This window comes from Marmota flaviventris, chromosome 4 (assembly GCF_047511675.1).
Source record: "Marmota flaviventris isolate mMarFla1 chromosome 4, mMarFla1.hap1, whole genome shotgun sequence".
NCBI classification, from domain to species: Eukaryota; Metazoa; Chordata; class Mammalia; order Rodentia; family Sciuridae; genus Marmota; species Marmota flaviventris.
The window spans coordinates 74549180-74621268 of record NC_092501.1 but is presented as its reverse complement, the minus strand read 5'-3'; the positions used below and the strand labels follow the sequence as shown (position 1 = coordinate 74621268).

General features: G+C 44.3%; 1 protein-coding gene across 1 annotated transcript; it reads right to left on the bottom strand.

Annotated features, from left to right (window-relative positions):
• Positions 1 to 27371: 27371 nt before the first annotated feature.
• Drgx (dorsal root ganglia homeobox) lies at positions 27372 to 55587 on the bottom strand. The gene is made up of 6 exons (XM_034636983.2): positions 55554 to 55587; positions 51273 to 51370; positions 50266 to 50367; positions 47177 to 47355; positions 46982 to 47094; positions 27372 to 27717 (listed from the first exon to the last, which is right to left on the bottom strand). Exons 1-6 carry the CDS (start codon positions 55585 to 55587, stop codon positions 27452 to 27454), a joined length of 792 nt encoding a protein of 263 aa, XP_034492874.2. The 3' UTR covers positions 27372 to 27451.
• Between the last annotated feature and the right edge of the window lie 16502 nt (positions 55588 to 72089).

The window sequence follows — 72089 nt, the reverse complement described above, 5'->3', positions numbered from 1 at the left end:
TACCAGGAAAAGAACCACCAGAAATGCATAAGCAGAACAATCCCCAAAGCTCACACACACACAACTGCAAATAGTTCACAATCCACTCATCAAAGTGGAAACACCTACCAAGACACAGGGCATTGGATTAGAATCTTCAGAAAGTTATCATCTTAGTGATGGGGCTAAATAAGTCTCAGAATAAAGGCTCACTGGATTTATCCTTAAAAAGTTTGAAAACTATCTTCTAAAGCTGCAAAGTCCATAAAAATTTGGTCCCTCAGTTGCATTGGCCCTATAGAAAGTTCTCATAAGCCATGTGTGAGTAGCCACTTTAGTCAACACAGATTATTGACCATTTCATTATAAAGTAAGTTCTAAAAGATCCAACTGGTTTCACATAACTTAGGTTTTTGCAGGACAAGATATAACTCCTTTTAAATGAATATAACGCAATCATCATTCAATAGAAATTGATACTTAAAGAGCAGGCAAGGACATCTAAAAGCTAGTCTAAATATTTTCTGTATATTATAGGATGTGAAGGAAAACATGGCATATGAGAAAAAGAAAAATGAAATATAAAAATATAATCTGAATATAGATTCTAGGGATGAAAAATATAATATCTGAAATGAAAAATACCCTGGATGAGATTAACAACTGATTAGACATCTAGAAAATTATCAGTGAATTAGAAGATATAGTAATAGAAAATATTTTATTTATGTATTTTTTTTAATATTTATTTTTTTAGTTTTCGCCGTTTTCGGCGGACACAACATCTTTGTTTGTATGTGGGGCTGAGGATCGAACCCGGGCCGTACGCATGCCAGGCGAGCCCGCTACCAAGCCACATCCCCAGCCCTAGAGAATATTTTAAATGAGACTCACAGGGGGAAAAAAGTTAACGGCATCAGTGACCTGTGAGACATATCAAGAATTAAATATACATTTAACTAGAATCAAAAAGAGGGATTAAAAAAATAATACCTGTGTTTTTTTCCAAATTTGATAATAAACATAAACCCAACAATCCAAAAAGTTCAACGAATCCCAGGCAAAATAAATCTAAATAAAATCATGCCAGCCAATAATAAAAGGAAAATTTCTTAAACAGCCAAAGAAAATAGACACATAACAGTATATTTAGGACATCAAAGATAAGACTTACAATATATATATGACTATATCACAATGAATTCCTCATTTATTTATAACATAATGCACCAATTTAAAATAATTAAATAAATAAAAGGATGCCAAATAGAGGAGAAAAGGGAAATCAGGGCAGGGAGGAGCACAGGGAGAGAGGAAGTACTGGGGATTGAAATGAAGCAAATTACATTATACCATTTATGAATGTGTCAAAATGAACCCCTCTGCTATGTATAAATATAATACACTAATAAAATAATCAAAAAGAGGGCTGGGGTTATGGCTCAGTGGTAGAGCGCTTGCTTAGCAAGCTTCACCTTGTGAAGCACTGGGTTTGATTCTCAGCACCACATATAAATAAATAAAAACAAAGGTCCATCAACAACTTTAAAAATGTTTTAAAAAATCAAAAAGATGAAAATTACAGCATAGTTATCACCAGAGACTGAGCCAGTGAGAAGACAGTGGGGAAACATCCTCAAAGAAATACTGTCAACCTATAATTCTTTGCCCAGCAAAAATCGTTTCCAAAACTAAAAGTGAAATAATTAGTTTCTGACAAACATCTGAAAGAACTCATCTCTGGAAGACCTATACCTTGAGAAATTAAAAACAGGTTCTTCAAGAAGAAGAAAAATGACACAAGATGGCAATCCAGCAGTCTGAGTATATACTGATAAATTAACAACCTCTAAAAATGGTAGTTATGTGGGTAAATTAAAGAGACTTTTTTCTTCATCTAATATATTTTAAAGATAATTTCTTAAAGAAAAAACTATGGCAAGATAGTGTGGGGTTTCAAGCATAAACAGAAGTAAAATACATATTAATGATGGCACCAAACGTAACAAGAGGTAACGAGAACAATTCTGTTGTAAAGTTCTTATGATACAAGTCAAGTGTGGCAATATTATTAGGAGGGTTTTTTAAATTAAGGAGTAAATTGTACATACTAGGGCAACCACTGAAAAACAAAATATTAAATGGAGTAAAACAAAACTATAAAATTTATCCAAAAGAAGAGAGGATAAGAAAAAAAGAAACAAAGAGAGTATAGGACAAATAATGGCAAATTTAGACCCAAAATACTTAACTAGATTAAATAGAAATGACCTGAATGCCCCAATTCAAAGATACAGATGTTCAGACCAGATTGAAAAAGGAAAATCAAATTATAACCTGTTGATTGATATTAACTTTCAATGTAAAGTCACAGTTTAAAACATAAGTACATAAAAAAAAATAGACCATGCTAAACACTAATAAAAACAAAGCTAACATGCCTACATTAATATCAAGGAAGGCAGGTTTGAGAAATAAATTTTACCAAGAAAAAGATAGTTATATAGTGATAAAGGATCCTAATTTTTTAAGTTTCAAAATACTCAAAGCAAAAATTGATAAAATGATAAAGAGAAATAGAAAAATACATACTTATAGGCAAATATTTCAATATTCCTCTTCGCTGATTGATACAAGAAGTAGACAGAAAATCCGGGACGCAATCGAAGACTTGAAAAACGCTGTCAGCCAACTTGATCTAACAGACATTTACACAGCACTTCAGCAACAGTTTTCAAGTGCACATCGAACATTATCAAGACAGACCATATTCTTGGCCATAAAACAAGTCACTTATGATAGACATGAGCCCAGGGTCTGGAGCCATTCAGTGAATGTTCCTTTGTCCCTCCACAGGAGGTTTACTCAGATATTTGCCCAATATTAGGTGTGCTCTGTATCACTGGACAGCACCCTGCTGCTTTCAAATTGTTGCTGTTTGAAAACTCTACAAGCATACTCTACAAAACTCATAGCTTTGCCTTTACCTCCATGTTCTTTAAACAAGGCATTATCAGTTATGTATCTGTATCTAGGTCCAAACTTACACACCTGCTATCTATCATCTATCAATCATTTAATATATCATCTACCTACTTACTATGGTTTAAATGTCCCTACCAAACCCAAGTTGAAATTTAAATGATTCAAATAACCAAAAAAAATATTCTCTAACCAAAATTAAATTAAATTAAAAATTCACAACAGAAATCTATCTGGAAAATACCTGAATACTTGGAATCTAAATAACATTTAAATAAACTACAGATCAAATGGAAATTACCAAGTATTAAACTGAATGAAAATAAAGACACAACATACTAAAGTCATCATACTAATGACTAATTTCCTAAAATGTCCATATTAGGAAAAAAGAAAGGCCTAAAGTGGCCCTTCTCCCACTCCAGAAGTCATCATACTAAAATCTGTGTTATGCAATAAGTGTTAGCAAGGATGTGGGGGAAAGGGTACACTAATACACTGCTGGTGGGACTGCAAATTGTTGTAACCAATATGGAAAGCAGTATGGAGATTTCTTGGAAAATTGAGAATGGAGCCACCATTTGACCCAGCTATCCCTTTCCTCGGTCTATACCCAAAGGACTTAAAAACAGCATACTACAGGGACAGAGCCACATCAATGTTTATAGTAGCACAATTCACAATAGCTAAACTGTGAAACCAACCTAGATACATTTCAATAGATGAATGGATTAAAAAAATGTGGCATATATACACAATGGAATATTACTCAGCAATAAAAGAGAATAAAATCATGGCATTTGCGGGTAAATGGATGGAGTTAGAGAAGATAATGCTAAGTGAAGTTAGCCAATGCCAAAAAACCAAATGCCAAATATTTTCTTTGATATAAGGAGGCTGATTCATAGTGGGATAGGGAGAGGGAGCATGGGAGGAATAGATGAACTCTAGATAGGGCAGAGGGGTTAGAGAGGAAGGGAGAAGCATGGGGTTATAAATGATGGTGGAATGTGATGCTAATTATTACCAAAGTATATGTATGAAGTCACAAATTGGTGTGAATATACTTTGTATACAACCAGAGATATGAAAAATTGTGTTATATATGTGTAATAAGAATTATAATGCATTCCGTTGCAATGTATTTAAAAAATAAAATCAATTTTAAAAAATTGTAATGCATTCCACTGTCATATATAAATTTTAAAAAGAGAAAGAAAAGAAATCTGTGTTATGCAGCTAAAGTAATACTCAGAGGGAAAATTGTAGTACTAAAATGTCCATATTAGGAAAAAAGAAAGGCCTAAATCAATGACCTAAACTTCTACATTAAGAAACCTAAAAAGGAAGAGCAAATGAAATCCTAAGTCATCAGAAGAAAGGAAACACTAAACATCAACGATTTAAAAAAAAAAAAAAAACAGAAAATCAATGAAGAAAATCAACGATCACATAAGCTAATTGTTTGAGAAGCTCAAAAAATTGATGAGCCAGATTGATGACAATAGAAAGAGAAAAAAAGGCAAATTTCCATGTCAGCAGTGAGAGAGGTGACATAAATACAAATTCTAGAAACTGAAAGAATATTGTGAATAATTTTGTTCCAAAAAATTTGACAAATTAAGTAGAATTGGAAAATTCATAGATAAACACAAATTATCAAAGCCTGCTCTCAAATACATGCACACACATACACACACACAAACACACACACACATATATACATTTATCTATTGCTATCAGATTTATGTGTGCATGTGTATATGTAATATGTATACATATATAAAATATATACTATCAAAGAAATTAAATTAGCGTTTTAAAAAGTTTTTTATAAGAAATTCCTCACACTCAGCTTCACTGATGATTTCTGTCAAATATTTAAAGAAGAAATAACATCAATTCTATATAAACCCCTCTAAAAACCTAAAGAGGAAAAAAAAAATTTGCAAGTCATTCTTTTCCATCCTTATTCAAAACCAGATGAAAACATTACAAAACAATAAAACTACCAACCAATATTCCTCGGAACATAGGTCCAAAAATTCTTACCAAATTTTTAACAAATTTGTATATATAACATATATAATATATGATATATTATATGCACTAATTTATATCATATATAATTTATATAACATAAAATTGTACACATATTAATATAACCTAGTGGGGCTTATTCACCCCTAAAATCCAAATGTCCTCTGATGAACACATAAATTCCATCCATCTACCCAATGCCATACTGCTCAATGGAATAAACTCCTATGAATCTCAAATGCATTTTTGTTGAAATAAAGAAGCCAATCTCAACTGACTACATATAAAATGGAATATTTCATGATTCCATCTATATGACATTCTAGAAAAAGTGCTCAGTTGGTAGAGTGCTTGCCTCACAGCATAAGGCCTTGGGTTCTATCCCCAGCACCACAAAAAAAAAAAAAAAAAAAAAAAAAAGCAGAAAGACAGAAAATAGAACAGTGATTATTAGGAACTGAAGTGAAGACACAAGAGAATTTGGTGGGTAATGAATGTGGTAGTGAATACAGAACTGAACATGTCTTGAAATTCATAGAACTAAATATTAAACAGGATGATTTTTATTGTAAGTTAACTATCCCTAAAAAATTCACTAAGAAAAATGATAGTATTATTACTCACCACCAGCATAGCTAAAATTTTTTAAATGTCAATGCCAAGTTATTAGCAAAGGAACTTTTATGTCCTGCTCATGGGAGTGGAAGTGTGTACAATCACCTTGAAAAGCCATTTGACATTCTTTACTAGTGTTGATGTCTACATATCTAAAATCCAGCTATCCCATTCTGAAGTACATACCTAACAAAACTACACGTACTTTTTCAAAGGAAAGCAGCAAAAGAGTATTCTGAGCACCATTTTTTGTAAAACCTCAAATTGACAGAAATACAAATGGCATTTATTAGTGAAAAGGGTAGATGTTGTGAAATACTCATTCATTGGAAGCTCAAAATCAGTGAAATCTTAAGAATTATAGCACATTTAGCACATGGGAAAAATCTCAGTAGCCACATAGAATCAAAGAAGCCAACCTGAAAAGAAAATGTAAGATTCCATTTCTATGAATTCAAAAGTAGTCAAAAGTCTTTATGGAGGGCCAGGGCTATAGCTCAGTTGGTAGAGTGCTTGCCTCACAGCATAAGGCCTTGGGTTCAATCCCCAGCACCACAAAAAAAAAAAAAAAATGGGTTCAAAGGAGACTGAGGAAGGTATCACACTTAATTTTAATTAAGTGTGACTTAATTTTATTTTCCTTGATTGAGCAGCTAATACACAGATATGCTCACATTGAGCTTTACCATTATGAGTTATATGGTTTGCTATCATGTGTTATACATTGTTAAAAATTTTTATCAACTGTAGTGCATATTTCATTCTCATCAGTTTGGTAAAACATCTAGATATCTAGATGGTTATTGCCTTAGCCTTCTGTTGCTATAATAAAATACCTGAGAATGGATAATTATACAGAACAAAGGTTTACTCTGCTTAAAGTTTTGGAGACTGGGAGGTTCTAGGTGGAGGGGCCATGTCTGCTGAGGACCTTCTTGCTGGTGGGAACTCTTGGCGGAAGCATCACATGATGAGAGGGGTGCAAGCCAGAGTCAGAGCCAAACTGGCTTTTGTAACAGACCTATTCTTGAAATAACTCACTAACCCACTGGTCTATTAATCCATGAATGGGTTAATTCATTCACTAAGGCAGAGTCTTCCTGACCTAACCACCTCTTAAAAGTCTCACCTCTTAATTCCTCACAATGAAGATTAAATTTCAACTTGGGTTTTGATAGGGACATTTAAACCATAGTAAGTAGGTAGATGATACATTAAATGATTGATAGATGATAGATAGCAGGTGTGTAAGTTTGGACCTAGATACAGATACATAACTGATAATGCCTTGTTTAAAGAACATGGAGGTAAAGGCAAAGGTATGACATTGCTTGTAGAGTTTTCAAACAGCAACAATTTGGAAAGCAGCAGGGTGCTATCCAGTGATACAGAGCACACTTAATATTGGGCAAATATCTGAGTAAAACCTCCTGTGGAGGGACAAAGGGACATTCACCGAATGGCTCCAGACCCTGGGCTCGTGTCCATCATAAGTGACTGATGTGCTCCCACCTAACTCCTAGAGAAACCTCCCAACATATCCTCTCTCCAACATTCTTCACTGGTTGGGTCTCTCATGTGGACATTTTATAACAAATAAAATGAAATAAATATCCATAGAAATACTCTCAAATAAAACTTCAGGTTGTTTCAGAAGTTGCTTAAATAAAATAAAACTGTAAATAAATAGGGCAATAGAAATGTATAATATAGATTATCCTATGGATCCCTCCATGCCCTCAAAGAATTGGTTTCAGGATCCCTGCAGATGCCACAAGCCACAGGTTCTCTTCCTATAAAATGGCACAACATTTGTATATAACGTACACGTCTTCTCCTGTGACGTCTCTAGGTGACACAGTGCAATGTGAGTGTGTATATAGCACTATACATACTCTATTGTAATGGCATAGTGATAAGGAAAAGAGTCTGTGCATGTTCAGTAAAGAAACAATTTTTTAAATATTTTCAATCTGCAGTTGCTATATATAGCAAGAAGTATGAGTAAACTTACTCATAAAAACACAAATGACACTTACTGGTTTAATGTTTGCAGGAATAAACTTAAGTTTCAGAAGAATGAAAATATAAAAATAAAGAAAATAGAGGTGGATATAATTAATATCAGTCAAAATGGTTTATAGAACAAGAAATAAATTGGGCCATTTTAGAATGATAAGGAGGCCAATTAATGAAGAAGGCATGATTCTAAATGTGTGTGTATCTAAAAGCAGAGTTCTAAAGTGTGTGAAGCAAATCAAAGTTATAATGAAATAGTGTTACCTTCTCATCAGATTGGAAAAATTATAAATCTGACAATCCCAAGTGTTTACAAGGATAGAAAACAATAAGAAATGTAGGACACCACCTATCAGAATATTAATTGTATTAGTTATCTATTGATAAATAAATGGTACCAAAAACATAGCACCTTAAAATTTAAAAACCTTTTCTCATAATATCATGGGTCAGAAATTCAGGAATGGCTTTGCTGTTATATTCTGTTTTAAAATCTTGAGTCAAAATGTTGGTTGGAATTGAATTTATCTGGCCTTCCTTAGAAGGTAAAGTCCCTGCCATCACCAGAAAGACCTGAAATCAAAGCAGGCCAGGAGAGCAGACCACTACCTATCAACAAATATACAAAGGCCTTCATGGGAATTACTAAAGACAGACCCCACTTGTGAGAGAGCCCTGACCTAGAATCAGGTTGTCTGGGTTCACTACTTGGAACACTACTTACTAAGTGACTAAACAGGTCACTCTGACCCTTAGTATCTTCACCAATAAAATCCCAGCCTCACAGAATGGTGTTGAAGATTAGGTGAGTTAGTATCCCTGTATCTGGTGCCTACTAAGTGCTCATAAACATCAGGCAGTCACCATCACTCTCTGGTTCCCTTGGCCACAGCCCCTCACTGCTCAGCATATGCCCCATGATCCAAAAACAGCCTGCTGCAGTCTCTGGGCACTTGGCAGGAGGGCTGGGCCACCACAGCCAGCATTCCTAATCCTGGAAGCCATGGAGGTCACTGCTGGCTGTGCTTCCTCCCACCAAACAGGTCTAAAATTGCTACAAGGGAGAAATCTCCAGAAGCACAGGGCCACGAGGCACCGGGGGACAGCTCTGGATCTGCTGTGGCTGCAGTCAGACCTGTCACATGCAGGGAAGGCCCATTTATAATAAAGGATAGTCCTAGAGGGGGCGAGGGGGGGGGGGACTGGCAGGGAATTGGATTCAGATGACAAAGCAATGCAGCTTAATTGGAAAAAAAGTTATTCAGCCTTTCTTGCTTCAACTCTCAGAACAGAAGCCAAAGAAGCAAGCATGAGCTTTGCCCCTGAGGCGCCCCCAGGAAGCACCATAGGGCTGCCCAGAGTCTGCCTCTCTCAGAGAGTGTTTCCCACAACTGCACCAGGAGATGTTTTTCCAAGGACTGAGCCCCGAGCACTGGATGCTGACCCAGAAGCTAGGTTTTGTGCTGGCCAACCCTGGATGGCAGTGCCTGGTGTGAGAAAGGCCCAGGATCCTAGAGATACTGAGGTGGGAGCTTCAGACCAGGTCTCACCATGGCCCACAAGCACCCTCTACCCCATACCTGAGGCCTCCTGCACCCTGCTTCCACTCTCTGTCTGTCTTCTACCACCCAATCTCCAGCACCCAGCACTTCCAGGGTCCTCTCCCCTATTCCTCTTCTATCCTTTCCCCCAATTCTTGTTACACACTAGCACACCAGGTCATTTAGGATCAAGTCATATCTAGGATTTATTGTCTCTTCCCCTCTAGGAAGAAAATGAGCCATACAAGGCAGGGATGTCTCTGTTTTGTTCTCTGCTGTATCCAAAGCACCCAGACACAGAGTAGATGCTCAGTAAATAGAGGTAGACAGCAAGAAAGAGGGAAATGAAAACTGTCAGAATCAAAACGAAGTCATTTATGTCAATCTAGCAAAATAAAGCTAGGAGGTCATGAAAGACTGCCCCTCATGCATGATTTGCTGGGTAACAAGAATCATCACAAGAGACTCTGCCAGAACCACAACGTTGTTCAAAAAAGTACTTCTTCAAGGACATCTGCCCAGCCATTGACTGTTCAGCTGCCTGACAAAGTTACATGCCATTACTCCTGGAGCCAAGATAATTGTTTCAAAACAATCCTGTGACCCCCCCTCACTTTACCTTTAAAAACCGTTGTCTCCCTTTGCTTCCCCAAAATATATCTGTGATCCATCAAGGCCTGCATAGACCAGGTTTTAACCTTTTACTCACTCACTCCTGATAAAATCCAAGACCCTTTGAAGCTCTTGATGAGACCAGGGGCTACTCACAGGCCAGCAGGACACTTACCCAACAGGGTCCTGGGCTAGGTGGAAAGTCAGGATCTGAGCTGGGTGGGAAAGGGGAGGCTGGGGAGCTCCGTGGGGAACTGCCAGAGCAACAGAGGAATTAGAGCCCCTTCTCATTGTCATTTGCTGCCTGTGGATGTGGCAGAGGACAGGGTCCACAGTCTGTAGGCCTAGGATGAAGGAGAGTCCCCTGCTGACCCAGAACTCCCTGGAAAGTGTAGATCACAATGTCAGGCCACAGACCTGTAATACAGCCCTTCCTCCTAAGCTGGGGGCAGGGGCTTTCCCCCATGTCAATCATGGGAAAAGGGGTGGTTTTTAAACAGGAAGTGGGATCCTGAAAGGAAGGGCCATGAAACAAGGCATGCTTGGCTTTCAGACCTCACCACCTGGGGCCTCAGTGGAGGACATGGACTGACTCCAGTCAGTCCATGGAAATAACTGAGAAACTGTCTTGGTGGAGGTTATGGAGCTGGGCAGAGGGAGGAGGGATGGAGCCATGGTGGTCTCCCAGCTGAAGAAGGTGCTGTACCCTGGGCTCTGGGGACCCCCAGACATAGGTCTCTTTGCAGTCCATTTTCCCATAGGATGAATGTGGCAAATGGTATTTTCTAAAACGCTGAAAAGTATTTCCCATCCTGTATGCTCTTCTGAAAACTTTCCATTCTCCCATTAAGAGGAGGAATCTGACCCTTTTCTTGCCCCTGAGTATGCTTTTGTGACTGAGTCCACTTACGTAGCATAGAAGGAATCCTATGTGACTCCCGAGTCTGGGTTACAAAAGGCAATCAGCTTCCACCCAGCTGTCTCTCTCTCTGAATCCCAGGGCTGCCAAGTAAGCTGAGGCCACCATGCTGTAAGGGAGCGCAGCTGACTCATTTGGGCAAAGCACATGGAGAAGCCCTGATACATGTGAGGAGAGAGATGCCTGGCCACCTCCAAGCTTCCCAGCCCTCGCCCTCCCAACTCCAGCTACTATCTCAGGGAAATGACGTAAAAAAATCTAGAACCAGAGCCACCTAGCCAGTCATTTCTGACTCACAGACCCATGATTAACACTGGACATTGGTATTGTCTTTAAGCCACTAATTCTGAGGTAATCTGTCACTCAGCAATGGATAACTAAAAATATTCCAGCAGTCTCCACTAGGTTCCACTGTGCTATCAGGAGCAAGGAAATAATGGAGTGTGTGTGCTAATGTTAAAGGAGAAGCTCCCTCATCCCTTAGGGCCAGTGTGGAGGAGGCCGCTGTTTAGTAAGAGAGCAACTGAGGGTAGGAGTTGAGTCTATCAGCTCTGACAGGCCAGGCCTCATTGCCTCAAAAGGCTAGCTTCTATTTTTAAGGGCCCGATAATCCCCTTACAGATAAGTGATTATTGTCTTCATTGTGCTGAAGAAAAACCTGAAGTCCAGGTCATTGTCTCACACAGAATGGAACTGGGATCCCAACCCAAGGTGGTTCATCTGCAAAGCCTGAGCTACATCACAGCCCTGTAACTCCTCAAGACAGAGCCCAGCCACACTGTGCAGACTGCACCAGTACAGGAGCAAATGGGGTGGGGTTCTAAATGGAGCAACTTGAGAATGACTCTGGAGCGGGCTTAGCAAGGTCATTGTCCTGCACAGAGGGCTGAACCACTTCTGCCCAGTATTCTCCACTACCCTCACAAGTAGGCACAACGACATCCATCCATGGAGACATCCTCCTCCCCACAACCAACCTGCCTCACCCCTGCAGAAGTTCACACACTGCCCCCATAAGAACACCTTTATCGTCAAATGGAGAACAGGGGCATTAGGGAAGATGCCCTACGCCTAGGCAAGTTAGAGTGAAGGTGAGAATTTCATACCCCAGACCCCAGCCTTGGGTCCTGCAGCCTTCAGGTGATTCTAGAGGCCTAACTGTCATGGAGGGCCACTGCAACTGAAGGGCAGATTCACCTAACGTTAGAAAGCTCCATTCCTGGGTCATAGTTGAACAGGCCGCAATAGTGAGCCAAGCTATGGGGAATTTTAGACTGTGTGGTGACACAAGCAAATTACTCTTCTCCAAACCTGTTACAGAAACATCTTGCAGCTGTAAAAGACACCTGAGAATTTACTGTTAGGAGATGGTGCTGGGGAGAGGCAGGGAGGGAAACTCAGAGGTTATCAAGAGTCTAAGTCCCTGTGTTAGACAATTTTTCATAACTGTAACAAATACCTGAGAAAATCAACTTGGGAAGAGCAAAGGCTTATCCTGGCTCATGGTTTCAGGTTTCAGTCCACAGTCGGCTTATTCCATTGCTGTTAGGCCTGTGGTAAGGGAGAGCATCATGGCAGAGAGAATGTGGTGTGGAGCTACTCATCTAATGACATTCAGGAAGCAGAAAGAGAAAGCCAGAGAGCAAGGGGCTGAAGTCCAGATATAGTCCTCAAGAGCATCTCCCCCTACGATCCACACCCTTCAGCTAGACCCCACCTCCTAGTTTCCACCACCAAAGAATCCACCACGTCCCAAGAGTCCATTCGGCTGTGACTCCATCAAGAGATTAATGCATTGATAAGGTCAGTGCCCTCGTGATACATCATTTCCCAAAGCCCCACCTCTGGACATTGCTGCAGTGGGGACCAAGCCTTCAACACATGAGCCTTTGGGGGACATTCCAGATCCAAGTCATAACAGTCCCCTAAATGGGAGCAAGGGGGGTAAACACAGAGCTGCTCAGGAGCTGCCTGCCTCGTGAGGCCTCCTGGGGGTGACAAGGCAGAGCAGAGCCTGAGGGGTACTTGGGCCTAGCCAGGAGGGCAGGCTGATGCTTGGCATAGGCAGCCCAAGACTTTGGAGTCATTGGAGGGCCTGGAGCTGCTTGGTAAGGGAGGCCAGTAAGGGGCCAGTCTCTATCCCTGCAAACCTCCTCATTCCAAAATCATCCCACTGAGTAAACAGAGATGAATCTTCCCCATAAAGAGGGACTCCAACTGATGCCATTACTAATTGCTGGCAATAAAACTGCTAAATAAAGAACAGAGACGGAATGATGAATCTACGGGAGGCATGCCCGACAGAACAATTAGACTTGAGAGATGAACTTGCATTCAGACATCACCATCAGGCATGTATTATTAATAAAAGAGACACTGAGCTCAGTCAGTAATAAAAGGAAGGGAACCCCAGCCCCCCCACCCCAATAAGGTCCTCCACGGCTTCTACCTGATGGAGCTCTGACAAGAAGTTACTTGACAGCGCCCCACCAAGGGGAAGCACCAGGCTCTCTACCCCATGCCTGGAGTCACAGACAGCACCTTGATGATTCCAACTGCCAACTTACACCCAGGTCCAGCTTCTCTTTTCCAAGTCTTAATGGCAGTGTCCCCCCCACAGCTGCTGCATAACAAATTATCCTAAAACTTAGCAGCTTAAAACAACTAACATTGATTATCTCAGAGTGGCTGTGGGTCTGGAGCGAGGCATGACTTGGCTGGGTGCCTCTGGCTTGTGAGGTCTCATAAGGTTACGGTGAAATTGTTGTCCCAAGCTAACCTGAAGACTACTAGGAAGCGGAGCCCTTCCAAGCTCAGCCAGGTGGGCCTCTGTTCCTCTGAAGCTGTGGGACCATGTCCCCCACTCAGTTCTTATCTCATAACATGGCTGCTGGCTTCCCTACTCAGGGAGCTGTCCAAGAAAGGGCAAGAGCAAGCACCCAAGATGGAAGCCGCCATCTTTTCCTAGTCTAATTTGAGAAGCAACACCCCATAACTTTTGAGTTACAAGTCCACAGTCAAGGGGAAGGGATTACTGAGGAGTCAAGAATCACTGGATCATTTTAGGAGTTGTTGCCACACCCCCTCTCGGGAGCTACCTGCCTGGGGAGGCCTCCTGAGGGTGATAAGGCAGAGCAGAGCCTGAGGAGTATTGGGGCCTAGCCAGGAAGGCAGTGCATGCTGCCCTGTGACCCCTGTGACAAGCTGAAGCTACAGGCAGGTAGAGCTCCCCACTGAGAGTGAGTCACAGAGTCAAAGAAGGTGAAGGGAGGGTGCAGGGGAGGAAGGGAGAGAAGATAGGAAGGAAGGAGAGGAAGAGAAAGAAAGGGGAGGAGGGAGAAGGAGAGGGAGGGGAAGAAGGAAGGAAGGAAAGGAGGGAGGGAGGAAGGAAATTTAGAGAAAGAGGGAGGGAAGAAGGCTGAGGGAAAGAAGAAGCGGGAAGGGAGAGAGGAGGGAGGGAGAGAAGGAAGGAATCTCCTCCTAGGTGTTAGTATTACATTATTACAATGAAATACCAGACACAGGCTTCTTATGAAGTAAAAAGCAGTTTATTTTGGCTCATGGTTCTGAAAATTCAAGTCTAAGATCCAGCAGCCCCTTTGCCTTGGGTCTCTGGCAAGGTCAGCACACCATGGCAGGAGCAGGCATCAGAGCAAGCAGGCTCATTATGAGCCAGGAAGCAGAGAAAGCCTAAGAGTCTGGGTCCCACTGTCCCCTTCAAAAACACCCTCAGTGACCTCAGAGCCTCCCACTAGGCCCCAACTCAGCACCTCCCCAGAGCACTATCCTAGGGACCAAGCCTTAATGTATGGGCCTTTGGTGGACACAGTTCAGACCACAGCATCCTGGCACCCCACTGGGCCCTGTAGCGGAGTGTTACCACGTAGCTGCCCCGTGGCAGGGTCATGCACCACCAGCACTATCTGGCCACTGCTCATGGTGAGCCTTAGGACCACAGTGTAATTGGTACTTTTAGGACCACAATGTAATTGGTACTTTTTCTTTATATCAACTCACTTTTTCATTCAAATAAAATATTCTAAAAGGAAGCTTCATCTCAAAGTCTACTGTGCAGTTATTTATTTCTTAATACATGCTGCTATTAATACCTCCCCACATAACAGCAATGCTGCTGCACCAGCGTTCTAGGTGTTTCCAGTGCCACCGGTGCAATGTGGCCCACACTCGGGAAGCCCTGCTCCAACCGGGACCAAGCATGGGCCCAGTCTGATCACAGAGAGGGGCACAATCCCTGCAGCAGCCCATAGAGATAGGAATTGGGATCTCCAGCTCCCCACACCAGCAGGGGAATCAAGCCATCTGTGTTAGAGTGGGCAGGACTGAGGGGCCCCTCTGCTTGGAAGCCCTGGGAAAGCTGTGGCATCCTCTCTGACCTGAACTACAGACAGGATGCCTCTCTACAGCCAAGGGGTGCAGCCTCATGTGCACGAAGATTGTTCCTTTACTATGAAACACCAGGGCCAGGAAAGCAAGGAGCCAGGCTTAGGTGTCCCAAGTCCCAAGTGAGAATCTGGCTCCAACAATTAATGCCATCTGACTCGATACATCACTTAAAGTGAAACCTTAAGTGAGCGTCAATTTTTTTTTTTTTTTTTTTTTTTTGGTACTGGGGATTGAACCCAGAGGCCTATTACCACTGTGTTATATCCCCAGATCTTTTATTTTTTATTTTGAGTTAGGGTCTCAATAAGTCACTGAGGTTGGCTTCAGACTTGCAGTCTTCCTGCTTCAACCTCCCAATGCTTAAATGTTTTTACATGTAAAGTAGGACAGATACAATATCAGCTTCTATGATTAGAATATGCCCCCCAAAAGTTTCTGTATTAGAAACTTAACTCTCAACACTACAGTGTTAAGACAGGGAGACTTTAGGAGGTGATGATGGCTCTGCCTTTATCTTATGGGTGGATCAATATCCTTACAAGGGAGTGGACTTATAAGATCGGGCTTTTTTTTTTTTTTTTTTTTTTTTTTTGGTGCCAGGGATTGAACTGAGGGGCACTCAACCACTGAGCCACATCCCCAGCCCTATTTTGTACTTTATTTAGAGACAGGGTCTCACTGAGTTGAATAGCGCTTTGCCATTGCTGAGACTAGCTTTGAACTCACAATCCTCCTGCCTCTGCCTCCCAAGCTGCTGGGATTATAGGTGTGCACCACCACACCTGACTAAATGGGCTTCTTATAAGATCAAGTCTTGTCTTCTCTTTTTCTTTCTTTCTCCTTCCCCTCCTCCTCCTCTTCTTCTTCCTTTTCCTCCTCCTCGTCCTTCCTCCCTCCCCCACCATGTGATGTCTTCTGCCATCTAATGAAGTGCCAGAGTGACCCAGTGGATTTCCAAGTCTTCAGAACAATAATCAAATGAATTTCTGTTTTTTATATATTACTCAGTCTCAGGTATTTTGTTATAACAGCACAAACAAATTAAGACATCAGACTTTAAAACTGATGTAATCATCGGAAGTACTAGGTAAGAAGCACCTAGCAGAATGCTTGACACATAGCATTCTGCCAGGTGCTTCTTATTTTTTAATCAAAGATAAAGTTGACCCATCAACAAAGAATTATTGGTATTCCAATGCTTCCTGCATCCTCTGCAGGGTATAATGCTCACATCCATAGCCTGGTTCACAAGGCCCCTCAGCATCTGGCCCCCATCTGTGTTCCTGAGTCCTATCCCCTTACCCACATCCTCCAATCCCTGGCATTTTTGCTGTTTTCACTTAGGACTACATTAACTGTTTATTTTCTTCTTTTTTAAATTTTTTATTATTTTTCATTTCTTAATTTTAATTAACACATAATGATTTCACATATTTATGGGTACCGTGTAACATTTCTATAATACCATGTATAAAGATCAGATCAGGGTCATTGACATATCCATCACCTCAAACAGTTATAATTTATTTATGTGTGGATACAGGAACTCTTTTTTTAATATTCAAATAGGTCAATTTAAATGTTTTTCTAAATACACATTTATAGAGTGAATGTTAAAAGTTTACTACTGAAAATTAAAATAGCACATCCAAATTTCCTTTGATTGCAACACAAATTTTTAAAAAAGAAATCTGTTTACCCTAATTACTACATTCTAACCAAATTATCCAATATTCTCTTGACATTCCTTCCAGTTCTTGGGTTTCATCTCACAAACTAAAGACTTCTAAAATACACAGGAAAATGTGAGACTTGTTGGCGCTTCTTTGGGTGAAATCAGAAAGTTGAACTAAAGTATGTTGAAGTCATTTATATACATTCAAACTGCACAGATTCCTTTTAATTTATTAGTATTAAGGTAGGAAGAGATGCAAGAAGAATAAAATATTATAGAACCCATTTCATAGGTTATTCAAAATTATTGTTATAGCCAGGCACGGTGGTACGGTGCATGCCTGTAATCCAAGCATCTCAGGAGGCTGAAGGAGGATCATGAGTTCAAAGCCAGCCTCAGCAAAAGTGAGGCACTAAGCAACTAAGTGAGACCCTGTCTCTAAATAAAATACAAAATAGGGCTGGGGACATGGCTTAATAGTCAAATTCCCCTGAGTTCAATACTCAATACCCCCCATCAAAAAAAAAAAGCATTGGTATACAGTCTATCCTACCACAGGGTAGCTTTCTCAACCCTCTGCATAAAGTTACCAGCAAAAGAGAATAGGATAAGATTTATGCCTAAATTTGGTTGTGTCATATTCATTCCTATTGTAGCATTCTCAGAAGGATTATATCCATGGAATACACATTAACTGCAGGTACATTGGAATGGTACACTTCTTGGTTCACTCTAACTCCCTTATGGCCAATGTCTCTTAGTTATTCTCTTTCAAGCTAGAAAAATTCATTGCTTAGAAGATATCTCCGTTTGACCAGCTGTTCTTTCCATGAGGATAACCATGTCAAGAGGCCTTTCTACCTCTGGGGAAAGCATCCTCTGATCTCCTGTAAGATCTTTCTATTCTGCCCCATGGTTGGTGCAAACCTTCTGGTAGAGAAGAAGGGAACTTGGTAACAGAGTTGAGACTCAAGTTACAAAAGTCCTTAATTAACATTTCTGAGAAAACTGAATGAGAGCCCACTGAATCTTTTGGGAAGTTTTCTTCATAAGACATCAGAAGAGACTCTAGGGTCAAGGTTGGCTTAAGCCTTTGCAAGGGGTCCATTGGCCACGTGCTGAACTCTCAAAAAGTTGTTCTAAAATAATCTGGAAAAAATCTATGTAGCTTTGAAAGAGCCTAAAATCCCAAACTCCAAAAAAAGGATAGTAAAACAAGCCTACCAGGATACAGGGACTCTTGACATAAATACAGAATTTCCAAACATTATATCTAAATCAACTTCTCAAACCAAATTAAAACTTTGGAATATCAATGAACATTTTAAATAAAAAAAAATCAGCACTTCAGTATTACATGTATCAATACAACAGTACTTGTGTTATATAAGACTAATGGAACTTACATTATTTTTTGAAAAAAAAAGAAAAATAGAAAGAGGGATGTTAAGTTCCTAACTAAACTAAAGCAGAAAAAAAAATGAAAAATCATTAAGTACAGTGCTACCATGAATCTCTGCTTTCACTGTATGTTCACTGGACAGCCTGGGCACTGGGTGTTCATCGTATGTGAAATGAACCAACTGAAGAGCACCGGTCAAATGCTGGGAGGAAAGAGGAAGTTTCTAGAAGCTAGGTGCATTGACAGAGGGAGGGGAGACACAAGCATTGAGAATGAGCTTCAAAAGGACATTACAGAAGCATATCCATATGCCCTGAGAAGGAAAGCTCCCCAAAATATTATTTAAGAGGAAAACAGAAAAGACCAAACAGCGTGCGTGGCTTGCTACCATCTGTTTGAAAGAGAGATATGACTACGTGTGCATCACAGAACCCTGTAGCAGTGAGTGGGCAATGAGAGAGAGAGAGAGAGGCCAGAGGAGGGAGGGTCAACAATGTTTTTTCTTACCATGTGGGAAGGTTGTAGTACAAGGATCCAAGTGAGGAGAACATTGACGAGCCCATATGTTATGCTCATGTCTTGCCACAGATTCCTTTGCCCAGACAAGCAGGCTGGCATCCCATCGCCTCTTGATAAATTGTTTCATAAAGTTAATAAGACATCACCAAAGTCAATTTTGCATTATCCTTCTCATCTCTGGCAGAATCCCCATCAGCAAAGCTTTTTCCACATTGAAAATAATTTCCTCTAATAAGCACATGAAAAGATGCTTGGCATCACTAATCATTAGGGAAATACAAATCAAAGCCACAATGAGACACCGCCTCACACCCATTAGAACGGTCACTTAAAAAACAAACAGAAACGTTGGTGAGGATGCAGAGAAACTGGAAATTGTGCACTACTGGAGAGAATGAAAAATGGTGTCGCCAATATGGAAAATGGTATAAAGATTCCTCAAAACAATAAAAATAGAACTGCCATATGGTCTAGTATTCCCACATCTGGGTATATATACCAAACAACTGAAGCAGAGACTTGAACAGGTATTTGCACACCCCTGCTCATATTAGCACTGTCCACAGTAGCCAAGAGATAAATTTCTCTTGTTTAAGTCATGCAGCCTGTGGTATTCTGTAATGTCAGTCTGAGCTGAATAATACACACTGTACATAGTTGGTGCTTACTCTCTGTATTTAATTTTTTTTTTTTGGGGGGGGGGGGCGGGCGTTGTATAGTTGTTTGGTTCTGTGAATTGAACCCAGCCCAGGGATTCTTAACCACTGAGCCACAGTGTTTATTTTAAGACAGGGTCTCCCTGATTTGCTTAGGGCCTCGAGAAGTTGCTAAAACTGGCCTTGAACTTGTGACCCTCCTGCCTCAGCCTTCTAAATCGCTAGGATTACAGGCGTGCACCATCGTGCCCAGCTGTATTTAATGTTTTAAACGATCACAAATAACAAATCATGTTTAACACTCTTAAAAAAAAAAAAAAAAAGTCTATAGCCCCTGCATGGTCCCATGTAGGGATCCTTAATTGTCTTAAAACAATTCATTTTTAATCATAGTGATGGAGAACAGATCTGTTAGGGTCAAGGTAGGCTATGACTATACAGGGGAGCATAAGAGTCTCCTGGGACAGAGAGGATAGGGTGAGACATTCTGTACCCTGACTGAGGGATGGTCTGGGGCACAACGATGCTCACCATCTCATCCCACCTAATCCTCATTGCTTCCACCTTATTGAAGCTGAGGATCAGAGAGGGTAGGGGCCTTGCCAAGATCCTACAGCCATGGGGTGGAACAGGATCCCAGAATCAAGGCCAGGTCTGGTGCCGCCCCAGCTGAGCTCCTGTTCTTTCCCTGTGGGGCACCTTGGGCTGCCACCTACAGGCTGGCCCCTGGCAGCAGGTGTGAGGCAAGCCAATGGGGACACGGTGCCAACTCCAGGCCGCAGGCAGAGCAGCTGTTCTCTGAGTGCCAGCGGCCTGGGGCCTTGTTACTCTTCTGTTCCCGGGTAAATAAAGTGCTCCACTTAGGGAAGCTCTCTCCAGGCTGCAGGGCCATTAGCTCACAGGCTCCTGGAAAAACCATTTGGCCAGTACTGACAGATGTGGCCATTACACAATCACTTAGCCCTGCTCCCTGCCTCGTCCAGACCTTGGGAGGGGAGGATCCATGAGGCTCACAAAGCCTGGGGGAGGGCCTACACCACTCACTTCCCGGTGCTGCCTCCTCTCCAACCTTAGGCTGCATTTTTCAAGGCCACACTGAAGCAGCAGGAGGCAGTTTCAGACAGCAACGATGTGCTGCCACGACCTTGCTCTTGAGAGTTGTTCACAAACTGCCCTTACTTGCACCATCTCCTTTGCTCATCACAACAACCCTATGCCCTCAAAATTAAGATTATTAGATCCACTATACAGATAAAGAAGAGGCACAGAGAGGTTAAGTGGCTCACTAGAGGTTACACAGCTAATACCATCAAACTTCTGATTTTCCAGACTTGTGCTCCTTCCCCAGAACCATGCAATCATGTTGGGGTGTTACCATGTGTGGAGAATGCAATCTCAAAGCAAGGACAAGAGCAAGAACTCCTCTCTCCTGAATAAAGGCATAAAGCTACCAAAAGCTACAGCCTTCCCCTGAAGAAACACCTGGTCTGTCCATTGGCAGCTGCCAGGTAATCCTTGAACTGGCAGGCCACTGCCAGGTCATTTCCTCCTACAGCCCTCCCTGTGTTCTCTGGTTCCTTTGCTCAGGTGGATCAGCACTCCCAGCCATGTGGTAAGACAGGGTTCTAGGCCATCTGGCAAGTCTCTCCCATCCTAAGATGGGGCACTATGGCACCTGGACACCCTGCTGCTCCAGGTCAGGACTTGGCAGCCACAGCCCCCGCCTAGATCTGAACAAAATTCCCAGGGCCTTGTCCCCGCACCAGAGCCCTGTTGCACCCAGCACAGAGGGAGGGACCATGCCCCAGTCCTAAGAGAAATAGCCTGTCCCCCACACACAGCCAGGCTCAAAATGAAGCAGATGAACCCAGCAGAGGCTGTCCTCTCAGCTGAGCAGCCTGAGAGCAGAGGGCAGGCAGCAAGAAGAGAAGGCTTAACTTCCAGGCCCAGTCTCCTTCTGTCCGTCAGAGTAAAAAAGAAGACCTTGGATATTTCTCGCGTGCCCCAGTAAGTATATTCTGCTTTCCACCAAGATGCCTTGCTTTGACTTGAGGTGACTCTGAAAGAGGTGCTTTAAGAGTCCATGTTTGAGATAGAGTTGGAGAACATCATGCTAAGATAATGTAAGCCAATCCCAAAAAACCAAAGGCCAAATGTTTTCTCTGGTAAGGTGGGGGGGGGGGCATTGGATTGGGCAGAGGAGAGGGACATTATTACCCTCTGTATGGGTATGATTGCACAAATGGTGTGACTCTACATCTTATTCAACCAGAGAAATGACAAGTTGTGCGCCATTTGTATAAAAAATAAAAATTTTAAAAGTTGTGTAGGTTGTGTAGGGCACAGCCCCTTCTTTTTAATGGCCTTTGGGAGTGAGGAGGATGGATCCTGGTTTACCCAAACCCATCATTCTGTCTCCTGCCAGGAGACTTGAGAGAGCCAGCGGGGCTGGCTTTGCAGCCACCCCTACTCTTGGACAGAGATGGCAAACCCTCAATGCTTGAAGGCCCAGCACGTTGTACATTGTCCCCCTCAGACAGCGTTGGTAGTGCTGGGACCCCGTGAGTCCAAACTCAGCATCAAGAACTTTTTTTGTTGTCATTGAATGGGCAACTAATGATAGCTCAGGGGTATTACCCAGCCCTGGGGTTCAAAAGCCAACTGGGTGCAGGGCTTGGGCTGCTCACATTTCATGCTTGTACACTGGTTCATAGGAGTTGCTATAGAAAGTGTTTGGCTAACTCTGAAGAGCAAAAAAAAAAAAAAAGGATGAGTTTTCCAGAAGTAGATTGACTGTATCCTGGAATAGAGCTCAGAATAGAGCTGTACTGCCATTTTTTTCATTACAAGTTCTTTACAGTCTCTGTCCTTAAGAAACACAGCATCCTTGATCTTGGCCTGCCCCAGCAGGACCTAGCTCTTCGGCATCTCTGCCCCTCTCGGTCTCTGGTGCAGCCTTCCACCAGTGGGCGTACTCTGGGTGTCTGCCCACATCCTTGAGGAAGACATCTGTTTTCGTCAGCTTTTGCATTGCTGTGACCAATATACCTGACAAGAACAATGTCGAGAAGGAAAAGTTTATTTTGGCTCAGGGTTTCAGAGGCTCCATCCATGACTGGCCAACTCCATAGCTCTGGGCCTGGGGTAAGGCAGAGCATCACTATGGAAGGGCAAAGCAGAGGAAAGCCGCTCAGGACATGGCCACCAGGCAGAAAAGACAGAGCTCCACTTACCGAGGACAAAATATAAACCCCAAAGGCACCCCCCCCACCTGCTTCCTCCAACCACACCCTACCTGCCTACAATTAATCCATATTGGTGGTTACACCTTTCATCATCTAATCATTTCACCTCTGAAATTTTTACATTGTTTCAACACATGAGCTCTTGGAGGACCCAGGCAGGGCAGAGCCAGAGGAGCCATGATTGGACACACCCTATTGGACCAGAGATGTTTACCCGACCCAAGGTGGGACCAATCACATTCACTGTAGTAGGAGTGTGGCAGGGGCTCCAAACCACAGCGAACCAACCAAGGTCTGGGCTAAAACTGAGTGAAGCTCTGGAGAGATAAAGGGGAGGGGACACCCCTGCAGGGGAACAAACAGAGGGGAGGGCCAGAGAGCACTGGGAAGGAGGCAGAGTCTCAACCTCCTTCGTGATGCCTGTCCCACTAAAGCCCCAGTTACCTGGAGCTCCGTGGGATCATCCAGTATCCTTCTGACTTACACTGGTTTTAATTTTACTTACAACTAAAAGAGCCTTTACTTTCTTTTCCCTGCCAGCACCCCTCCCTCCACCCTTACACCCGCCTCTGGGTTCCACAGGTTCCCATTCAAGTTCTCAGGTGCTGTCTACATCCTTGGAGCCTGGGCACACACCCGCTCCTGGAAGTCTTGCCCTTCTGAGCCCAGTGACTTGCTCAGGGACTGGGTGTGGCCATTCCAACTCCCTCTGGAAGCCCACCCATCCTGTTGCCTTCTTGAGAACATTAAGGTTTTTCACCAGAAAAACATCTTCAAGCCTTTGATATGTGTGGGACTTGGTAGGACAAGAGCTAGGCTTCATATTGCACTTCCTCTGTGCCAGGCACCATGAGCTTCTGACTCATTTAATCTTCAAAGAACCCTAGGAGGTTGCTGCCATTATTAGTAAGAGAATCAAAGCACAGAGAGGTTCCAAGACTTGCCCAGAGTCACACATCCTTAAGAGCTGGGGTTTCACACAGGCAGAATGTGCCCTTCACTGCTTCAGCCAAGCTCTGGGTTTGTCAGTTTCATTTTGGGGGCTGAAAATGTAGCTCAGTGGTAGAGGGCTTGCCAAGTATGAGCAAGTACCTAGATTCCATCCCCAGCATTGCAAGAAGAACAAACCCCAAAACAACAAATGTTTCACTTTTTCTGGTGAAGTTAGAAATTTAAGAAGAGTGTCCATTATGTGGATTGATTCAGTCTCCAGCCGCTTCTTGGTGACCTCTTTAGAAAACCACTGGAGAGGCCCATGAGTTCTGGGCACCATCCACATTGGGAATCCCCACTGGGCCTGCTCTGGGACAGACTGAAACACATGGTAAGGTCAGATACACTGGTCCAGAGGCAGATCAAATGGGGGAAGCTGAGCTCTGCCCCTGCCAAGCCAGACTAAGAGATGTTGAGTGGGGTCTGACAAGGCCCTGGGGTGGGCCATCCTTCCTTTCCACAAACCCACTCAGGACAGAACCCACAAACAGCAAGCAAAAGCAAAGAAAGTTACCCACTATTCACAGTCTGTCAAACATGCCTGATTCAACAGGCCTTCATAAGTTTCCATTATCCTTTGGAGCCTTAAAGACTCCACCTAGTTAATTTCATCAATTCATCTATTAAGCACTCACTGTGTGACAGGAAAAGGGACTGAGCTCTCCCTCTTCCTTATTGGAGGCTACCACCCATTTCACTTTGGAGAAGTTGCCCAACCCTCCTGTGCCTTGGTTTCTGTATCTATGAAATGGGAAGAGTAATCTTATCCAAAATACTTGGAACCAGAAGTGTTTCAGATTTTTGCTTTGGGCTTTTTTCCTTCAAATTTTGAAATATTTGCATAAACATGACAGTTATCTTGGGGAGAGGACCCAAGTCTAACCACAAAATTTATATGTTTAATATACTCTTTACACAAAGAGACTGAAAGTAATTTCATACAATATTTTTAATAATTTTGTGCATGAAACAAAGTTTCATGTAGTGAAATTTTCCAATTATGGTGTCATGTTGGTACCCAAAAAGCCTTAGGTTTTGGAGAATTTTGGACTTTGGATTTTCAGATTAGTGATGCTCCCAGGCAAAGTTCCCAGGCAATGAGGCAGTAGCAGAGTCTAGGGAAGCTCTTTCCACCCAGTTGAGAAGCCAAGTGCTGGCTATTCCTAAATAAAGCACCAACCAAGGAATGCAGAAGGGATCCCGTGAGTCCTGCAGTGTCCTGTGTCATGACCACTCACCCTCGCACCCTGTCACCCCCACCTTTGTGTCTCCTCTCAGAGCCATCATCCTGCAGGAGGAAGCTGCTGCCCCTGTCGTGACTTCAGTGGTTTCTAGGCTCCATTCCCATAACCTGGAGTGCATTAAGGCATGCTCTTCAGAGTGTTTCAACCAATAAATGAATAATAATAATTAATCAATCAGTCAATCCCTGGGGCCTGCACCTCCTTCCCAGACTGAAGCCTGACTGCCTTTTTATGGTCACATTATGAACTTTTGCAGACAGGGTGAACTACTGAGGCTCCAGAGATGACTGCCCAAAAGGTTACTTCACCAAGGACAACCATAAAGGGGATCCGGCAGGCTATGTCCACCCATCCTGGGACAGAAGGACTGACTTCTGCATGCTTGGGCACCTGGGGAGTGCTCTTGGCTTGCACTGAGACCTCTGTCTGCATCTGCTAAAGCTTTCAGCGAAGGCCTCAAAGCTCTCCTGGAAGTTTCTAAAAGGTTTCCATTTGCACAACGACCAAAGTGGAGAATTGGAAAGAAAAGACTCCACCCATCCCTGCAGCCCCAGGGCCAGGAGGAACAAAGAGAGGACCTGATTTTTTCCGTTTTTCTTTTAACTCTTCTAAATTTATTTGGGTATTTAAACAAACAGAAACTACATCATGCATCAGTTACTTTTTTGCCTCTGTACAACAAAACTAAGTACTCAATATCTCTGCAGAGGTTTGGCGCTTGCTTCTTTCCTTTCTTTCCGTAACGTCAGGCAGACTTTTCGATGTTATCCAGTTTTGCACAGTCACTAGAGTGTCGCGTCATGAATTATTAAATCAGTGCTTCGTGGTAATACATAATTTCTTATCAATTATTCATGCTAATGTGTGTGTAGTTTACTTAATTGTGTTATTGACGATCAAAAGTAATTTCCTGAAAGTCCTCAAGGACACAAAATTTAATCAGCGTAACTACTTTTCGGATGCAATGCTGTTAAGTATTCTTAATTTGCCCAACAGTTCACTTATTTATGTACCTTTCTGGAGGAAATACGAGTTTAATCAAACAATTAGATTGAAGAGTTAGTGTGCGTAAGGGCTTGAGCTTACATCGCTCAACCCAACATTCGTAATTACAGGGAAACGGAAGCGACTTTGCCGCTTTTTGGCAAATCGTTTCATTTTTGTACTCAACAAGCAAAATACAGCAGGAAGAAGGATTTGATTTTTTTTTCTTTAAAGGAGACAGTATGTTTTGTCAAATGCTTTGCAGTAATCATAGACAGGCACGATACACTCAGGGTTTGGGGGTTCCGGGGGAGGCTAAAAAGGGGGGATCTGAAAGTATAACGTTTTGATTACAACTGAAATGAAAGTAATCATCATAAAAACAATGACAGTTTGCATGGGAACACCATCAGCAAAAGCCACCAAAAACCCATAACCTTTCAGGTATGGGGCAAGGGGCGGGGCTCATGCTATTGCACAATTCCCCTTCAATCTCTTCGAGGTTACCATCCACGCGAGAGAAATGGCCACTCTGGACAGAAACAGAAATCTCCATGATATTTGGCCCTTTGGAATTAATTCTCTTCACACCACAAGGAAGCCGTCTTCCCCAAGCTTCATCTCAGCACATGTGCCATTTCTGTCTCATTTCCTACATTTGATTTCCCCAGTTTAAAAGAAAAAAACAAAAAAAAAGCATCACCACTGGAGATCCCCTCCAGGTGCCAGGGATTTGAGGAAGGTGGTTCATCCAGATATGTAGTATTTTTTTCAGAGGTGTTCCTAGGGGCTTCTTCCCCTCCAAGGGCTCTCACCTTTTCCTGGGCAAGAGAGTTGCCTTCCAGTTGATCAACTTCTCTACCAACCTCCAGGTCTTTCCAGGAGAGAGGCAGAACCCGCAGGTAGATGATTCAGTTGTGGGGACCCCCACTTGCTCCCAGTGTCAAGATGGTGGCCCCCAGTTCATGGAACCCATGGCCAGCCTGATTAGCCCAGCCAGATGTGCCCAAGTGAGATCTGCTAGGAGAGAGCACCATGTACCCCTGGAGCAGGCTTTGTCCTATCAGCCCTTTCCCACCCCACGTGTTCTCCCCTTCTAACCAAGCCTACAACCAATACCCCCCAATAAGAGAAAAGGGTTTACTGCTAGTCTAGCCTGAGCCAAGAGTTGTTTGAGATTCTACCAGTTCTGTGGTTCTTAACCAATGCCATGGGGACAGTCCCATTTCATATCATAAGACGTCAGCCCTGGATGTCTCTCAAGGATGACCCTGCCATAGTTCTTGGGGTTGAGAAGACCTGCAACGGTGGCCCTGGAATGGGACAGGAAAGGTGATGGGCAAGCAAATCTGCCTCCCCTCCAAGACTTGTAGGTCTGGATGAGAACTCAGGGGTCTCATCACAGAAGGGACTCCGATGCTACAAGTGCCATCAGGACCTGTCACCCAAGAAGCCAGCCCCACTGTCAGACTCCCCAGGCACCAAGGGAGCTTGATATCCTTTCCTGGGTCCACGAGCCCCAGGCAACAGGCTTCTCCTTGCTATCAGAGTTTGCAGGGCTGAGGCTGGGAGAAGCAGGAGGGCAGGGAGGAGGACACAGCAGGCGGGGGCACTCTGGACCCTCATACACTCTTCTCTCCCTCGCTCTGTTCCTTGGTGGGAGGGGTCTTGTCCTGGCTGCTGTCGGAGGGAGCTGGCTTGGCAGCAGGGCTGGGGCTGCTGCTGGTGGATGGCAGAAGGTTGGCCGACTGCAGGACGGCTTCCGAGTGCTCACGGGCTTTCATGCGCAGGGCAGCCACACTGGCTGTGCGGTTACTCTGGCAGCCATAGGTGGGGAGGAAGGAGAGCCCCATGGGATCTGGGACACAGCAAGAACACAGTGGACCCCCTGGAGGAAGGAAAAACAACAGGCTCATTGTCCACACTCTGTCTCCTGGGGGGCTTGAAGGGAGGGAAGGGTCTGGGGCCTAAAAGAGGCAAATTGAATCCATTTGGCTTCAGACATCACAGGGAGGACAAGTGCTCAAGGCCCCAAGATGTATAACTCAAGAGATCTGTTAATATTCCAAAGGATTATCAGAGTACCAGAGAGGCCTAGTCTCCCCAAAAATCCAGCTGTGCGGCCTTATGCCAAGATCTTGGCTACTCTGAGCCTTGACTTCTATAAACTGGGATAATACCCACATTACAGATCATTAATCAGATCCAATGCAGATCCACACTCCCAAACTATGTGCCAGGACACCCCTAAGAACTCACTTTAAGGCAGTGCAAGGATGTTTTAAATACCGGAGGGAAACCAGCCACATCGGTCAGCTGCCATTCAAGCAGCTCACACTTCAACATGAGACCATGCTGCATTCCTTTTCAGGGTGTCATATCTTTATGAAATGGGATTTTGCAAGCACCACATGAAATTCCATGCAGAATATAAAATGAGGGCGGTGGCATCCAGTATGACTCCAAGACTAGAGACACTGAATGAAGACCATCAGCTACACAATCCCATTACAAAGGAATGGTAGCTACTTAGAAATGAAAAAGAAATGTTTTTTTCCCTTCAAAAAGTGTACTTTTTAAATGGGCATAAAGTTCTAGGGACATAAATACTTACTGAGGTATTTGGATCTAACAATTCCATCAGCAGAACTGTTAGATATTATTTATCACTCAAAGATATGGAGAACTGGGCTTTAAAAGTCTCTGAGGCAGTTGGTTTGCAGAGCACCTAGTGTAGGTCCAGGCCCAGGTTTGTCCCTCTCACCCATGGTTGCCTCTTGGCTGATGGTGGTGGCAGACATGGCATGCTGTGCTAGAATTTCTGAAGGAATCTCAAGCAAGAGCTGAGGGCCACACCAAGAAGAGTACCCCTGTGTCCCCAATTCCCCTGCTGTCTTGGGCATGCCTGCAGGTTGCAGATGAGCTTTGTGCTGTCATCCTGCCATTCTAGCATGGTCTGGAATCCTTCCACAGGCCACCTGGGGACAGTGATCATGAGAGACGAGGTCCATGCCCACCAGGGCCTTCAAAGTCCCTCAGACTTGGCACCCACCTAGAGATCAGCTTTCAGAACATCAGCTATGCTGACTGGAATGTCCCCACCCTCATTCTCCAGGGCCAGGCTTCCCAGTGCCAGGGTCAGGCCCCTCCTTGACCATCTTTCTCAGAGACAAAAAGAAGCTCACCTTGACCATGACCCACCAACACCTGTCTTTACCATTATGGCCCCCCTGAGGGGTGGGCATTACTCATCTCCACCCTCCACATCAAGAAACTGAGCTCCAAGTTTGCACAGTTCATTGCAGAAGTAGGACCAGCCTTAGTACAAGGGAAGGTTTAAATGCAGCCACCCTTCCTGCTTCAGTTTTGACAGAGCAGCTCATACAGCAGGTAAGCAGATCTAAGATGAATGTAAGATACATCACCAAGGCCAAGTGTACAAGGAATTTTGAAAACCACTTCCCCTGCCCTGTGAACTGTCTGGCTTCTAGCCTACTGTGCATTCAGTGGAATCTCAAATTCTGACTGTTCCACTGCTCCTAGTGGCTCCTTCACAGACATGCACTGACACCAGGCACAGAGAGAGGCCCCTATGGGGAGTCACAATTTTGCTAGGAAGGATGGTTGTGCTGGCACCATGAGCGAAGAGTCTTCCTGAGGACCTGGCCCCACATTTATGGAAAGGCCTATCCCCCTCGCCCTCGCCGCCCTAGTATTCCTCCCCAAAGGGCACTCACTGACAAAGAGAACCTAAGGTGTGACAAGACCAAAATTAAGAATGATGGTCCCTTTTTGGAGGAGGATGCTAATGATTTGTATTTTTCTGCCTGTTTCAGATTTTGCTCACTTTTCTACAATAGACATGAATTTCTTTTAAACTCGGAAATGCAAGTTTAATTTTAAATGAAAATTAGAAAGAAGACTGGAGAAAGTGCCTGACATGTCTGACAAGGGTGTTACCAATGGCTGGGAGCTGAGAACCACACATGTTGAAGATCCCAGGGAAGAGTGGCCAGGGACAGGTTTGATAGAAACCTGGAAGGGGACATGGCCTCAGGCTCAGCCCTGGACAGGATGCCTAAGATAGGTTTTGCTCTCAGCCTAGGTCTTGCTCCAATGTAAGCATCAAATGGTATAAGTTAAATGCTCTGTGACTCAGTAGTGACAATGACTGAGGTGGCAAGATGCACAGGTGACAGAGCTCCTTTCCCTGGACCACGGTCTACACCTGCTAGGTCATACCTGTGGTGGCTACCAAGAAAGTCACTGATAACTCTACTCCTGGTCCTTAAAACCCAGATTTGGAGGTTAAGATAAACAAATTAATTCACAGAACCAAAGCTGTGGCCAAAAGAAAGGTCTCTACACATGGCCTGGTTCATTTCCTACCTCTAAACACTAGACAGATGGGAAAAACAAAGACCAAAAGAAGCAAGGATTCTGTCGTTCAAAACTCAGTGGCACAGTGGTGCATGCTTATAATCTCAGCCTCTCGGGAGGCTGAGGCAGGAGGATTGTGAGTTCAAAGCCAGCCTCAGAAAAAGTGAGGTGCTAAGCAACTCAGTGAGACCCTGTCTCTAAATAATACAAAATAGGGCTGGGGATGTGGCTCAGTCCAAAGTCTATGATCTACACCCAAGAACCCACTGTCCAAAGAAAGACATGGCTCAGCAGTGAACATGGAGTCAATATGACTTTATAGGAAGCTCACTATGACCCCACATAGTCACAGATTGCCTTAATAGAAGGAGAATCTGCAGGAAAGGGGAAGATAAAGTCTTCCATTTCTCTGTGGTATTCAGATCATGCCCTAAGTCTCCCATCAACAGACACCTCTGTCACCATCCTAGGGAAAAGGAGGGAAAGTGAACTTTAGTGATCTGGACACATACATATATTAATTTCAATTGTCCGACAAGCAACATCTATCTCCCTTAAATCCTATAAACATTTTTTTTACCATTTTTCACCTTTTTATTGGTGCATTATAATTATAGATAATGGTGGGATTTTTTGTTAAATACATTCACACAATATAACAGTATAATTTGGCCAATATAACTCCCAGCACTTCTTCCCCCTACCCTCCTCCATCCTTGGGCCCTTTCCTCTATTCTATTAATCTCCCTTAGATTTTCATGAATTCCCCCACCCACCCATACACACCTTTCTTTTTCCTCTTTCTTCTCTAGAAAACATAGGACCACTGACCTTCTGGGTTTGGCTTATTTCACTTAGCATAGTAGCTCTAGTTCTATCCATTTTCCTACAAATGACATAATTTTATCTTCTTTATGGCTGAATAAAACTCCATTCATTGTGAATATATACCTCCTTTTCTTTGTCCACCCATTTATTCATGGACACCTAGGCTGATTACATAGTTTGGCTATTGTGAATTGTGCTGCTATAAACATGCATAGTCACCACAGTATGATGACTTTAATTCTTTAGTATTTATTGAGAAGTAGTGTAGCTGGGTCATATGGTGGTTCCATCTATAGTCTTTTGAGGAACCTTCATGCTGATTTCCATAGATGTTGTACTAATTTATAATTTCACCAACAATGTAGAAGTGTTCCTTGTTCTCCATAACCTCTCCAGCCTTTATTATTGTTTGTATTCTTGATGACAGTCATTCTGACTTGTGTGAGATGAGATCTCAGTGTAGGTTTGATTTGCATTTCCCTAAATTGCTAATGATGTTGAACATTTTTTTTCATAGATTTACTTACAACTACTTTTTAACAAAGAAAAACATGACTTCCACAAATAGGATTCTTTTAAAACTAACTTTGATTTCTCTGTAATCTCACAGTACCAATAGCTCACCAGAGAATTTTGAGGAGCGAACCAACTAATTCAATGTCCCATGTCCTAATTACCAGATTTCCAGACTCGGGGATCTAGAAGGGAGTAGCAGGGGATGCTATTTGTTTTTGTTTTATTTTTGGTTTTTGGTTTGGTTTTGGTTTATGTCAAAAATCTATAATCATGAGTGGACTAAAATTAAATTAACTACAAAGGAAGTTATCCCAGAGTAGCATATAGTGATAAAAACTATAAATAGCCTAATGACCCAATAATAGGAAATTGAATAAGTGACCTAGATAGAAGATGCTGTATCTATGACAAAACTATATTGTGGAAGATGTTTAGTGCCATGTAAAAGATACCAATAATACACTAGTTTAAAAAGCAGGGTAAGAAACATAAGTCAACATAATCCAATTTTGATATACATATGTCTGCATATATACATACATACTGTGGACTGAAATGTATGTACCTCCAAAATTCATATGTTGGGTATCTAATCTCAAGGTGATGGTCTGGAGAGGGAAGACTCTGGAGGTCATTAGATTGTGAGGGCAGAGTCCTCATGGATTAGTGCCCTTATAGAGAGTTGCCTTGTCTCTTCCACCAGGTGAGAACACACAAGGAAGAGGCTCCCTGTGAGCCAGGAAGCAGGTCCTCACCAGACACCAAATCTGCCAGCACCTTGATCCTGGAGAACAATGACTCAAGAACTATGAGAAATAAAGCTTTGTTGTTTAAAGCCACTCCATTTACAGTGTTTTGTTATAGTAGCCCAAGATTTTTGTGTGTGGCAGGGGAAAAAGAGCAGATTGGTTCTAGGATCCCCTGAGGATACCCAAATTCGTGGACATTCAAGGCCTTATATAAAATGGCATAGTTTGTGCACATTATCCCATATACTTTAGATGCTCTCTATATGACTTATAATATCTAATATAATGTAAATATTATGTAACTAACTATACTGTATTTTTAGGAAGTAATGACAAGAACAAAAGTCTGTTCATGTTCAGTAAATACACAATTTTTTTCAAATATTTTTGATCTACCGTTGGTTGAATCCATGGAGGCAGAAGCCTGATTCATACACACAGTTTGTATGTGTATATATATATGGATGGATATATATATATATATATATACACATCCATATACCATGTTAATTTAAAATTATAGATGTATATACATTTATTTCACATACAAATATATTTTAGAAATAGAAAATATTTGTAAGTTTAATTTATCAGTAAGTTATAAAATATGTTTATCAGAAATATAAATGTGAATACATGTATTTACAAGTAGAATTTTTTAAAAATGTACCAATGCCAAAATATAGTGGTTGATTATGGGTTGTAAGACTATAAGTGATTTTCCATTTGCATCCTACTGTATTTTCTGCCTTTTCTAAAGTGACCAGGCATTTTTTTAATGTTTTATTTTTTAGTTGTAGTTGGACACAATACCTTTATTTATTTATTTATTTATTTTTATGTGGTGCTGAGGATTGAACCCAGGGACTTGCACATGCTAGGCGAGTGCTCTACCGCTGAGCCACAACCTCAGCCCCATGACCAGGTATTTACTCTCACAAAAAGTATGTCTTTTTTGAGGTGTATGATTTCCTGTCTCTCTTCAGATAATGGGGACAGATGTTCTCATGGGGAACAGAGACTCACCCAGATGCTAGAAATAAAGACTCTATGTCAGCACCCAGCAAAGACTAAGACAACTACAGGCCTCAGGCTGCATTTGAAGTATTAATACCAACACTGAGCTGAAGATCCACCATGAAATCCACCCAAGAGTAATCCATCCTTCTCCCATTCTGTGGGAACTTAAGCCAACTAGTCCCTTTGAATGGAACCCAACAAACAACCCCACTTGTGAACCCCACAAAAGGCCACCACTCCATTTTCCCACCCAGACAACTCATGCCATCACCAAACTTATGCAAGAGCCATCTGATCCTTAAACACAGACTGAGAATTGTTTTGTTTGGAGATCATACTACCTCCTGAACACTAAATTAAAACACACAATTAGATTTCCATTAAGTTACAGAAAATTCTGCTGAATTGATCTAATCGGCCTCCATCCCTCTATGACATCATGCTTTAAAGGCTTGACTTGAACATAAATACTTAATGTAATAAATACAGTCTGAAATATTTGATCTCCTTGGCAGTTTAATTGATCTACTACAGAGACTGACAGGAAAAATTAAGTTAGTTCTGTCTCGTCTCTGCCAATAGCACATTTTCATCATAAAGGTATGTGAGATTTGATGTGGGTGGCAGGCAGGGCTTTGGAGCACTTTTCTTGTTGAATATTCAGGTTAAATGAACAAGAACATGAATATATGGATTTACGGGACATTGAACACCAATATGCAGTTCATGTCTTTTTGCCTTATGATAAAATAAATAAATGAATGTACCTCTTTGGGGAGTCACAATACCAGTTTCTTACAGTTCATAAGGAGAGTTTAAGTGGAACTACTGGCAGATGTCCACCACAGTTAAGCATATTCTTAGTGGTTGTGGCTAACTAAGCATGCTCATAATAATCAAATGCACTACAAGGACAAATCTATACCTGGATGCATTGTCTTCTACCACAGAACCATGGAAGTGCTTTTTCTTGTTCTTATGAACTCCCTTCCCCAACACTATACTCATGCCCCTGATCACAGAACCAGTCTGGCCCATCTTGGTACAAAGTTAAAATTCAGGGAATTTTGAGCAAGAGAGAAGGGGAAAGAATCTGACCCTTCTGACAAAGCTGGCGTGTTCCAAGCCTCATCAATACCCCATAAAAAGAAAAGTTATGTCAGGACAGAATTCCCCAATCCGATTAATGCCAAAATCCTTGAGCTAATTTGCAGGTTCTTTTGGTGGAATCAATCCTAACTCCGACCCCTGTCTTAATTCCACCTACTACAGATAAGATCACCTTCTCAATATTCCCTTATTAACCCAGCAACCACTCATTGACTGGGAGCCAATTCCACTGACCATCCAGCCACAGCCTTGTGCTATGACATAGTCTCAGGACACAAACAAGTGTCCTATTTCTGTTTGAATGTATTTGCAGGGTCAAACAAGTAATGCAGGCAGCCCCCAGATCCAAGGATCCCTGGAACAGCCACAGAAGCTGCAGTGACACATGTTCTGAGCATTCAGATGCCAGTAAGCATTGCCCTCCCTCCCAGTGACAGCCAGAATATGCAGGGGGCAGGGTATTTCTCCTACTGCATCGTGTGCCACTGGCACTAGCCTAAAGCCTTCTGCTCATCTCCCTGTACTCCAAAGCCCTGTTGATTAACAGGAAGGGCAAACTCATCAGCACCCATAAGACATGACTTCCAGAAAATGAACTATAGTTTTTCAAGCCAGAGGATGACAGCAGTGCCTGTCAAAGGAATAGAATCAATATTGGGGGCTCAGAGGGGGCCACCTAGGTCTTGACTTGCCCTGCCTCTGATAGACATGCTATGTGACCTTGGACGTTCCTACATCTTCTCTAGGCTTTAGTGTCCCCCACTGCATCCTGGAGAGACATTCTTCAAGGAGATTCCTTATGAATCCTAAGTGTTTGATTCTCCAGCCTTGCCTTGGTTTAGATTTGGAATGTCTCCCAAGGCCCTGGTACTAAGGCTTGGTCTCTAATTTTGGTGCTGTTGGGAGGTGTTAGAACCTTTAAGAGGTGGGGCCTATTGGGAGGAAGTTAGGTCATTGGGAACATGCCCTTGAAAGGGATATTACAACCCTAGTTCCTCCTCTTCTTCTTTCTTTGTTTCTTAGCTACTATGAGGTGAACAGGCTTCCTCCACCACATGCTCCCACCATGAAGTATTGTCCAGCCACAGGCCCAAAGCAATCGAGCCAAGTGGCCATGGACTGAGACTTCTAAAACCATGGGCCAAAATAAACCTTCCCTCCTTTTGAGTTAAGAATCTCAGGTATTCTGTCACAATAACAGAAACTTGATTAACCTAACCCCTGTCTTCCTAACATCAGATAGGCATAGAGGGGGTTGAGGCTGCGCCATCCACTTTCCCCATGAAGAATGACCATGTTCTGTCCCTCTGAATCTCTGCTTTCCAAAGCACCTGTACCCTCAGAAATAATCCAGGGGGCCCTTGTGTGGTTGTGCTGCTTTCCTGGAACAGTAGGAATGACCCATATACCACAGACCTCAGTCACTGTGTCCTGGATGCTGGAGGGCCCTTCCCTTAGGAAGCAAATGTTTTGCAAGATGCTGGTCCTCTTGCCAAACCCAATTTCTAATCAGAAGGAATGAGTGACCTCTCATCCTTGACTTGACCCTAACAATAACTGTCAGCACTTACTGGACATGTGGATGGACCAGGCAGAGGTACATGTCCTACCACTATACAGGGCCATTATGACCCTCATTCATAGACAAGGAGTCTGGAAAAGGGCCCTAGGTGACCAGGTGATGAAAGGCAGAAAGCACTACCAGGCTCCATGCTATTCTCATGCCTTCTCTCTCCCAGAGAGCCCCCACCCACTGGGCAACTCCTATGCTTCCTTTTAGCCCAACTCAAGCATCTCTGGAAGGCCTGCCTCATTCTTATGCAGAAAGAATCCCCTCTTCCTCTGGGCTTCCTCACACTTCTCAGGCCCTTGTCTGCCTCCATGAGAGCACATTATTGTGTCACCTGGCAGGATTCATGTTTGACCTGTCTCTGTAAATCCACCCCCAGACTGCCAGTTCCTTAGGGTAGGAACGTGTCTTATCATTAATGGGTGGTGAGTCCTTGGTGCAGTCCATAGATACTCAGTGGATAGTAAATGATAAAAGAAGAGATTAGGCTTCAGGGGTCCAGCAGATGATCAGCTGTGCAGACTCAAGGACAGGGTCTCTTTTTTTGCAGAGGAAGGAGTGGTACCAGGGATTGTACTCAGGGGCACTCAACCACTGAGCCACATCCCCAGTCCTACTTTGTATTTTATTTAGAGATGGTCTCACTGAGTTGCTTAGCACCTCGTTTTTTGCTGAAGCTGGCTTTGAACTCGTGATCCTCCTGCTCAGTCTCCTGAGCCACTGGGATTGCAGGCATGTACCACTGTGCCCGGCTGCCAGGTTCTCTTTTAAGAGACACATTCAAGGGAAAAAAACATTGCTTCTGTATTGAACATGTACAAATATTTTCTTGTTATTATTCCCTAAACAATACAGTATATCAAATATTTACCTGACATTTACAGTATATTAGGTATTATAAGTAATCAAGAAACTAAGTATACTGAAGGCTGTGCATAGGGTATATGAAAAATCTATACCATTTCATATAAGGGACTTTAGTAATCATGAATTTTGGTGTTCTGATGGGATAAAGGAATCTATCCCCTTTGGATACCAAAGGACAGCTGTATTAATATTTGGATAGATCACAATTAAGTAAAACTATACCAAAATCAGGATTGGAGGTTATAAGAAAAGAAAATCAGAGCCCAATCTCCTCATGATCATAAATGCAAAAATCCTAAAGGAAAATATTAGCCAACCAAATCCAAAAACCTATAAAAAAGATAACATGTCACATCTAATTTGGGTTTATCTTAGGACCATGCAGTTGGCTTAACATTTTTTAAAAAAATCAATCAATATAATTCATCATATTAATGTGTTGAGAAAGAAAAATCATGCAGTCATCTCAACAGCTGCAGAAAAAAGTATGTGATGCAAGTCAACATCCATTCATATTCATGATTTTTATCAGGACAAGAAGAAACTATCTTCACTTGATAAAGGGTATCTTAAAAAAATAAATACAACTGTAATACCCTGAGAGTTTCCCCAGGGGAGCAAGCTTAAGGCAAGGACAGTTTGGATCCATGTGTACTGAAGACAGGGTGCTCTATGCTTCCATTCATATAAAATGGCCATGACAGCAAGAGCAAAATGCCCACCATCTAGAGAGACAGGGAGATGATATGTGGTTGCTCAGGACTGAGGAAGTTTGGCAGTAATGAGAAATGACTGTCGATGGGTACAGGGTGATGAAAATATTCTAAAACTGATTGGAGTGATGCTTGCAAAAGTCAGTGAGCCATTGAATTTGTGTAATTTTGAGAATGAATTACAAATGATATACTAATTATACCTCAATAAACTTTTTGAAAAATAAAATAAGGCAAAGATGCCTGTTATCATCATTTATATTCAAGACTAGTTGGGAGGCTGACTCAGGAGAATCCTTTGAGCCCAGGAGATCAAGGCCAGTCTGAGAAACATAAAGAGAGAGAGCCCTGCAATCATTATATATTTTAAACCCTGTTTCAAAAATATAAGATGAATAAATTTTTTTTAAAAAAGTAAGAATAGATGACTACTAGGCATTCAAACCAGCACAGCAAGGCCAATAAAAGAAAAAAAATGGATAAGATGATTTTAAAAAAGGAGCAAACTGTCTTTATTTACAGATAACCTGCTCCCATACATGAAGATAAATCTCACTAACATAATGCCGGGCCAAAGAACCCAGACACAAAAATAAATATACACTGTATGATTCCACTTGTATACAATCATGTATCATTTAGCAACAGGATATGTTCTGAGAAAAGCATCCTCAGGCAAGTTCGTCTTTGTGTGAACATCGTAGGATGTATTTACATAAACTGTCGCTAAGATGCCACCAGGAAATATCATCTTATGGAACCACGGTCCTATATTGGGTCTTTGATCAAAACGTCATTATATGAAGCATGAATGTATAAATATAAATATAGATTTTCTTTTTAAAAAAAGAGTTGAGACTCTAGTGGTTCAGAATGCCCATGGTGAGTGACAAAACCATCTCACCATGAAAATCAGCAGGTTAGTTGCATTTAGATAGCAACAAGGTGACTTGAGTGGAATGAAGCCCATAGAGTCCAGGCCTCTGGTGTGCAAGCAAGGTGGTAACATAGGTAAGATTTCTCATTAAACTCCAGATGCATGCTTTATGAATTTTCCAATGAATATTCTATTTCACAAGAAAACTAGTGCATGTTGGCACACACCTGTAATCCCAGGTGCTCCAGAGGCCAAGGCAGGAGGATCACAAGTTCAAAGCCAGCCTCAGAAACTTAGCAAAACCCTAAGCAACTTGATGTGAACTTATCCCTAAATAAATGGGCTGGGATTTTTATTGTATGTGGCTCAGTGATTAAATACCTCTGGGTTAAATTCCTGCTACCAAAAAAAAAAAAAAGAAAAGAAAACTACTATAGAAATTGTGAGGTTTTTTTTTAAATCTCATGATTTTTTTTTTTAAATCACAACACAAAGGGAAAAGCAACTGAAGATAAATGGGGGGAAATGTTTTTAGGGGCTCAGAGGAGAAAGAGGCCACCTCTGACTCTGAGTTCAGCCTTCCTGGGCAAATGTTCTCTGACAATACAGTCCTTTCCATCTCAGAAGCTGGGCGCTTTGGCCTGGTCTGGAAGCCAAAGGCAGGGAGGTCATGTTCTTGGCTCTTTGCCCTTGGGGAGGACATGATCTAACCTTTCCTAGGACTGCCCACTGTCTTTCTCACCCTCACATACTCCATCAGGACCAAGACTGTTATTCCAATTGCTAGCATCTGTTGAGTGACCACTTAGAGCAGGCACATTGGAGACACCGTATCTACAGCGTTTCCTCCATCCTCACTGCCTCCCAAGCCTCAGCCAGGAAGTGAGGCCAGATTCCAACTGCAGCCTGTCTGCCTATAGACTTCTCCCAGCCAGTGGGCCTCTGCTGGGTCAGCTGAGGGCATTTCACCTCTCCAGGAAGGCATGGGGAGTGGTGCAAGAAGGAGTCAGATTAACCCCATTGCTCTGCTGAAGTCCTCTGGCCTCAGGCCTGACTTTAGGGAACCACACCAGAGACTGAGGGCCCCCATCATGTCAGCCTTGCCCAGCAGGCAGCTTCCTCCCTTGGGGGAAGATCAGCTGTGATCCCTCCACCCTGCAGGCTGCTCAGCCCAGTACAGCAGAGTGGGCGTGACTACCGCGGGTGAGCATGCAGTGAGTTATAAAAGCTCTCGCCTGGCAGCTGTAATTATTCTCCAACTCACACCCAGCGCAGAGAATCACAGGTTAGAGTCAGCCTGGCTAAGTGCATGAACCCATGGCTCTCCGGTCCCCAGCCACGCCTGCCGGCCTGTGGCCAGCACTTCCCCAGAACAAACCCAAGCACCTCCTTAGCCATTAATAACCTCCTCTGCATTAATGAATTGTGATCATAAGGCTAGCCATTAAGACTGCACGGGAAAATTCTTTGTGTTGCTTCTCTGGACACCCATTATTGTTGTAAAAACCTTCCCTGTGCCTTTGAATTCTCACAAAACACTCAATCGTGAAACATGCTAATTGGGAGCCCCGCCAGCCTGCCTGGTCAGGGTGAGTCTTCTCTGAGCAACTTACAGTGCAAAGCACATCACCATGTGAAGCCCCAGTCAGCCTCAACAAGGAAATTCTACCAAAAAAAAAAAAAGAAAGAAGGAACCCAAACATTGCCAAGAGTTGAAATAGTGGGGTATACAAGGAATGAATAAATATCAGGAAAAATAAAGTGCAGGAAAATGGGAGAAGTTTGAGAGGAGCAGACATTTCCACAGGTCCTTAAAAGACGAGTTTGACACAGAGACTGCCACCAGGGTGTTAAAGCAGGCTTCCAGTTAATACTGATGGTTAGGACTCACTGACTATATCCATGTGCTCAGGTACTTCAAATGTTCTAATTTTCTTTTCGTTCTGTCTTATGAATTGAGTCCTACTGGAATCAAGATGCCCATTTGACAGATGAGCAAGTAAAGGCCCAGAAGAGTGTTAGTATTTGACTCAGGACTTACATGGTTAGAAAATGGAAAAACTAACGTTCCCATCAGGCAAGCTGTCCCAGAGCTCTGGCCTGGAACGACCAGGCTCATAGGCTACTTGCTAATTAAAGAAGGAAGTCCCACAAATGCCTGATTTCCAATTATCAGGCTCTAGTGGGCAGTTTCTTAGCCTGAGGTAGCCAGCAGCCTCCATTCTGATGGGGACAGCCCCCTCCTTGTCCAGGGGCCTGCCCAATGAGCCTGGAAGCTGGTCTGTCACACCTGCACCTGTGCATGCTCCAGCTGGCTACTGCACTGGAAGGGCCATAATCTCCTGTCCATCAAGGGCTGCAACTCCCCCACCTTCTATCCATCCCCTGCTCCCCATTACCTAAGCTCCCAACTGCCCTGCAGAGTCACATCCTTCCCAAGCGCACACCTTCCAGCACACTCTAACAGCCTCCTATGTAAGGATCCCCAGGAGTACAGCCCCCAAATTGCCTCTCAGCCACTCTTATGAAGCCCAGAAACCTGGCTAGCCACAGAGCAGAACCTCTAGCACAAGACTATGGTGCTGTAACAGAAGGCAAAGCACAGGAAGGTTTGGGCCCTTATTCTCCTGACCTGAGGATGAGTCACGAAGTCAAGCCTCTGTGTGTGCATGGCAATGCTGAGCTGTGGGGATTTTCCAGAGAGAGTAAGAGGTGACCTCCAGCTGGACCTTGGCTTCCCCAGCTCTCAAGCTGCCCTGAACCCCAGACCCTGCCTTTAGTGGGTATTTCCAAGGAATGAAAATCAGTCTAATTTCCTAAGAAAACCACCATCCAGAGTTTTCTGATGACGACTTTCCAGTCTGTGTATCACAGCTCGGCAAGTGACTGAGACATGAGACATGATCACCTTCATATTTTCTGGGACACTCTTCCACCCAGTGATCTAAATGTAAGAGTACAAAGTCTAGATGCTCCATGGAATTTTTCAAATATATTCATCTTGGATGGAAGAGTCAGCTCACAGGAAAATACTGGGCCACAGACTCTGAGCCGCTGGGGCCTAACCTGTCCACCCCACTCACATTAGAAGTGGGTTTGGTGGTCACCAACCTGTGCTGAGCCCTGAGAGTCCAGTGGGCTGAGGAGGGTGGGCAGAGTGCATCTCTCTGTTCTATTGATGGCCTCTACTTCCCCTTTTCATCACTCTAGTGCCATTTGTTCAGGGAACTGACAGCCAATACCATCAGCCCTTCATATCCTCGGGTTCCACATTCATGGATTCAACTGGGCATGAATGGAAAACATTTGAGGACGAAAATTGCATCTGTTCTGAACATGCACAGACCCTTTTTGTCTTATCATTATTCTCAAGAACAACTACTTATGCAGAATTTACATTGTATTAGGTATCATGAGAAATCTAGAAGTGATTAAAGTATATGCATCAGTTATGTATAAATGCTAAACCATTCTATATAAGGGAAGTGACCTTCTGCAGATTTTGGTATATGAGGGGGTTCTGGAACAAATTCCCTGAAGATACCAAGGGACCACTATAAGATCCAAGAGCATTCTGGTTTTCAGAAGACTTTCAAAGCCAAAGAACTTCCAGGCAAGTGAAGACCCTCAAAACTAACTTAAAATATCTAAGGACTTCAGGGACCACTACTTAAAGGTACTCGGCAATCTCAGCAAGCACTAAGCTATCTCACAAACACTCCAGGGGGCTTTCTTGATGTTTATAAGGCAAGGACCTCATACCATCACAATGCCTAGAACCAAAAGACGTACCCCCAATCCAGAGTCCGTGGCTCTATAACTATACACAATGATCTTTGGGCAGTTAGCCCTGAGACTATTAGTCCAGGTGCTCCAGGTACTCACTGGAAGAACGGATCTTGTCCTAGGTGTTGGGAGCCCTGTGTTTGCTCTCACTTTGACTAGGGGGCTGATGTAGCCAGGCAACCGTAGCTCAGATCCTCAATCACAGAAGAGAGCAGCACCCAGAGTGGTGTCTACTATTAAGCCAGAATTCAGGTGCCTACCTAGTTACATATGCTTTCTGGGCTATGTGAACCATGTAGGACACATCCTAGGGAAAGACACAGGTACCATTTTTGGTGTAGGAGCTGAAATTAGCTTAGATTCAGTGCTTCTGGCTCTGTCGCCAGTTGCCACAGGCCTGGAGAAGCAGGTTGGATCTTTGAACTGGAAAGGGCCAAGGGGCTCCGCTCTCACTGATCCTGATCTCTAGTGGGCCTGAGTCCAGACAACCTTCCTCTAGAGGACTCAGCTGTCCTCATGTGCTGCAAAAACAGGGTAAATGTCAAGGCTTCTCATTACTCCCCCTACAAGCAGGTGCTCACTTAGAGGAACAAAAAAATAAGTGGTGTCTGTAAAAAAAGGGCACATCAGGATGTTAAGGAGAGCATCAGTGAGGTCTGAGCAAGTGTATTCCCTGACCTGAACCTCAATTTCTCATGTTTTAAGAGAGCACCAGCCTGCATGATGCTCCACCCATGGAGCTGAAGCAGTTTTCTCACTGGTCAGCAGCTCCTAGAAGCAGAGTTCAGGCCCAAGAAAAGCACAGCTTGACTCAATAGTTCTGCCCAGCATTTGGGGGTACAGGCAGGGTGAGGGAGCCTGGGTTTCAGCTTGGAGCCTGGGTGTCAGCTCAGAGCTCCTGGGACTGAGCCAGGCCCTAGAAAATTGGGCTGACTCCTCTCCTGGGCCCAGATAGGACTGTTCACTTAATTTCTGGAGCTTGGTGAAAAGAAAAAGACATAGGACATAAGGTGCAAGGGTCAGGAAGCTGTTCTGGTACCAAAGTCCTTAATATGTGACCCTCAAAACAATTAAGCATCAAACCCCGGGGGTGTTCAGAAGCCAAGCAGGTGTACGTCTCTCAGCCTGTGTCCTGTAATTTTCTCCAAACATACCTTCTGAGGCTACAGCACCACCTGGCTTAGAGAGAAGTAGAGCCAACGAGCTGACTCAGACCTAGCTCCAGGATTTCCAGATCGGAACATCTCATTTCCAGAAGGGCCCCCACAGTGGGGTCAGGTGATTTTAGAAAGCAAAGATACCCCAACCCATATCAGCTATCATCTCAGAACTATCTCAGCTCTATTCTCTAGCCATCTGACTATAGGTCCCCTCCTAGCACGATGATGACTGTGTCACCATGAGAATCAAGTGAGTTTAAGACACAAGATTGCCTGGCAGAACAAGAGAGAGTTTTCTGTGATTGTTCTTTTCCCTCCTTTCCATCATGGCTTAGCTGTCTGGAGATGAAAAGCCAGCTGTCCTGGAAAGCCAGGGGACAGAGCCACAGAGTGTCAGGATGAGCCCAGAGAAAAGCTTTGCTGGAGGGAGGAGGTGAGGAGGAGGTAGGTGTGCACAGAGAAGAGCTCAGAAAGCAGAGATGGGAGGGATGGAAGAAATCCCCACCCCCAACCCAGCCCTGTGCCTCTCAAAAATGGGAAAAGGACCCTGTGTTTCCAGAAAAATGAGCAAGAACTCTTTTGTATTGGGGAAGGCAAAGACCACACCTACACACAAAGACAATGCCTGAGATGTGTGAAGGCCTGGGTTCAATCTGAAAGAAAGAAAGAGTAGGAGAGAAGCAGGGAGAAAGAAAAAGAAAAGGAAATTTTTGACCCAATTCTCACCTGCCTCCATGGGCAGGAACCAGGGAAAAATGTATACATAGGGAACTGGGAGATAAATGGATGAGTCCAGGTCTCTACCAGCTCATGGCTCACTTTACTCATGGCTTGCCTGGTTCTGGAAACATCTCAGCCCGTTGACAGCCCCAACAAACCTTGTTGTCCTCTGACTGTAGTCAGGAAGGGTGCCTCACTGGGATTCAGCAGGCTGCCCAAACAGGACCCTTAAAATGCACAAAGATGTGCCCAATTCTGGTGAGCACCCCGTGATTTCTGCCACCTCTGTATGGCCCACACACCCCCAGGCTGGCAGCAACCAAGGAGTGTCCATTTCGAAAGGCAGGCACAGGGCAGGTTCCAGGGTCACAGCCCAGACAAAAGGGCTTCAGGAAGGGAAGCTGGGGAGAAGGGAGAATGGATGGATTTGTAAACGGCTGGTCCAGTTCTGCAGTAGCGCCCCCACTAACCTTGTTTCTGCCCTGTGTTGATGCCGAGCGAGGGGCTCCCACAAGACAGGGGAGACGTAAGTCCCACTCTGTCTCCCTCTCACTTGCTGCCCTTGGCTTCTCCCAACCTCCCTGCCCTGAAGTCTAGCCCTCAAGACCCACCTCCAGACACGATGGGCTTCCACCAGGGCCTCAGTTTGACTTAGCAGAGATGCCCCAAGGGATACCAGGACAAGCAAACATGTAAATCACCTCCTACTTGTGGGGTCAGAGTGGGACAGGCAAAAACTATGTATTAAAAAGTGTTGCCCTGAGCTGGCCCTCACCAAAGCAGACAGGTTTTGTTGTTTTTTCATTTTTGGTTTGGAGGATAGCTGGGGACGGTGGACAGTGAAGGTGAAGTGGTAATTGAATCCATGGGCTATTTACCACTGAGCTGCATCCCCAGCCCATTTTATTTTTTATTTTGAGACAAGGCCTCACTAAGTTCCTGAGGTTGGCCGAAAACTTGCAATCCTCCTGTTTCAGCCTCCTGAATAGCTGGTCAGGCAGCTGGGTAAATCCCAGGCATGGGCCACCACGCTCAGCTCAGAAAACAAGGTTTGTTAGATGCACAGCTATAGAATTGCTCCTTTGCTAAGACCAGCCCTCAGATAATTCCCAAATCCCACTGGTAATCAATCTCCTTCTGGGACTCCCTTCCAATTGGTCAACCCCACCTCTGCACAGTTTGAGTATTCCTTATCTAAAATGCTTGGCACCAAAAGTGTTTGGATTTAAGATATTTTTCAGATTTTGGAATATTTACATACATATGTATGTATGTAAATGATATATATTGGGGACAGGACAAGACCCAAGTCTAAACACAAAATTCATTTATGTTATACCTCATGCACTTGGCCTAAAGGTAACATTACACAATGTTTTTATTGTGTCTGTGTTTTTACCACAACCCATCATATGAGTCTAGTGTGGAATTTTTTACTTGTGGTGACGTGATGACAACGTGTTTCAGATTTGAAAGCATGTGGGATTTCAGATTTTTAAATTAGGGATCTTAACCTATAGTTCCAAAGCAGACTACTGTGTCCTGTGAACATGTGCTGAGGCTGCAGGGGAGGGAGGTTGTGCATAGCCCCAGGAGCACTGGGCCCTGAAGCAGAAGGAAGTGCTGGCGGGAGGGGTCTGGATTTGAGCCTCAGCCACCCACACCAGTAAACTAAGGGAGGGGATTCACCCAGCTGCCTGACCACTACAAAGTGTCTCCAGGCCTCAGGACTCCACCTCCAAGAACGGAAAGCCCAGACCTAGGGCTGGCATTCAGGGCCTTTGAGCCCTAGCCCTTGCCAGGCACCCTCCACCTTATCTCTGGGCACCCAGGATAGCAGCCATTCTCCAGGCAAGCCTGGTTCTCCTCCCCACACCTGGTAACCTTTGCACATGCTGCTCCCTATGCCTACAATGCCCCTCTCTCCTTCTCACAGACTCCCCAGGGAGATTTCATCACGTTCTCCTTTGGCCTCCATATTGCAATGCAGAATGCCACACTCTGTGGTGTCTGGCAATGAAAAGTCATCTCTAGCACATGACAAGCAGCAGACACCTTAAGGAGGCCTCTCCCACTGCCCATCATCAGGGAAAAACCTAGAAGGAGTCAGGGCTTGTTCGTCACTGGGAATTTAGGAGGTGGGGTGCAGGTACTCATACTCCCCCCAAAAGCCACTAGGGTTCAACATTTTCCTGGCCAGTGTAGCTCTCTGGCCTGATCATTGGACAAATAAGTTTGTGACAAGGAATTAAGAGCCACTGATGGGTCTTTTCATCAGGAAAGGTACCCCAGAAATCCCCAAGGGACAGTCCTGCAGGGATTTCTCTCTCTGGGCCTGAAAAACAACCCTAATGATTTTCAGCCTTCATATAACAACAGTCACTGAGAAGAGAGCAAATCTTGGAAAGCCATAAATCCTAAGACTTTGGACCTCTGGTCTCAGGAGTCCCAAGGGAAAGCAAGTGAACTAGCTGCACATATGAGAAAGGATCCTGAGAAATAGAGATGGTTTCCTTCCCCAGGCTTCCCCCATAAGCTGCAGGCTAGCACCTAAAAATGCTGCCAGAGGGAATGGGGAAGTTATAAACATGGAATGGTCACTTTTGAAGTAATCACCTCTAGGACAAGCCCTCTGTCATTGACCCTTAACAGCAACATCCACATGCATGTAGAACTCTATGCAGAAACAAGCAAGATAGCAAGTATGGACCTGTGTCTGTGTCCCCAGCTGTGATTGACAGGAGAAGACGGGAGCCCAGTGGGTTTGGGTGTGAGGATAAGCAGAGCCAAAACAACGGGCCAGTCAGACTCCACCCTCCCCATGAGACCATACCCGCCAAGCAGAGCCAAACTCACCCTTCAGGGAGGCCACGTGTGACAAGGCCTGAGCGTAGGTGGCTGTGTTCAGGAGGGTCCCTGGTAAGCAGGAGGGGAAGAAAGGACCAGCAGGACCCACAGTTCGCCCCAGGCTGGCAAAGATAGAAATTTTCATTGAGTATCCTCGTGTGTCTGGGCCTGAGCTCCCTGGGCCCCAGGTCCAGCCAGTCTCACCTCTGCTGGGCCTCCAGCACCTCTTTCTTGTTCCGGCCCTGGTCCCCAGGGGGCGGGGAGTTGATGTTTCTCACAGGTGGTGGCGTCACCTCTGCCATGGGTTCCTTGGCACCTGGTTCCTGGTCGGAGGCCCCTCTCTCTGTTTTCCTCCACTTGGCTCTTCGGTTCTGGAACCAAACCTAAATCAGAATGGGAAACACACACCCAAGGGAAGCATAAAATCAGAAAAGAGGGAGGAGCCAGAACCCCAACGTGAAGGTCTAGACCCCGGGCAGGTGCCCACGGCTCACCCTGCAGCCCTTGCCTACTTTGTACTCTCTGAACTGAGCTTCTGTACCATGGATGGGTTGGATCATCTTCCAAGCTTATGACAGGCATGTTTCAAGAATGAATGTTGAATAATAGAAAGTATTTAAATGCATTGCCCACAGGAAGGGTAAAAGTATTGCCTTGTGGAGATTCTCAGAGCTGCGTTGCCCGGAGTCCATTTATTTGATGTGAAACGTATTTACTGCTGGGGGATCATTGTTAAAGCAGCTTGGAAAACACCCCTCCAGGCCTTCTCATCAAAAAGACTCATTCAGTCATCCAACAGGCTGAGGCCTGGGTGTATCTGGTCTCATACCTGTCGTCTAACTTCGAAATCATCACAAGTTCATGACCAGCTCAGTGCACCTAATAGAATCCCTGACTCTGGCTATGATTTAGAATTCTGGGCCTCGATTTAGACCCACTTCAACCCTATGAGGTAAGTAGTCCTGCTGTCCCCATTTTACAGATAGGGAATTAAACACAGAGAGGTTAATTAACATGCCCAAGGTTGTCCAGATGGCAAATGACAAATCCACAATGTGAAGCCCAATGACGTGGCTCAGGACCATGATTCAAACTATTTCGGGGACAATGATAACAGCAATCCCAAGCATCATTAGGAAGGTTGACACGCATGTAAAACACTGAACACAGTACCAGGCACATAACAATCAATCACTCAATGAATATTAGCTAGTGTCATCATCTCTATTATCCTCGAGTCAGCAGGAGGCTTGTGATTCACCTTGACTTAAGCACCTTCTTAGAGAGGGGTGTCAGATTTTTTAAGCCTTAAAAACCAAACTACTTTTGCAGAAGGACAGGCTGCATAGAAGCCGGTAAATCCAAACTCAAGGTGTACCCTAAGGTACCAAAATCCCACTGTCTTTAGTGCATCAAGCAAAACCTCTCCTCTCCTGGGAGACAATCCTTGACTTTATTTAAAAAAAAAAAAAAAAAATTGGCTAGGCCTCCCTCTGATTTAAGGCTGGGGTTGGAGGCCTCCTCTCCTTCTGCCCCGGCCAGCACACTGGCCAGGAAGACAGCCTGGGTCCTCAAGGCTGAGCCCTCTGCCAACCCGCCCTATCTCTTCATTTTCATTCTCCTTTAACTGGGTTTCTTTCTTTCTTTTTTTAATCGAGTTGGCTTTTAATTGCACATATCAGCAACCATTGAATAATGATTTTATCTATATTCTAAATTTAGGGCAGTTAAATGCAAAGCAAAATGCAGACACTTTCTTGCGTCTTAATTGAATGAAGGTCACAGCTATAACAACATTTAATTGAGCTATTTTTCATTATCATATTTTAATGACTTTGCACTGACAGTTCGCCTGCTTCTGAGGAAAGAGCATGATGGAGTCGTTTATTTCCCTATTTAGTTATTGTTTGACAACATCAGCTTCGATTAAGACCCTGCTTTATAGAACATTAATCATATTTGAATGAGCAAGGGGTATAAATGTAAACACATCTCCCTTCCCGCCACCAAAGCCCGTGTCCCCACACGGAAGCTCACTAAACAAATGCTTCGCAGCCATTGTCTGGCTGCATAATAGCCAACAACAGCCTGGACAACAATTCCCAGCTTTAATTGTCACCACCCCTATCTTACCCTTGCACCTTTCAGGGAGAAGTTATGATCTTCCACTTCTGAATGTTCAATAATTGTGTCATTTATCTCAATTTGCAGTTCAGTCTTTAGGCAGCTATTGGCAAGCTAGCATTAAAAAAAGAAACGATAGACGGTATCCTGGCCAAAGAAGATTTTCATTTCCAAATAATAATCAGTTTAATTTGCCCGCATATGACCAATGATTCATGTTCAGATTTAATAATCAGGATCACATAATCTGATTATAGGGGAAATAATTTGTTTACAACCCCCAATTTACTGCTCAGAATTCCATTATCTCTCTTCAGCCATTGGTTTTTAAGAGATACTAACATGACCCAGGGGAACCGAAAGCAAACTATTATATTTCCTACAATTAGATCTTTGCATAGTCTTAACCCCAAGCCCCTACATAAAAAAGAACAGAAACAGCATGGAGGAAACCCCATAAATAAAATGAATATATAATTGTGCTCAAAGAATAGCTCGCCCGGAGAGGCGGCACTGTGAATCTGTTCTTCTCGCACTCGGGCACATCTGCTGGGCTCGGCGGGTTTGTGCGCTTAAACATAATCACTGTGTAGCTTCGAAAAAGAAATCCTGCTTAGAGGCGCTTCACGCAGGCTGTGCTCATCTCGGCTCAGCCCTTTCACTGCACTGTTTAAAGATTTTTAAATTGCACGCATTCTTCGGATCCACTTTGCTGAAAGAGTCCACGTGCAGGGGAAAAGTTGGATATGATGCAATTTCTGGAAAGCAGATCCTATCCTGCTTCCCATCTGAAAACGCCGGTTCTCTGCAATTGACCGGCCTCACCCCAGAGCGGTCAGATCTGCTTTGAGAATAGCATCTCAGCTTTTTTTTTTTTTTTTTTTTCCAAAGCAAGGAAATGGATGTGCATTGATGTAATTTAGTACCTTAGAGACGCGGACAAATTAGTGTAGAACATTATCACTAGTTAATTATGAATGACCGATTAATCAACCTAATCTAATATTCCACATTATGTTGATGTTATTAAAGTGCATCATGAAAATGACAGATAGTCTTCATTTGCTTTCTTTGGCCAAATGTGCACTCTGCAGTCATGATGTCAAAAAAAAAAAAAAAGTTTGCCAGTTTTAATATTAGAGAGTTAAATAATTAAAAAGAAGGTTTACCTGCACTCTGGCTTCTGTGAGGTTTATTTTCATGGCTAGCTCTTCTCTGGTGAAGACATCTGGGTAGTGTGTTTGGGCAAAGACTGCCTCAAGAGCTTCCAGCTGGTAAAAGGGAAAAAATATTTACTGGTGAGAGGCTGCGGCTAGGTGAGGGGAAGCAGATGCACATTTCAAAGCTGCTACGAGCAGTGAGGAAGCAGTTTCACAGATCCAATGAAGGAAGGAGATAGAGAAAAGAGCTCTTTGAATGGAGTCCGCAGAATGAGAATTTCAATCCCAGATGACTTAGGAATTCAGACTTAATGACAACCTCAATGCTCTCCCAAGAAGTGGAAATGAGAGAAGTAGGAATATTTCTTGCATTTACATTTAAATATTGTCATAGGAATTAAAAATCCAGGGGTGGCTTTACAAACAGAGTAACTTGCGTAGCTTTCACCATGGGACACAGAGAATGAAATCTATTTGTAGAAGCCCTCCCCGGGCCAATCCCACAGAAACCTCATAGAGGTTTGTGGGTCACCTTCACAACTGCTCCACTTTGTTCAGGAGCAGAACAGAGACCCATCTCAGGGGAAAAACTCAACCCTGGAAAATACAAAACCAAGATTCCGGTGGTAGCCCTCCCACCTGTGGCGACAATACCATCTATGAGACAGTCAACTTCATGGGTCCCAGTTTTCCCATCTGTCTACTTGGGGTCAGAAGGTGTGACCTGCCTTCCTCAAAGGGTTATTGTGTGTTGACCTGGGATATGCCCCACGCCATCAACTTAAGACCAATGGTAGAGATCACTGTGACCTCTTCATTAGGCTTCCTGGAATCACAAGACAAAGTCAGCTACCCTCCCCTGGACATATTTCTTGATTCATAAATTGTTCAAGAAAATAAAAAAATCCATTAACGTAATCAGTTGGCCTTATTTTGAATGACAAGAAGTTGCTCAGCTCTGACTTCACAGAGGCAGGAGGTAACTGACTCTGAGAATTGGGGATGGATCTTGTTACCTGCTGAAGGGTGAAGGTCGTCCGGTTCCTTCGCTGTTTTCTTCGCAGAAACCCATCATCAAAATCCCCTGTAGAGTGGTTGCCAAAGGGTGCAGTGCCTACTGGGAACAAACTGAATCAGCCTGAGCAGAGGGCCCCTTGGTCCTCAGAGAGCCCCCTCTCTCTTCAGAGGCCAGCATTGCAAGCTCACTCAGGACACCTGCCCACCCCTTCCAGAGAGGGTCCATCTATCCCAAAGTGTTTTTCTCTGCTTCTCTTAAGAGAATGATATCTCTTTCTACTCTCTTTTCCACTCTCTCCTATTCTCTCTCTCTTCAAAAAACCTTTGACTTTAGGCCCAGCTGTCTCTATTGCATGGGGTGGCAGGGACCTTAATCCCCAAGATGGCCAAGTGCACTCTGGATTCTGATCCAGGAGATGTCATTGGCTTGAGGCAGAGCCTTTATCTGCCCTCCAGCCCCCAGCTGCACCTTGTCCGATGTGCCTTCATCTCACCCGCCCACCTCAGACCCTTTAATAGGAGGCTATACGTCTGTCTGTCTTTTGCTCGCCTGTTAGTCACTTTCCGCTGTATCTACATCCAACAAGGGTTAAAGGCTGAGGAGGGGGGAAGATGAGGGAAGAAAGAAAGCACCAAGCGCTTTTCACAGCACTTTTCTCCTAGAAGTGCAAAATGCAAGGAGTAAGAAGTTTATAAATGAATATTAATTACCATTCGTCACAGCTCATCAGCACCATAGTGGATCTGTTATATAAGATGTCAGTTAACAAAAGACCTGTACCAATAGTGACTGCTTTGAATGCCAAGCAGACACAAACAGGGCCACTCTCAAAAGACACTCTCCGGTCAGGCCTTATAAAGCACCTACTGCTCTCACTTCCCTAGAAAAGAAAGACATTGTCCTGCCCAGAAGCCTCCGAAGCTCATGATAAAGCCAGAACAGAGTTTGGCCCCAAATGTGCACTCAGATCATTTTCCAAATGTGCGCTATTTACTTGATAGTCCACAATGGCTTCTTAGGAAAACAAATGAGCAAGTTTCCATTAACCAGTGAACACATTACCTGCCACGGGCCCCGTGCTCAGAGTCACTGCACATTCAGCATCAGGAGCTCCCAAGCCCAGACAACATCCCTCAGAAGGACCTCCATCCCGAGGAAGCCAAGTCCCCTGGACTTTTTAAAATTCCATCTACTAAAGGAGGTCCCTCTAGGTATTATTTTACCCTCCAGGGCCACATCCTTTGCCAGAATACATCCTTTCTCTCCCCCACTAAATCTTCCTGCCCAAACTGCATTCTTCCTCAAAACCCTAGTTAGAAATATTTCTTTCCAGCTCATTGGAAATTGAAAGGGGGCAGTCTCAAATCAGTCTTTTTTCCATTACTTTGCAAAAAGCTCAATTGTCTCCTTTTGGAACAAAGCACTTGACTGGGAAGGACAGAATGCAGCCTCTGAGGTCTCCAATCAGAATCTTTCCCAGTCTTCTAATTTATACCTTGTTGTCTATTATTTCACAATTATACATGTAACATCGTATTGTGAAATGTTGCATTGAATCCTAAAAAAAGTACAACTTCATCAATTTAATAATGAAAAATTGACAACCTACTAGAAAAGAAGAAGGGATGTGAACGGGCTTTTTACTTAAAAATACACAGAATGGTTGACAATGTTGTGAAAATGTTAAACCTCACATATACTTAAAATGCAACAAAAAAATGAAATACTATTTTCATGATTTAGGCAAAAAAAAAAATTTAAATAAGGTACATAATAATACCCAATACAGACAAAAAGTAATAAGTTGGTTACACTCACTCATCATTTAGAAATATCAATTGTTTTGGCCTTATTAGAAGGTAATTTGACAAGAGCCATCAAAAGTTTAAGAGTATATACAGGTATTAATCTATTAATATACTTTAAAAGTGTGCCAAAAAAGGACAGACAAGAATGTGCCTGGAAACACTGTAACTGAGAAAAAAAAAAAAAAGAAACAGCCAAAGCACCCATCAGTAAACATTTTGTTCACAACATATAATGGAATATTATACAGCTGTCTAAAATAAATCAGTAGATTCACATACATTGGCATGGAAAAATCCTCAACATACATTATGAGGTTAAAAAAACTGCAGTATGCTGCGACAGTATAATCTCAACGCAAATATGGCATAACATATATAGAGAAAAAGACATAAATGAGGAAGAAAGCATGATTTTTCTTGAAGGAATTATAAAAAACCCACAGGAGCAGGTGCCTTTAGGAAAAAACATAGAGAAGGATTTCACAGGCTGAAGTGTAGGTTTCTGTTCTATTCTTACTTGTCATGTAGGTACATACATGTAGTGCTTTTAAATTTAATATCAGCAAAAATATCTGAGAAGTGACATTATGGGCCATGTTTTGCTCTCTTTTGAAAGTCTCTGAAAAACAATTTTAAAAAATGAAATTAAAAAGTCGATCGGCTATAAGATGCCACATTCCCAAAGTCTGTCCTCAGCTTTTCCATTTAGAACAGATCATCTTTCCACCAATAACACTAATCTAAACTAAATTGAAACTCCCCTTCCTGCAAAATTTGCATGGAAACACGCCTACAAAGGGAAAGGTGCTTAAAGCCCCATCTCCTTTTCTTCTGGTAATACCAATCAGAATCAGTATCAACAGGGAGTATGCCTAGGGTGTGGGCAGAAAAGGTAAGCTGACTGAGATGAGTTGAGAACTGCAAGTAGGACTCAGAGAAATCTGCAGCCAGCCTATCCCTAAGTCACTTCTGCAGCCCACCCTACAGACAGGGTTTTCCCCTTAGGTCACCCAGAACGTCCACCACTTGCTAAACGTCCAAACCTCTGCCTTTCCCACTTTGACCAGGAAAAGTGGTTGCCAGTGACAATCAGTCAACAGTTCAAGATTCCGAAGCACAGAGAAGGTGCCCCAACCATGGGTATAGGGGGTCTTCTCCAGTCTTGGGGTACAATGTCAAGCAATGGACCTCTCTGACTTTTCCATAAAGCTTACCCAGCATGAGTCATTGGTGGTAAGAGGAGGTGAAATACAGGCAAATGCATGGCCTTCCCTTTTCAGGAATGCTGACAGAGATAACAGTTCTTAAACACTGCTCTGCATTAGCCTTCTCTAGAAAATCCTGCTGGGCACTTTAGAGCTTTGGAGTAGGGAAACAAAAACAAACTTTCTGATATCCCAGGTAAGGCTGGCTAGGTGAGGGAGCATCCTCTGATGTCAGATCTCTCAGTGTCTAACCACATTTTGCCCTGCCCCAATCCCTCCCTTCATTTCTTGGCCTCCAAGCTTGTTCCACAACAAGAATAAATCAAAGAAGTAAGTTGTAAAAGGCCAATCCTGGTATTGCTTCCAGGATTGCAAAAGCCCTAGTATCCCCAGAGTATATCTTTGAAGAAGTCTCTGTTCAAGCCCAGTGCGTGGGGCTGCCCTGATGGATACTAATCTCTACCCTCAGAGGACACACCCTGGGTACCGCTAGGCCCTGCATGAAGGCACCCCGAGGTTCAAGGTGCTCCCTTCCCGCCACCCACCTCCACCCAACAATCAGGTGCAGATGACACTAGGGATCTTGAGGGAAATTTTTTCTAAGGTCTGGAGATCTTCAAAGACCAGATCCCCACCCTGGCCCTGGGGAATGAGAAGTGGAGAGTGGATGGCGTTTGGAGTCAGAAACCCAGTGAATCGCAGAGTAAGACCCATGGTAGGGCACGGGGCAGGTGGTAGGCTGGGCAGCTCGGCCTCCAGGGACTGACATTAAGTCGCCCAGAATAGCCGAGCGGGGGGCTTGGAGCACTCCCGCCCAAACGCCTGTAGTGACAGCAGCCCAGCAATGGGTCCTTCTTTGCTCGCGGTGGGGCCCAGGACGCGGGGGGTCAACTCGCCTTGGCTTTCCGGGATGTTTGCAAAACACCGTGAAAGATTGATGCAGCCCCCTGGGCAGAGAAGCCCGGATTAGAGGCGTGACACCAGCATCTGTGCTGGGAGGACCAGCCCTCCCCGCGGCAAGCATAGCCCGGGGCAGCCGGTCCCGGGCGGGGAAGGAGGTGGGAGGCAGGTGGCTATGGGGGACGGGAGACGGGGGATGGAGCACGCTGTGGGAAGGATGCTAAGGGCGCCCCTACTCACTGCCAGGCTACTGCCCCTCTCAGGGTGGGGACCCCACCACCCGCCAGCACTGCTGTCGCTCTGGTCCTTTCTGGCCGGCTTCTGCTTTGGCCTCGCCAAGCAGCCGCGGGTGCGGCGCTTACTCACCCTCTAGCTGTGGCGGACAGTGGAAATAAAACATCGCCGACGGTCTGATGGACTAGGCGGCCGGACTTGGGTGGGTGGCGGCGGGACAGACGGGCGCGCGTAGCTCCGGCCTGGCTGCAAAGCAAACAGCAACAGAGCCTAAGTGTCTTGCCTGCGCTCCGACCCGGCCCAGGGGCGCACGGAGAGCACCACTCTTGAAAAGCCCCCTCCCAGCGCCTTCAGCCCACTTCGGGGACAGGAGGGGAGGTGGCGGCACCTCCGGTCGCAAGCCAGGAACCCGCAAGGTGGGGAGGGTCCACCTCCCGGAGAGCTGAACCCTCACCCAGGCCCAACACCAAACCCGCAGTCTGGTTTCGGGCTGCCAGGGGTCCTGGCCGCAAGCCCTGCACCAGGCCACCGCAGCCGGTCCTACGAACGCACAAGGCCAGCTGCTCCGGCGGCAGCTACCGCCAGGAAGACAGTCGGCCCCAAGGCCGGGTATGAGGGGCCCGGGGAGTGGGTTGGGAACCCCGAGTACCTCCGCAGGAGGCTGGCGAGAAGGCCAGAGCGTGACCGCCTCCGGTCCGCACGCGGGGTTCGGCTGGCGGCGGGCGGGGCTCGGCGCTGCTGGCGCCCGCAGGACCAGAGAAGTGACTCGGGAAGTGGCCAGATGTCTTGCTGTCTGTCTACAGCGCGCGCCGCCGCTCAGCACTCGCCTTTATAATCTCACGCATAATTGGCCTTAATCTGATTATTTCCAGCGCTGTCTACAGCGAGTAACTTGGATAGGTCTATTGGGCCTTACAAATGGCCCACGTGGTGTAAAAAAAAAAAAAAAAATCCGTCATTTCTCAGCAAACATCGGGAATGTTTTTCCTCTTTTCTTTTAAAAGAGGATAGAAACAACCGCCACCAACAACAGCCCCCCAAAAAGAGGTTATGTTTTGAACACTCGGCCACCCCACCCTGTGTCCCCTCAGACTCAAACCTTCTTTATCCAGGAGAGAATGGATTTGGGTTCGCCCTTGTCAGAGGCCTGGCGACTCCCGGGCTGCAAATTGACAAAGCGCTGCTAATTGTCGCCACCGGATGGGTTTTGGGGGGACTCTTTGCACACGGCTTCCCTTTCCAAGCGATCGTACAAAAGGAAAGTTTGATTTTGTTCTCAGCAAGGGGTCCCTGAATTTATGTTCGCTTCTCCATGCAAATGATATGCGGTGGGACCCTTCGCAATTACTTTTAAAATGCATCGGAGGCAGACACTCAGCGGAGAGAGACCGCCCTTCTCTCTGCCTGGGTGAAAATTAAACTCTAAAGTACCGGGCTGAAATTTTCAAGTCAGGGGCGCGGGATTGGATCAAATCACATAAACTGCAAAAAAAGCAAGTCTAATGGCGCATAATTGGTTCTGTAATAGCATTACACCAGGATAATAGCCCGTTACGGCCCCCTGCACTATTAAGTGCTTCCCTGGCGGAAAGCCTTTATGATATTAAAGGGGGAATATAATGATATTTTGGTTATTAAATGCGTGTAATTAATTTATGCACCACTGAAAATAAAGTTGGTATTATGACCCACTCAAGATGCATCAGAAGATGCAAGTCAGACAACTGTTGATAAGTTCTGGTGTCTGTGTTCCGTCTAGACTGCTGATTTTATTTTTGGGACGATGGCTTCTTGGACAGACTACATAAATTGAATATTTTATAAACATTCTAATGCTGCGTTCGGGAGCTTTGGCGAGGCGGTGGGTCGAGTCCCTGCCCGGGCCCGGAATCCTGCCTCGATCTTAAAGACGCAGCGCGTTGGAAACAAAAGGCCTGGCGGGCCCACTCACGGACATGCGCCCCTGGGCGAGTAGCGTCCAGCTGAAGGGCTGAGTGCTAGGGCCCTGGCTCTCGATGGACATCCCTCCGAAAACAGCCCCCAGGAAGACACCGCACCGCTCCAACTGAGGCAAGTCGTGACCTGTTTCACGTTAGCGGACCCTCCTGGGTTCAGTCATCGGGACACCAGAGTCCCGCCGAGCCGCTAGCAAGGAACCGCTGGAAACTCCGGCTCTGTTCACGGAGACCCCGCGGCGCCAGATTTGCCAGGGCACTGATTCCGGGAGTCCAGGAGGCCAGCCTGGGAGAACGCTGCAGGTCCGGGAGGCGGGTGAGGTAGCTGGCAGGGGGCAGCCGGAGCCGAGCGCGCGGTTTCCCACTACTTGGAGAGGCCTGGAGCCCCGGGAGCAGACCTTTTCTCAGCCCCAAGCCAAGAGGCTGGCTCATGGGTGCTTGTCTCCTTCTCTCTCCCTATCTCCCTCAGAGGCACCCAGCTCTGCAACCCTTTAAAGAGCCAGGTCGGATGCCCCTTTTGCGCTCCTGAGTCTGCCAAAAGACCCCTCGGATTCCCTCCTGACCTACGCAGCAACTCCCCGCCGGTGCGCCCGGTGCGCTCCTGTAGTTCAGTGGCTGTGAAGCGAGGTGAGGCGGGGGTCCCGACCATCTCCGCCAACACGTTCCAGGTTCACTTGCGTATCTGTGCGGGGGGAACCTTAGCACAAGCAGCCCAGCTCTGGGAGCTGCATTGGCCCCAGAAACCTATGAGGTCCAACCCACAGACTCAGCTCCCCATCCCCGACATGAACTGACAGAGGTTCCCATCAAAGCTTAGAGGTGGACTAGATGAAGTTTGTCTTGGCAGCGCACTCCCGGCGCTTTTCGGCCGATCAGAACCCTGGACAGCGACGCTGTTTTTTCCCCACCCCATCCCTGGACTTCTGCAGGGAAAGAAGAGGGTCCCGAGGGCCTGTCTGGGGCCCTGCGCTACGCGGCTGCGAGATCCGCCCAGCCGGATTCCGGGCATTAACGGACCTCAATCCTCTCCCAATACAGTCTACGAAAATTACTTGGGACGCGCGCGGTCGCAGCAAGGTCCGAACTTCCGATTCCACAGTCGCAGGAGAGGATCCTACTCTGAGGTTCCAACCCGGAAACATCCCACGGCCCCTCGCCTCCTGGCCCCCGCCCTCTCCGCGCCCTTCGACAGGATCCTGGATGCCTCGCTGGCAGGACCACCCGAGCTCCGGGAAAAGACTTACCTTGCACAGGGCTTCAAGTCAGCTCCGGACCCTCGGCCTCGCCTCGCCCGCCGTCCCTCTCCCAGAGCCAATAGTCTGGGTTCGTTTCTTCTGGCAAAACAGCGAATAAACAAACAAACAAATGCAGAAACGAAAAGCTACAGTAAACTTTGATGACGCAAGCCCCCTATTTCCCAAATCGTCTCCATACTCTGGGCCCTGGAGAAGGTGATTAATAGGTATTCGCTATGGTCCCCTTCTCCTTCCCAAAAAGAGCACTAGTAACGAAACGGTTATATTTTTTTTTCTTAATTCTTGTGCGGTAAAATGTATTTTCCAATTAACCAAATTCGCCGATCTGTCCCGCTTGGACACTCTGATAATTTACAACCTAAAAGTGTACTTTCTTTATCTAAAGACCAAGGTGACTGCTTTTAATTTTCTCTAACCTCTTTACACTTGATGTTCACCAGACTCATAATGTTAATTGGCTTCATATACGGATCATCAGTTTAATGAAGAAATAAATCCTGTGTTGCTTTATGTTTTAACAGTGATTGCTTTAATGAGGAATGTGACGTGTTCCAAAATCAAAGCTGTAGGAGACATTAGAAGGGGTTTCTATTAGGACGGAAATGCTTATTTAAAGTTAAAATCATGGGGTCATATATTTCAACAGATTTTCCTATTGCCCGCCTTCACTTCCATCCTCTGCAAGGAGATAATTCTGTATTCCTCAAGCCTTCTTCTCTATGTATTTAATGCACAGCAGCAGCAGAAGCTGCATCCCCTCTAAGAATCATTTTCTGGTTACTAAATAGGGTGTGCTACCTTACCTCCTGTCCAGCAGGGCAAATAAAAGCCAGAACAGAGTAAGGAGTTTGACTTTCAAGGTTCTTCACTTTTTTAAAAAATAAAGTGGGAAGAAAGTAGCACACTCACACCCCAAGATGTGTGCAGAGGCAGCTCCCCCAATGCTTACATCCCTGGTGCTGAAAATTCAAGGCTGAGTTCCTAAAGGCAGACAGCTCAGCTTAGGCCAAGTAGGCTGCTGATGACCGGGGCTCTGGCCCCTGAAAATATCTGTAGGGGATGTGCTGGACTCCCGCCCAGGTGATGAGATCTTTACATCTCTATATCAATTAATAGCAGAGTAAATCTGTGTTCTCTAATGTGTGTTTGATTTTTCTAATTTTAAGTTGGTTCTATGAAGGGAAAGCTGTCATCACAAAAACACTGAGAGCAGCAATAAAATGTTGGAAATGGGATCATCTATACACGCAAACCCTCAATTGTTTTCAGTTGAATTATGAGTCATTTTAAATTGATTCCTGAAAAGAATTCTAAATCCTTAGAAATGTAGGGATTTGAGACTCTGGATTGAGATCTCCGACACCACACACAGTATTAACTTTTTCCATTTGCTCTGTTTTAGGAAAATTGAGGAAATATTTGAAGACACGTCTATACATATATTTGAGCCCAAATACATATAAGCTGGATTTCATATCTCAATGATATGAAGAGCAGGGGAAAGAGCTTTTTCCAATCTCCCTTTTAAAACTTCCTTAGCAAAAACAATTTCAGTAAACATGACTTAAATCCATAGCAATGAAGGTAGAGCAGATAAAAATACTTCATTTTGGACTGGGACGGTAGCTCAATGGTAGAGCACTTGCCTAGCACACCTGAGGCACTGGGTTCGATCCTCAGCACCGCATTTAAATTAATTAATTAATTAATTAATTAAAAAGGTATTGTGTTCATCTACAACTAAAAAAAAATTTTTTAAATATTTTACTTAGCAGGAAGAGAAATAAAACACATTGACTTGCTATGCATCAAAACATAGATCCTTTCAAAGAGGGGTCCAGATGATTTTTACTTTATTTTGATAGTAATTTTTTTTAAATTCCCGCATGTAATTTCCAGTGACCACACAGCTCACCTGAGATGGAAGGCACAGTACACGTGTGCTCAGTGTGAATACAACATGCTCTCTACTTATCAGCAAATCTATTGTCATTCTGTAGTTTTGGAGATTGCCAATAAAGCTTGGGTTAGCTAAACATGATAGAATATATTTTTTAAAATAGCAGCTAATTGAAGTTCCACATGAACAGGAGACTTATGAACAGAAATATATATATATTTATAAATACATATATATACATATACACATACAGGAAAAGGGATAGATATGCATTTTATTATCTTGCAAATTCTATATAATTCACTAGTTTTATTGTCATGTAAAAGTAATAACAGCTGCTCAAATGCAAACCAATAACCTCACCTTGTTATTGACCATAGAACAACATGGACTCCCATGTGGTACCCTAGGGTCTCCAGCTTTTGACTCTATGCTTGCTCCTAAACTTAGAAGGGGGCTCCAGTCCTCCAACCTTCACAAGAAGAAAAGGCAGTGTCTGCTGCCTATAGAGTGTGTGCAACCCTAGATCCATCCAAGCAGGCTCTGGTCCAGAGGATCTAGGTAAACTTGAGCAGGTCACTTACTCTCACAGGACATCTGTAACTCTTTCCATGAAGTGGGACAATAATGCCTACATGGAGTGCTAGGGAGAGGATTAAAAGACCATTCAAGAACATTTTTAGGACATTCAAACTATTCTGCATAATTCTGTAATTATGAATACATGCCATTTGACTTTTATCCAAACACAGAGAATGTCCAACACCAAGAGTGAGCCCTAATGTAAACTATGGACTCTGTGTGACAATGATGTATCACAGTAGGGTCATTCCTTATTATAAATGTATTTCTCTGGTGTTGGCTGTTGATTGTGGAAGAGTATGCACATCTATGAGAGATGGGACTGTATGAAACTCTCTGTAGTTTCTGCTTGGTGTTGCTATTTGTAGAAAATACCTCTTGGAAATAAAGTCTATTAAAAATAAAGAAAAAAAGTTTTGGAAAGACAGTGCTGAACACAATGTCCATGACCCAACTACTCAGTGAATTCCAACTATACCTATCTTGTTCTTATTTTTATTGTCTTGCTTCTACTATGGTGTATAATTCTCTGGGCTTTCCTGGCCCCATTAGGGAGCTGTGCCTAGGGAGATGTTACAGGACCTGCTTTGGATACTTGTTCCCTCGTAGCCTCCACAATGTATTCCTCATGAGCTGATCCAACACCCACCCTTAGGAGAGATCCATGGTGGCTCCTCATCTTCATCTGCCTATCTGACATCTTGGCTCCCTTACATTTTTCCACTTTTCACACTCAATGGCCTAGTTTGTTGAGTATCACTCAGCACAGCTATTTGACTAGAAAATTTCAACCAAGGTCCTGGATTAAAGGTATTGTATTTGATCAACAGAAATCTTTTAGAAACTTCAATCAATTGCCATTAACCTCGGCACATCAACTCCACTTCGCCACAGGTCTCACTATTCCACACTGCTTTCTTCCAGACCACCTCTCACATTTGTATAACCCACCTGGCCCCTGCAGGAATCTGATTCTCTGATCCCTGACAAATTTTTTATGAGTTTACCAATTATCATCCCCAGACTGACGGTCATTGCTTGTCAAGTGTAAGGATAGAAAAGGGGTGTGTTCAGGGAAAGCCCTGGAGGGCAGGGTCCAGCTGAGTTCATTTCAGTCACCACTTATCTACACCTACTTGGTGCTAGGGGAAGAGGACACAGACCTGAGGTCATGGCCTCAGAAGTCAGCCCCTGAATGTTCTGGCTAGGAAAGAAGAAGAGGAATCTACAAGAAAGGATACCAGTACCATTTAGAAATCAAACCAGAAGACACTGGATCCACTAGACCTTCTCCCCACTGCCCTGGAGGAACTTCTAGAAGGGATGCTCTTGGTTGAAGAAGAATTCCGAATTCTCACATTCCCTCCTGCAACTTCAGATGGAGAAAAGCCTGCAGTCACAGTCTCCCCTGGCCCAGGGTTTGCATCAGAGTTAAGGGGCCTCAACTGGGCTCAGTATCTGTTCTCAGCCTCTTTTTTCCCAGTTTTATTCACAGTGAGAATTTCAGGGACTGATCTTCACATCCATCTGGATACATCTTACAGATGCACCTACAAGATTTGATTTCTAACATCCCAACATGCCGGACTGCTCAGATTGATCTATTAGAGTCACTGAGTTGGAGCAAAAAAAAAAAATTATAAGCATTTAGTCAGTAATTCTTGCTATTATTAAGATGCAATAATGAATTGCTAATAAGAAAACTAAATCAATCCAAGGAAATATCAAATCCAATGCAGCCAAAAATAGAAGAAAGATTTCAGTCTCCAAGTCTAAATTATCTAACCAGCCAATAAACCTCCAGAAAAAAATAACTTTCAAGGTCAGCTGCTGGGTACAAAGCAGTTCTCCATAAGACTTAAAAGAATGGCATGGTAGAATGTGAGGGGGTGGCAGGGTGATGATGGCTTTCAAACTAGTGAGCAACAGAAACAGGGGTGGGGTTCAAGCCTCCCTCCCAAACCCAAGCCCAACCCTCCTCACTGAACCCTCTTGAATAAGACATGTTTCCCCTGAAATGAAATCACAGTTGATTGCCCATGCTAAGTGCTCCATAATTGTTCAGAATTTAATTGAAATGATGATTGAATGAATGAAATAAGTTTGCTACATGAATGATTAGTAAACACAATAAAGCCTTCCCATTTCTAACAGACTTAAATTATGTGAACAGCTGCAGAGGGAGAGAAAGGGTTTTCAATTGGGCAGACTTGGGATCAAATCTGGCTTCTTAAACCTCCTTTATTGACAATGTCTACCTTCTAGTATCTGACCAGTCCATTGGTCCATTGGCAGGTTATTCTCTCCCTTTCCCCTCCTCTCTCTCTTCTTCTCTCCTTCATCCCCCATCTATTATCTCCCCCTCCCTTTTTCCTTCCATTCCCTCTTTCATTCTCCATTCTCCTCCACCCCTTCTGTCTCTCTCCCTCCCCCCACCCCCACACACCCAATAGGTGCTTCATAGCTATGACTTTTCTGCAAAACTCTTTCAAACTTGGATTTGCTAGACCCTCCCTCTTTCCATCTGACCAGCCCATTCCCACAAATAATTAGGCCCCACCCCACCAAGATGCTGTCCTCTCCCAGTGCTCCAGCTCTCTGCTCCCACTGTGCGCCCTCTCTTGGTGATGTAGTTCATGTTGCCATGCCTAGCATGACCAGGTCAGGGCAGAACTTCTCAGTGCACTCCCAGGAATGGACCACTGCCTCCCTCCCCTCCCAGTGGCCCCAGCCTCACCCAACAGCAGTATCTCTTCTATCTGGATCTCAACATAAATATTTATTGAATGAGACAGACCAGTATTTGGGCCAGGCTGGTCCAAGCAATTTCCACTTCTTAGTGTCACAATCCCAACAGGGCAGGCTGGTGAGGAGGAAGTTCAGCATGACTTACCATGACCCACTAGGGGGCATTCCTGATTTACCCATCAATGGATTCATCTCTTCATTTATTCCATGAAGAGCTGGGGAACATCAGTTTTATGCAGGTAACATCCAGTATGTTCCAGTAAACACGACTCTAGGGACTTCAGGTGTGCATCTCAGATCATCTCATCATGGCCGTATTAAGGGATATTGTCAGAGACAGACTCTAGCTTGGCATTCATGTGTCACATATATATGGCAGTAGGTTGCCAGTACACACCCCCATGGAGGACCTCAGCTGCCTAAGCCTGCCCCATGTTCCCCAGCAGCTTGTGCCCAGGGAGAGTCAGCAAGAGGATAGCTCCAGCGTCCTCACTTTCTAGCCTTCCTGAGCTGGGGAGATGGAGGTCCTGGGACCTGTTTCTTTCAGCAGATGTTTGCTGAGAACCATGTCTGTGCCAGCCTTAGGCTAAGGGCTAGGAGGAAAAAAAGAGCTGTATTCTCTTTCATGTTGCTTAAACCCTTTAATATTGTGTGTCTGTGTGTGTGTGTGTGTTTACTAATGTTAGGTCCCAATTATACTATAAATGCTGTGGGGGTAGAGAGCAGGTCTGCTCAAGCTTGTCAGTGCTGGCACCTAGTAGGCATGCAATAAAGATATGTGGAATACATAAATTAATAAGACAAGAATAAGATAAGATCTGTTGCCTCGTGTCACAGAGGACAAAGTCGTGAACAAAGCATTTGGCCATAAGTGCCTAAGTGCCTCAGACACAGAACAAAGCAAGTTCCTCCCTGCAGGGCTGGCCTGTGTCCTTCCCTGCTCTCTGGGATAAGTCAGGGCTTAAATAAGCCCATGAATTAAAGAGGGACAATCAATCGTCTCTTCTTTCCCATATCTGTTGCTGAACGCTGCTGAGGGCTTTAGGACAGTTACAGAAAGGCACCTCTGAAGTAGTCATAAAGGACACTGAATTTGCAGAGCCAGCAGATACCCTAACCAGTCCTATAAGGAAGGCCAAATACAGGAGCACCTTCTCCCTGATCTGTTCCCCCAACTTTACCCAAAACCATTTTAGTTACTTCTCTCCCCCAACTCTGTAAATTGAAGTAGTACAACAGGTTTGGTGTTTCAAGTCTGAAATCCTAGTTGCTACTTTCTAGCTCAGGAATCTCCTTACCCATCTGCAAACAGAAAATGACTCCAATCTAGGAAGGTTCACCCTTTTAACCAGGAAATCATTTGGAGAGAAGGGAGATAGGAGTTGAGAATGAGCAACAGAGAGGAGACCCCCATTTCTTACTTTACACAGAGGTTGATGCCTAACTATCCAGCCAGTGAAGAAGTTTTGGGTTTATTGTTGTTGTTGTTGTTGTTGTTGTTTGGGCCAGAATAGGTGTTGGCTTTGTTTTATATTTATTTTGTGTCTAAAATGTTCCAACAATTGCACAGAACAAGACTGTGCTCCATGCCCAGCCCCATTGTGACGTCTTGTGCCTTCACACAATGATGATTCCTGTCTGAGGTCTGAAGACATCTGAACTTATAATCCTTGAATAGATTTTTTTAAGTGGTGAGTTCATGGCTGACTTCCCTTTTATTGTGTTCTTCAGAAAAAGTTTTCTAAAGGTAAAATCAATCAATCAATGAATTAAAAGTTAAAATGCTGTTTTAGAAAAAACACATACAATAAAAAATTAAAACCATCTATAACCTCACAACCTAAAGATAACCACCACCACCATTTTATCATATAGCTTTCCAATATTTTATATGAATTTATTAGATGCATAACTTTTATAGAAAAAAATGGGATATAGCAACCTGGTTTTGCAGGATTGGTTTGTTTGGGGTTTTTTTCACTTAATAATAGATCCTACTATCTCATTAAATATTCTTGTACAGTGTTATGAGTGGCTCTGTGAGGAGTGAGGCCACATTGCTGTAATAAAGACTCATCGCATTGCCTTAATGTGGGTGTCCCGGAGCACACTCTACCCTGTGAGGATGGTGGGGATCCCTTTAATCTGACTTTTCCGCCGTCCCTCAGATGTGGCCTTTACCCACATGGTCCAAGAGGCTCCTCACCAAACCTTCATTGCTGCCACCAGGGAGGTTAGAAGGAGGAGGAGGAGAGCGCACCCATCCTTAAAGGGCATACCAGTTCCAAAGTTGCATTTACCTCCTTGTTCATCCCACTAGCCACAACTATGGCCACACCCAGCTGTTAGGAGGCTTAGAAACAGTTTTCATCTTGGTGTTCATGTGTCATATATATATAGCAGAGTCTGCTATTCCAGGAGAAAACAGAATAGATACTGAGGACAACTGTCAGCATCTGTCACAATTGTGTTTTATTTTGAGAGCTACTGGGGACATTTATATATCCATGGCTGTTTTCTTAAGATAGATTTTCAGTATAGAAATTGTTTGATCGAAGAATTATTGTATCTGAGACTCCTGAGAATCACTTGCACCCTTCCCTTTTCTGGGAAAGCCTGCTGGTGAATGATATTCACGTAAATATTTTTCTCTTTGGCTTCGAGCACCTTTCAGCTCTCTATCCTTTAAGATGGGGAGGTAGGTAGATCTCAGTGAATGCAATCCCACACTGAAAACCACATTCAGGATTCCCACTGCCTCCAAGTCAGTCTCCTTTGGTCAGGGGCTGGCAAAACTGGAGCCCAGGGCATCAGGGACAGCAGAGTGTCAGGTACTGCTGCTGAGGACCAGAGGTTGGGGACAGTGGTCTGCATGGAAGACCCTGAACCTCCAGGTGGACACCTGGATCAAGAGGTCAATTGGGGCAGGAATTACAAACAAGCAACTCAATGCCAAAGGACACTGGGGTAGGAACAAGAAGACTATAGAGACAGATTCTAGAACCATCAGGCATGAGGTCAATGTCACACACCAAGAGAGTCAGATCCCCAGGCCACTGGCTGACCTCTTCCTCAAGCAGGGCTATCTAGCATGTAGTGTAGCATATAGTATATGGTAGTCCTTGGGAATCTATATGTTAGATGCCCGACCCCACTCAGAGTGCGTCCCGTGGGCCTAAGGAGGCTCTGCCTACCACCTACAGAGAGATTCCTCAGGGTCAATACTTTCTGGGTCTCTAGACAATGCTTTAGACTCCATAAATGTCAGTTCCGAACAGTAACTTCATGGGAGAACAGGGGAAACAGGAAGTAGTAACTTAGGCAAACCCATCTTGGGAAGCAGGGAAGTGGAGGCAGGAAGGGGATCTCGGCAGCCCCAGTGATCTCCCAAATGTCCTTTGATGGGGTTGACAAGATGTCCTAGCCAACTGAGCAACTTCTTAGATGTCTGCTGATGTCCTAAAGTCTCCTGGAACCATCCTATCTAGAATCACCGTCAATTTTTAGCCAGAGCTAACTGCCACCAGGTGGCACCAAACTGCAAAGGGAATTGCTCTTATTCTGTGGTGGAGACAGCTTGGTGTCAAAGGCAGAGAGCCCTGGATGATTTCTCTGGGTGTTCCTGGGTCCTACCTGGGTCTGGGGACGCAGAAAATATGGCAAATGTCTGTTGACTGAAAAATAGATGGTTGGGTGGATGAATAGATGAAGGGACAGGTGGATGAATTTGATTCTTCCCCCAGAGGGACCTGAATACCCCTTCTTTAAGTGGACACTGTAGATGAAGTCAGATATGTTACCCTGAAACTCCAAGAACAGGCTAGAAGCAGGTCTTTATTGCACAAATTTATGGTAGGCTTTGGGCCAGAGGTGTCCATCTGTGTCCTCTGAGGCAATCGTGGAGAAAGCTCCTTCCTGTACCCAGCCCCCAACCTGGCCTAGCCTGTCCCCTTCATCCACCTTCCCACCATATCCTTGCTATTCTTTCTTTCTGGGGAGCTGCTCCTGGATGGTCTTCAAGACTCCTACCCTCACTGCATCCTATTCTCAGTTAAAAGGCATCTTTACAAGAGATTTCACACTCTGACCCTCTCTGACACTTCTGCTTTGGTTTCCTTCTTAACTACCACCTTCTTGTATGTTTTATTGGCACATGCTGAGTGTCTGTCTCCCTGCTGGCAAACCATCTCCACAGTGCACCCCAGCATCTCAATCAGAAGCTGGCACCCAGTACTGTGTCAGCTGAACAAACCCCTGGCTGGACCCTCACTAGGCAGCTCCTGGTCCCCTCAGCCACCACAGTCAGGATTCCCCACTATTCCACTTGTTGGAGGAGTTCATTTCCCCTGAGAAATGTATGTTCACAGTACAGAGGTAACTCTTCCTAATTTCCTCACAGGTTCCAAGCCTTATTAGTTCTCAACTCTGCACCAACACCATGGCCAACCTGACTACCTTACGAAGTTCAGGATAAATAGATCCAATATATTTTGGTTTTAGTTATGGCTGTTTAATAGGCCATACAGCTATTGCAATGAATCTATAGTGAGAAGACTCAAAAGGAGGTCATTTAGAAAATCTGCCAAGGCCAGGGTTGCTGGTGAGTGGGAGGTTGGAGATTCAGGTTTCATTGACTGTAATCCCTATGCCCAGAAAGCCCATCACTTATTCATCTGCTTTTGCTTTTGGCTCTAAGCCTGCCACCCCCACAGAATGTCCTCCCTCCTGTAGAGCAATCCGGAACCCAAGGACTGTGGGACAGTGGAAGTTCCCCACAGTCCAGGTACCTGGCCCTGCTTACCGTATTCAATAAGACCACAAAAAACTTTGAAAGTAAATTCAGAAAGCCCAATAAGCCACACAAAAAGACTTCTTGCTTTATCTTGTATTTTCTTCTCATTTGTACAAATTTAGGCAGTTTATTGTATTTATTGACTATATTGTATTTCTTTTTTTTTTTAATTTTTTATTGTTGGCTGTTCAAAACATTACATAGTTCTTGATATATCATATTTCACACTTTGATTCAAGTGGGTTATGAGCTCCCATTTTTACCCCATATACAGATTGCAGAATCACATCAGTTACACATCCATTGATTTACATATTGCCATACTAGTGTCTGTTGTGTTCTGCTGCCTTTCCTATCCTCTACTATCCCCCCTCCCCTCCCATTGCCTCTTCTCTCTCTGCCCCCTCTACTGACATTCATTTGTCCCCCTTGTATTATTTTTCCCTTTCCCCTCACTTCCTCTTGTATGTACTTTTGTATAACTCTGAGGGTCTCCTTACATTTCCATGCAATTTCCCTTCTCTCTCCCTTTCCCTCCCACCTCTCATCCCTGTTTAATGTTAATCTTCTTCTCATGCTCTTCGACCCTACTCTGTTCTTAGTTACTCTCCTTATATCAAAGAAGACTATATTGTATTTCTTTGGGGTTTTTGTTATTGTTGGGTTTTTTTTTTTTTTTTTTTCAGAAAAAGGGTTATCTATGCCTATGTTCCTTTTGGAGGGGTCATGATTTCTCAGTGCTCCCATGACATTAAATTTTAATATGTTTGTGTCTGCAATGCAGATGTTTTTCCTGGTTTATTGGGTGGCAGTGGCTGTGTGCCCACTCACATGACAATCTCAATATCTTTAACGTTTCTCCTTGGTAAGAGTGAAAGTTACTGACCCATGGCCCTGGAACCTGAATGAGTTCCCCTCATACCTGCACAAGGTTCCCATGGCAAAAGAATCCTGCTCTAGGCTACAATCTAAAAATTGTGGGAGTTGGTGCTCAAGGGCTGGTTCTCTGACTACCCAAAAAGGAAAATCCCTTCTTGCCCAGCCCCAGGAGGACCCTGATCTCTCCAGCCTCACCCTGTCCCTTCTCCTTCTCCCCACTCCCCTGCATCCCTGGTTTTTTCAGCCTTAAGAACTGGAAAAACTCACTTCATTCTCCTCCTGCATTTAGGCTCCTGGCTCCCTTGAATCTTTTGGTTAGGAGGAGCTTGAGAGGATAAAATCACCCTGGGACTAAAGGGAAAGGAAAGTATTCGTCCTCTCTATCCACATATTTGACCAACCACAGACTGAAAAAATTGGGGAGGAGAGATTGAATCCTTAATGAACACATACTGACTTTTTTCTTTTCATTATTTCTTAAACAATACATTATAAGCCAAGCACAGTTACACATTCTTGTAATTCTAGTAACTTGAGAGGCTAAGGCAGGAGGATCACAAGTTCAAGGACAGATTTTCCAACTAAGCTGTCAAGACAATACCATATAACAACTTTTTACATAACGCATTGTATTATGTATTATAAGGAATCCAGAGATGTTTTTAAAGTATACAGGAGGCGGTACATGGATTATATGCAAATACTAGACCATTTTATATAAGGGACTTCAACATCTGTGGATTTTAGTATTTGGGGGCATCCTGGAACCAATCCCTGGCAGAAACGGAGGGATAGCAGTATTGGAAGGTGGGGGAGGGGGCACACAGACCATCCTGGAGAGCGTCTAGCAGGGTGGCTTGCCTTCCTTTGCATGCTTTCTCAGAGACTTCTAAACACTGCTGTGGTGGCCTTTTTTCAGTAGGGTGGTCTATAGGTGGGACTTCCCTTCAACATCCATTGTCCTCCAAGAAGTATTTTTATGGTGGGATTTGGGGAAGCTGTGTCAGCCTCAAAGAAGGTGTAAGGACCTTGGAAACAGCCACATCTGTGAGGCTCTGCAGAGACACACCGTGCCACTCACAAATGACCCTGGAGAGCTCAAGTCCCCAGAGAGGATAATAATTTCCTTTCTCTTTGGGATTTTCCACCTCAGCCTGGAACTGGCCCTGGGATCTTGAAAACTCAGAGGGAATTGTCTGGCTCATAATTATGGCCAGCAGATTATTTGAAGAAAGTAGTTATGCATATGCTTCCATCTGTTCTATCAGCAAGCCCTAGCCAGGCCAGAGAGGTCTAAATGTGCCCCAGGTGTCCTGCCATGAGGGTACCTGCACAGCCAGTGGCATCAGGAAACAGGTCCACTAAAGAATCTGTCCTCATTTTACTGCTGTTGACAGCTAGTGCCATAGGCTCCTTCCTTTGAAGTTGGGTTTTCACAGCAAAATAAACAAGCTTCTCTTTGGGGTGGGACTCAGAGACAATGGTGGTTGGGAGCTGTGGGACTTGCAAATCAGAGCCTCTGAGTGCCATTCAGCTCTGCAGATTCCCTCACAGAAGGTGAGTGAGGCAGGTCGAACCACAAAGCCATAGAAGAACAAGGCAAAGTCAGGGGTCAGGCACATCAGTCTTCCCCCTGGCACCCCTCGATAGACTAATGGGAACAGTGAGGTAGTACTGGAACCCAGTCCTGCCATCTCAGGAGTTGTGCTGTCAGAAGGGCTCAGCAGGACTCTGAAAGTAAGAGTGATTGGGAAGGAGGGGAGATCCAAGCCCAGGGAAGGGTGACAAAGACTCAGGACCAGGGCTAGCACAGCCGTACCACCATCCTGCTCCCACAGGTGCACAGCCGCACACACTCTGCACCACCCTGTCTTCTCCCTCACCTAGGAGGATTGCTAACTCACCCTTCTAGACCAGTATCCCAAACAGCACGATTTTCATCCTCAGTAGGTCTTTGGCAATCTTTGAAGATGGTTTTGTTGCCACAATTGGAGAAGGGGCTGGAGAACACTATTGGCATCTCATATACCAAGGCCAAGGATATCTAACAATGCAGAGGACAACCCCACCCCCAAAAAGGAATCATCCTATCAGTCCCAAATGTTGATCGTTCTGAGACTGAGAAGCCCTGCCCTAGAGCCAGCTTGTCCACTCAGCCACCCGTTCATTCCGCACCTGAGCACCAGCTCTCATGTCTCCTCGGCTGCCTGCCTCCCCTACACCAGGCACACACAGGTCTCTCCTCTTGGTTCCATTATCTCCCCCACAACTTCATCAAGTAGTGGTTATGTTCCAAACACCAGCTCTCTGCCAAGCCTGGGCACTTCAGAAGGTCTGGCAAAATTCACCCCAGCTTCACAACGTCTTTTTGGACACCTTTCCTGTTAATTAATGTTGACTTCATTTCCCTCACTAGAGGTGAGTGTCCTTTTCTTTTCTACTTACTTACTGGTCTCTTTCTCTTCCATAATCCTCATGCTCTACCCCCCCACACACAGAGCTCTAAAGAGTGGTATTCCCCACTCTTTACAAATCAGGAGACTGCCACCCAGAGAG

Coding starts and splice junctions, on each gene's coding strand:
- Drgx (XM_034636983.2), bottom strand. CDS start 55,587: ATGTTTTATTTCCACTGTCCGCCACAGCTAGAGG. Junction 47,356..50,265: donor TCACAGAAGCCAGAGTGCAG/GTAAACCTTCTT, acceptor ATTCTGATTTAG/GTTTGGTTCCAGAACCGAAG. Junction 47,095..47,176: donor GTGCTGGAGGCCCAGCAGAG/GTGAGACTGGCT, acceptor TATCTTTGCCAG/CCTGGGGCGAACTGTGGGTC.